At 40.6% G+C, this 72,089-nt stretch overlaps 1 protein-coding gene across 1 annotated transcript; it reads right to left on the reverse strand.

Annotated features, from left to right (window-relative positions):
• Positions 1–21,044: 21,044 nt before the first annotated feature.
• On the reverse strand, positions 21,045–58,038 carry LOC142428639 (cytochrome P450 2C19-like). Its single transcript, XM_075533445.1, has 9 exons — positions 57,871–58,038; positions 47,514–47,676; positions 47,157–47,306; positions 43,368–43,528; positions 41,656–41,832; positions 34,563–34,704; positions 30,429–30,616; positions 27,829–27,970; positions 21,045–21,238 (listed from the first exon to the last, which is right to left on the reverse strand). Exons 1-9 carry the CDS (start codon positions 58,036–58,038, stop codon positions 21,045–21,047), a joined length of 1,485 nt encoding a protein of 494 aa, XP_075389560.1.
• Positions 58,039–72,089: the final 14,051 nt, after the last annotated feature.

Raw genomic sequence — 72,089 nt, forward strand, 5'->3', positions numbered from 1 at the left:
GGAAATATACCCTCACAGACTTCATTGTATATTCTGAACACAGATCCCTTATTGGATGTATGATTTATAAATATGTTCTCTAACTCTAGGAGTTATATTTTCATTTTCTTTTAAAATCGTTTTATTGGCATATCCCTCACATATCATGCAGTTTAACCATTCAATCACATTAAGATTTGTACAATCATCACCATGATTTCAGAGGATTTTCTTCTTGTACTGACTGTGAACACCCCATTTCCCCCCACCCTCCCCTGCCATACCAATAGACAATTATCAATACAGTTACTATCTCTGTAGATATAGCTATCCTGGAATAAATCCCCCTTTAGTAAACCTTTTGAAAAATTATCTTTGCTGCATATGTTTTATAGTACAGCCGTTTAAATGGTAAAAATGGACACACATTAGCAGACCCAAATTATCTATCTATCTATCTATCTATCTATCTATCTATCTATCTATCTATCTATCTATCTATCTATCTATCGGGGCAGTGGTCAGAAACACTTCACTGTCAAATGAAAAATGGTGGTAGCTTGAACTCACTAGTTACTCCTTTCAGGAGAAAGCTGGGCAGTCTGCGATACATAGCACAGGGAACCCCATAAAGATGTACAGTGCTGAAAACCTCATGGTCAACTCTTCTCTGTCCCAGAAGATCTCTATGAGACAAAACTAGTCCAATGGCAATGAGTGTGGTTTATTTTTCTTAGTAGCATAAAAAGTAAATAGAATCAGTAGCATAAAATTTATAGACTATTTACTTTTTATGCTACTGAGAAAATTAAACCACACTCATTGTAATTTATTACCTAAAGATTTGGGAAATTATTTTAAGGCCATATATTACAAAACATAAATTAAATGAGTTTTTTTGAAAACATTCACGTTTTCATTAAAACTTTTTTTTAACCATTTCTTATATCTTCCCCTTAAATTTTTATCTATTGGTTTTGGAAACCACAGTTTCTCTTCAACCTGTTGCCTACCTTCTAATATGGTTATAATGTTACAACTTTGGCTAGGGGCAGAGATGTTCCTTCAGGCCATCCCAAATGAACCTCCTTGCAATTGTTTTATGTTTTCATCTCAGCGTTCCCCTGCAATGGAAAGACCCACTTAGGATCTTTCCATGATGATGATCCATCCAATTTCTGGATAACTATAGTAAGACGATATTATTAAAACCAAAACAAACCTTTATATTGGAAATTTGTTGAAAGTTTTCAGGCGAGACTATTAGTTGTACATGCAACAATTCATACACACGTTGTTTCAACTCATCCATTTGCCATCCCTTTAATGAACTCTCACTGATTCACCTGCTCCTTGTGTTTATTATTTCCATTCCTCCTGGTTTCCTGCCTCTCTGAACTTTGTCCTTGGGCAAACACTGCACTTTTCATTTTTAATGGTTGATTATTTTAACACAGGGTGAGTAAAAGTCCAGAGCTGATGGATGGCTGACAGTTTTCACCTCAGAAGCCCTACTTACCCTTTTGACCAGGAGGCCTGGCTGCTTTTATGGTCCTGAGTTCTGTTCCACATTTTCTGCCCCTCTATCCATGTGGGGGTACAGGGTCTCCTGAGAAAGGACTTGGTGGTTGTGGAAAATAATAAAGACAAAGAGGGGCACAGGGGTGACTGTATTTTCCAAAGGGCATGTGTAATGGTGTTTACAGATCTCTCAAAAGGCTACCATAAAAGGTGTATCATTCCCGTCTCTGGCTAGTCACTATACCTGAAGGTTATCTGTAGATCAGAGCAGTCAGGTTCTATAGCTCAACCCACTGTAATATGTAGTTAACTCCCGGTCATAGGCCGTTCCGCTGGGGAGGGTTCAGGGATGTTCAAAGTCAACAAGCACTAGGTCAAGACAATAAGTCACCTCTTTGCTTGTTTATTATGTTACCCGCTTATGATATTACCCACTGACTATGTAATATTTTTGCCATATGAAGTGTAAATCCAAGTGACTTTTACGAGGAAAAGGAAAGTTTCAGGTATTCACAGGAAATCCCAGGGGCCAAGAGCAGGAAGTCCTAAAAGAGCATCCTGAGAAGGAGTACATATGTGTCCCGAACACGAGAGGAGTTAAAGAGGAGTCAAAAGGAAGCAGAGAAGTTTGGCCTTCTCGTGGCAGGCTCTTATCTCCTCCTGCTGGGGAGGCATGGTTGAAGGTATTGGCCGACCTTATTGACTGAGTTTAAGCACACCTGAGTGATATCATGTGGCTGGGCCTCGTCTGTGAACCTCCCACCTGGGCCTAGGGGGCTTGTGTCGAGCATGCTCAGCTTGGATCTTTCCATAAATGTCTAATTAATGTGCCTGATTTTTTCCCAACTCCTTTTTTTGTGGGCCCAAGGGGAGACAACCCCCCTCCAGTACCTATTCTGGCTCCCTCACATAAGGACCAATCATGTAAGATTTCATTATATATATAAGGCATTACACAGAATTTATAATATTCCAATCACATTGGAACATCAATTGCTGCTGCATGTCCATAATCTGGTAGCTCAGCCATCTTCTCTTCCAGTTCATTGTCCACCTTTGCTTGAATGTCCTAGAGTAGACGAGAATCTGCATTTAAAAAAATTTAAATCATTTTATTGGGGGAAAATTTTCAGTTTTGATAAGAGTCCTAGAGTGTCTTTCTGGTGAGAGTAGCAGTGACAGAAATTGTTCTAAGTCTAAGAAAGGCAACAATTGACATTCTCACGAATCACCGAGGTCTTTTTGATGCTTCTGATAAAGTCTGCAACAGGAGGGAAGTCTCCGAACCACCTGGGAACCCAGAGACAATAAAGCATTAGAAGATAAAGATAAAAATCTGTCTATTAAAAAAAAATCTGTCTATTGAACAGAGCCCCAAAGCACCCTTACTTTCAAGAATAGAGAAGAGGTTTTGGAACAGGGGGATCAGGAGACCAGACTGGCTTCTCTGTTTGCGTGGTTAAGGGGCCACCTGATGTTGACAACTCAGAAGAACACGAGGAACGCCATTATGGTGCTTTCGCTGTCAAGGTATTAAAAGATATCAAGCAAGCTGCTATGGTAAATTATGGTAAATTATGGTAAATTATGCCAAGCCAAAGGGAAAATGTTTTAACTGTGGGAAGGACAGACATTTCGAGGGAGAATGTTGGCAATACTCTGCATTGAACTCAACAACTGGGAATGACCCAGGGCTGTCAGGTTATGGAGAATCTGGACTCTGCCCTTGCTATAAACAGGGGAACCACTGGGCGAGCCAGTGTCCTTCAAAAGTCAGCACCAAAGGGGTTCTGGTATTGAGTGCTACCCAGCAGAGAAACGGGGGGCTGGGCTTGCTTTCAGCCCCATCCACTGGAGCCTGGGGAGCGCAGTTCCAGTCCAACCTGATGCACAATCTTATCAATCAGCTCTATTACTCAACCCTGTCACAAGAAGGAAAGCAGCAGTAGGTCCAACCAGCCAAGCTGAAGTCCAGCTGGTCCCAGGGGAAACACCCCCCCCCCATTAAGACGAGTGTCTGGGGACCCCTAACAAAGGGAACAATAGGTCTGTTGTTAGGAAAATCGAACCCAGATTTCAGGGGATTCAAATTGTTCCTAGAGTTATTTGTCAAGATTTTGAAGGAGAACTAGGAGCTGTAATCAAATCTAAAACCCCCTGGGTTATAAAAAAGAGAGATTGCATGGGCTGGCTGCTTTTACTTCCTTATATTCCTATGGACAAGACAAACGCCACTTGGGAGAGACAACCTGAGGGGTCAGACTTGCCCATGGGTTTTGGATTATTTTGGAATGCTGTTATGGATCAGCAGTGGGTTGGGCTGTGGAGCCTGATTGCTCTTTCCAGGTTCTGATAGCCTTCAGTCATAGTGACTAGCCCGAGGCAGGAATGAGACATCTTTTATGGTAGCTTTTGTGACAGTTCCTGTATGGGGGGGGGGTGTTATTGGAGGGACTGGGTTCAGTCATGAGAATAATGTGTATTAAGATTTATTTATATCTTATAACCGTGAGCATCTTCCCCCCACCAGAGTTGGGTTTCCAGACCCATAATTATGAGCATGGAGGATTTAGCTGCATTACATTCTCATCTAATTCCTCAGTTTACCACATATCCAGGACCTCCTATTGTTAATCTTTTCAGAGCAGCTAAGAGAGGTAGCAAGACACCATCTAGTTCTCCTAGTCTCAGGCTTGTGGAGATCCAAGCTTGTATGATTCATTAATTCACTAGCCTATTAGTTTTCATGTGCTTTTAAAATTTTAAACACTTTCTTCCTCCTTCTGGGCAGTCAGAGACCAAGAGTTGAACCCAAGATGGCTTAGGACTCATAAACTTTTTAACACTATAGTCATTACTCACCAAATTATGATGTAGAACGTTGTTTTGTGAATTGCATTATGCCAATAAATCTTGATGATCTTGGAGTGTCAGCAGTCTGTCTTACCTTGGCGTCTGCTGACCTTGGACTCATGTACCTGTGCAGCCATCTAACTTAATGATCTGAGGATCAGCAGGCATGCAGTTACACAAGTCAAGAGAAGCCTCCTGTCTGAAATCTAACCCACAGTCTTGGAAGTTGCCTGTCTACAACTGTATGAGCCCTTTCTGTGATCTATACCTCTCTCTAGCACTTCTGTCATGTACTTTGGACATGTTATTAGGAAAATCTATCCTTGAACTTCATGCTTGGCAAAGTAGAAGGGCAGCAAGATGAATTGATACAATGGCTGAAACAATAGGATCAATTATAACAGTTATGAGGGTGACATAGGACCAGCCAGTGTTTCATTCTGTTGTACATAGGGTCACTGTGAATCAGAACCAACGATGCCTCATGACTGCAGGACTTTCTGCAAGATGAGGGGCTAGACAGACTCTGTACATTGACCTTCTACAACATAAGCCCCCCCTTAATTGAACTTCAGCCCCTTTGTTATTTTGGGCTGTACTTTTATTTATTTAACACTTTTATTGACATATTTCATATACCATAAAATTAAATATTTAAGTATACTTAGAGAGAGTTATGCATTCATCATACCAATCAATTTTGGAAATTAATTTTAATTTTTTTCTTTTTAGCGGTCACTGATGTTTCAAAAGAACCCACTGGGGAGGTTGTGTGGTGACACCTCGTGATCACACGGGGACACGTGTTGGGAAGCTCCAGACGAGGAGGAGTTGGGATGCTCACAGGGTCACAAAGCTGGGGTTTCCAACAGGGCTTCAGATGGTCAGGCTTGGCTGCATCGGTGTTTGTATCAGGATAGCATTACATTTATATTGTGCCTTGGGTGGGATTGAAATTGTTACTATATAGTCTTTCACTCCACGAACATGGGATATTTTTTCATTTGTGGGGACACTTTTGGTTTCTTGTAATAGAGCTCTGTAGTTTTCCTCATACCAATATATATTTTTGTTATATCCCTAGAGATTTCAGTTTGTGCTTGATTAATGTGAGGATGCTACCTTTTTGATCATTTCTTTGGTGATCTCATTCAATGCATATAGCAATCTAATAGATTTCTGTTATCTTGTATCCTGCCACTCTGCCATATTCCTCTATTAATTTCAGCATTCCTCTGGTGGAGCTTTTGGGGTTTTCAATATATTACATCATATTACCTGCGAATAGCAATAATCTCACCTCTTTTCTCCCCAGATGAATCCCTTTAATATTTTTCCTTTGAGTTATTTTGTTACCTAGGACTTCCAGTAAGATTTTGAATAAAAGAGAGGACAAGGGGCATCCTTGTCTGATCCTCTTTGTCAGTGGGGGATGTTTTCATCTTTTCTCCATTGACTACTACATTGGCGGTTGATTTTTAATATATGGCTTGTATTATGTTCAAGAATTTTCCTTCCATTCCTATCTTCTTGAGTGTCTTAAGCAGGAATAGCTGTTGGATGTTGTTGAATGCTTTTTCTGTGTCTATCGGTTTTATCATATTCTTATCCTTTTTCTTGTCAACATGGTGAATAATGTTGATGAAGTTTCGGATGTTGAACCATTCCTGCATCCCACTTGGTCACAATGAATTATTCATTTTATATAACTTTGTATTCTATTGGCTAATATTTTGTTAAGGATTTTTGTATTGATGTTCCTTAGAGATACTGGTCTGTAGTTCTAAATTCTTGTGGGAATCTTGTCTGCTTGAGGTATCAGTATTATGCTAGCATCATAGAAAGAGTTTGGGAGTTTGCCATCCCTTTTTTATGCACTGGAAGAGTTTGTGTAGGATTGGTGTCAGTTCTTCCCTGAATACTTGGTAGAATTCTCCTGTCAAGCCATCTGACCTGGGAGATTTTTTAGTTGGTAGTCCCTTGATAAATGTATCTATTTCTTCTATTGCTTGTATTGAGGTTTTTTGACATCTCTCTTGGATAATCTAGGGAGGGATTGTTATCCAAGTATTTATCCATGTCGTCCAAGTTGTTGAATTCATTAGAGTAAAGGCCTTCATAGTACTGTGTAATCAACCTCTAAATTTCATTAGGGTCCAATGTAATTTCCCCTGTTTAATCCCTCACACTGACTATTAACATTTGTTCCTTCCTTTATTTAGGTTTGCCAATGGTCTATCAATTCTGTTAATCCTTTAAAAGAACCAGCTTTTTGATGCTTTGATTTTTTTTGCATTGTTTTCACACTTGTTTATCTCTGCCTTGATTTTATTAATTTTTTTCTTTTACTGTTAGTACAAATATTCTGTTAACTCTGCTCCAATTGCTGGAGGATTTGTGACAGCATATCACTCATAAGTCTCTTCCTTTTTCATATGTGCATTTATTGCTATCAAGCTTTTTCTGATAACTGCTTTGGCTGTGTCCCAAAGGTTTTGGTATGCCACATTCTCATTCTTGTTGGTTTCTAAAAACTTCCTAATTTCATCTCTGATCTTGGCCAATGCCCAATCATTTTGCAGTAGGGAGTTATTCCTCCTCCAATTATTTGCTCTTGTTTTCTTAACCCTCGTTTTGTTGATTTCTGCCTTCTTTTGAACATTGAACTAATATTACCTCTGGGGATGTTTGAGATGTGTGAAGTTGCTCTATGTGGTGGTCTCCTATTTGTGCTCAGTGCATGTTGCTCTTCTGACCACAGTGGGTTGATAAGAATTTCTTGTAGAGCTAGGTTTATCTTAACATATTCCTTAAGATTTTCCTTGTCTGGGAAGACTCTTACTGTTCCGTCTATCTTGATAGCTGGTTTGGTGGGGTAGAGGATCCTTGGGTTGGCATTGTTCTCTCAACTTTATGAAGATGTTATTCCACTCTCTCCTCCTTTTCTTCATGGTGTCTGCTGATAGATCTGAGCATATTCTTGTCTGAGTACCTTTACAGGTTACTGCCTTTTTTTTCTCCCTAGTTGCTCTTATGCTTTTATCCTTTTCCTCAAAGTTGGATAGTTTAACTATTATGTGCCTCGGTGGCTTTTCCTGGGAGTCAGTCTAGCTTGTGTTCTTTTGGCTTCCAGAATTGTTGCTTGATTCTCATTCATTAAGTTGGGGAAGTTTTCCCCCAGGAATTCCCTTGCTATTTTTGTAGTTGACTTCTTGTTTGTGTCTTGTTCTGGTAATCCAATTACTCAAATGTTTTTCCCATTCATATCACCAGACATTGTTCTTAGGTTTTCTTCAGGTTCTTTTATTACCTTGTTTGACTGTCTTTCCTGATTGTTGAAGTCTGCCTTGAGGTCACTGGTATGGTTTTCTGCTTCTTCTAGTCTGTTGGTGATGTCTGTTAGCTTGTTATTTGCTTTTGTTACCTCATCCTGTAATTCTTGTATTTAGCTTTGGTGAATGGCTTTTATCTCCTCTATTGTTTCATCCTTTTTTTTTTTTTGGTATTACTTCCTTTATATCCTGTATGATTCCAAGCAGCATTTTGAATATTTCTTTCTGTGGTAGATCCACATCTATTTCTATGTACGTCTGTAAGTTCTGGACTTTCTCCAACTTCACATTTTATTTCTCTTGTTTTTGGTTGAGGATGTTGGGACTGGTTACTGCCTGCATGTCATTTTAAGGAGCTTGGTGCCATTTTCCAGAGAGTCAAAGAGCACTGGGCTCTCTCTATGGGGTGTTCATAGGAATGCTTTGGAAGACTGCCTACAGCTAACTGCACTGGGGGTTGGGCTACCACTTTATCTCATTGAAGTTTCACTCTCTCCCTAGCCAACCAGGATTCTGTTATTTGGAGGGCAAGTTGGAGGCCCTCTGAGGAGATGGTTGGATGGTTGCAGTTCATGAGGGTGGCACTGTGCTGGTAGATCACATGGGTGGTTGCAATGGGTGGGCCAAGTTAGCATGGAGTACCTTGGAGGGTGTGTGGGGGTGCCCACGGCAGCGTGGAGCACCCCAGAGGGTGGGCGGTGGTTCCCACAGTGGAATGGTGCACCATGGAAGGTGGGTGGAGGTTTCCGCAGTGGCATGGAGTTCTGTGGATGGTAAGCGCGATTGCCCTAGGTTAATGGAGAGCACTTCAGAGGGTAGGTGGAAGTTTCAGCAGTGGTGTGGAGCGCTTTGGAGGGCGGGTGGGGGCTCCTGCAGCCTTGTGGATAGCTGCGATTGCAGGCGGAGTTTCACGAAGCCAGGTGGAGTGCGTTGAGTGCGTTGAGGGCTGCCTTATTAAGAATGGAGCGCCATGGAGGTGAGTGCAAGTTCCCACAGCCACCTGGGGCTTCCCAGCGTGTGGGAGGAGGTTCCTGCAGCTGCATGTAGTAACACCGAGGGCGGGCAGAAGTTCCTGAAGGGTGTTTGGAAGTTTCCCCATCCACGTGGTGCGCTGTGGAGAGTCGGCAGAGCTGCCCTAGGCAGCAGGGAGTGCCCCGAAAGTCAGCTGTGGTTGGAGAACAAAAATCCAGAAAAAATAAGCCAGCTGCAACTGGTGGGAAAACACGAAGAGACCAAAAAAGGAGAGAAATAGAAGAGCCCCAATCACCCAAATTCCATGGAGGTTAAAAGACTGCCCCAAGGTGGCCGCAATTGTGGCTTTGTTGAAGTTAAGCCTTGGGCTGGCCGAGTTAACCTTACACCAGCTGCGACTGTCAAGTGGCTAAAGCTTAGCCCCAATCACCTGCTGCCATAGTCAGCCAAAAGCCCACAGCTCTTTAAAACCTACAGTCTGAGTCTACTTATCTTATTTTATGATGCTCCTCTTGCTACCTGGAAGAGTGGAGTATCCCTCTCAGTGGCTCTCCTGCATTGATTTCCCTGGAGTCTCTCTGGTATGTTACTGGGTTGCCTCTTGGCCCCCTCTCTCTGTTATTATTTTTTAAAATGTTTTTCTGTATATAAAATCCAGGATAGGTTAAAAAAAAAATCCAGGATAGGTAAATCTATAGAGAGAGTAACTGGATTAATGGTTACTTAGGGAAATAGCATGGGAGGTTGATGGGAAATGAGGAGCTAATACCAATGAGTACAAGAAAGAAGAAAATGTTCTAAAATTGATTTTGATGGTGATTGTACAACTCTTTTGAATCTGATTGAACTATTGAATTGTATGATATGTGAATTATTTGCAAAAAATGTTAAAAAGGAAAGCAGAAAATATTAAGAATTACAACAAATTTAAAATGAGCTAAAAGGAAGAAAAAAATAAAAAGGTGTTAACTTTTACACTAACTACAACCGGGAAAAACAAAAACGTGTGTGTGTGTGTCTAGAAAGTCAGTTAAATTGTATATTTATTTGGCTCATGGTCTTACTCTTGTGTTCATGAGGAATATTGCTTCATATAACCTTCTACAGAATACCCGTGCATAGTAAGTAAAAAAATGTGATCAACAGGCCAATTACATCATTTTGCAGATGAGAAACTTAGAGCCGAAGGGATATTTAGCAATTTGTTGTCTTCCCAATCTTTCCTAGGTTTGGGTTCATTGTGGTGGACACGGTGTCAGTCCATCAATCCATTTCATTGAGAGTTTTCCTTTTCTAATTTAATTTAATTTTTTACAATTTAATATGAAGTTTGATTTCTTGACTGCTGCTTCCGTGGGCATTGATTGTTATGTCAAGCAAAATGAATTCCTTGACAATTCAATCTTTTCTCCATTTAAAATGATATTACTTATTAGTGTATACTGAGGATTTTTATTTTCTTTATGTTGTGGTGTAATGAATACTGAAGGCAACAATCTTTGATCTTTTTGGTGTGGCAGTTGGATTTTATGCCAGCTTGCACTTGGGTAGGGGTGGAGTGAAGCCTGTAAATCAGGCCACAGCCTAATGACAACTCTTGGGTTGTGTGGCCTTTTTATATGAGAGACTCCTCCTCCTTCTCTTTGCTCCTTGGTCTTCCTGCTTGTTGGGACTATCCCTTCCTCCAAAGGTGGTTCCCTGTGAACTGTCAGACTCTGAGAGCTGATGGTGCCCTGCCATGTTTTCACCAAGCTTGGCACCCACCAGCTTGTGATCTTCCTGTTTCCTGCTTCATTGGATTGTTGCCACATGAGACTGAAGAGGGCCCTGGGTAGCCTCAGATCTATGGACTTGAGTTGAACTGGGCCAGGGGGTACTCTGGATGTAAAACAGCTTCTTGATATGAAGTTCTTTATATTCCATAAATGAGTGTCACTGGGTTGTTTCTCTAGACACCCAGCCTAACACAGTCACTGAGTTCATCAAGTCTTCTTCACTTTCAGCACACAAGGTTTTGATAACTGAATATTGCATGTTGCTAATGAGTATTTCTCTTATTCTTATGCCACATTTTCTGCATTTATTCCAGTTTCTTGATTATTTGTTCAGCATACTGATTAAGTATAGTGAGAGAATTCAACCCTGACACACTTCTTTCCTGATGTGAAATTATGCAGTATGCCCTTGTTCTGTTGTAACAACTGCCTCTTCAGTTAGGTACAGGTTTTACATGATCACAGGTAAGTATTCTTGAATTCCCATTCTTCTCAATGTTATTCATCGTTTGTTATCATCTGCACAGTTGAATGCCTTTGCATAGTCAAAATAGTCAATAAAACCCAAGGATACATCTAACTGGTATTCTCTGCTTTCAGCTCATATTAATATCATATGCAAGTATTTTTTTATTTGACTTCATCTTCTAAATCCAGCTTGGATTAATGGTAGCTCCCTGTCTATTGCTGTAATCACTTTTGATTTTCAGCTGACAGTCACAAATAAGGAATGATACTTCCATGGAATAGTCATAGTACTAATGGATATTTATCTCATGAAACTAGAAACCTAGAATTTTCAAATCACCTACATGTGTCCAAGCTCAGGTCAGCTTAAGATCCATAGGTACACCGAGCCAGTGCAAGGACAGGCAGCATCTCATGGAGGGAGTTTCGTTCATCCTGTGGCCACAGTCAGCAGTTCTGTATAGAGTCCAGAGTGAGTCTGCCGCCACCAGGTCCTCCTGATCACTCTGTCTTTCATTCACCTTTGCTAGTTCTCAGTTGTTCCCTTGACATCGCATGTAATCTGCTTTTAGGAAAAGTTTAATTTTAATAGTGCATCTGAACAAAACATAAGGCTTATGCTATAAATGACTTCCTGAGTGAACTGTAATAAAGCAAATTCAACTCTATCATCAAACTATCACAGAAAGTACTGTGAAATAATGAAGTACCGTACTCCACCTTCCATTTGCCACTTCCTTAGTATGATAATATGCTTCCTTGACCTACATATTTCTCTCTTCTTGAAGGCATTACTTTATTCCTATTTGTCAGGGGTGAAATCCAGTAGCAATGGAAACAAAACAACAGGCAAACATTCAACATGGAGTATTTTGCTTTATGATGATCCTTTTTAACACATTGCCCATGGGAATATATCGGAGCTCGAATGGCATAGTATATTCCGAGTTGGGTTGCTGACTACAAGATCAGCAATTCAAAGCCTCCAACTTCTGTGGGAGAAAGACGAGGCTTTCTGCTCCATTAAGGATTTATAGCTTCAGAAACTCTCAGGGTCAATCTCAATCTTAATCTGTTCTATAAGGTCACTTTAGACTCAAAGACAATGAGTTTGGTTTTGTTTTTTGGAAGAACACATTATATTAGCTGGCTATTTTACTTACTCCCTGCAAGCCATTGGAAGAGAGCTGGGAATATTTAACATTGTTGCAGGATTTGCTGAGATTATTCACATCTAACTGTAGGATGTTTCCTGTGATTGGGAGAGGAATGGGGCCTGCTAGGAGCTTCCCTTTCCTATAGCTCTTTCTCCTGAGGGAAATGATCAGCAAACTGGAGAGCCAGAGCATCAGGACCACAAAAGTATCTGTTGAAGCCTCTCTACTCACTGGGGAAACTATGGAATTCCAATGTGAAGTTTTTATAATGCTCCCTGCTACTGAACTTGTAGTTATTATGAATAAATTGACCAATCAAGTAAATTTGCTGTAGTACCTTTTGAATGGACTTCAGTTCACTGATAAAGTGTCATTTAACCTTGTTCAAAGTTTGACTCATCGTTCACTTGAAGGTGAACCCAGCAATTCTGAGAGAAGTCTAGTCATACTATTCTGTAAAGATTGCTGTTGTGTACTGTGGGGTCTATTCTCCCTCCTCCTACTGACCCGAGAGGCCAGAGGAGAGCTGCTTTTTAAGGTTTTTTAGGCTGTAATCACTTAGATCGGCGGTTCTCAACCTGTGGGTTGTGACCCCTTTGGGGGTTGAATAGCCCTTTCACACGAGTCGCCTGATCCACAGCAGTAGCAAAAATTACAGTTATGAAGTAGCAAAGAAAACAATGTATGTTGGGGTCAGCATGCGGAACTGTCTTAAAGGGTCATGGCATTAGGAGGTTGAGACTCACTGACTTAGATTGTCAAGGGTTTCTCCTGGAGCAGCTGGGTAGCTTCAAACTCCCTGTCTTTCCCTGAGCAGCCCCATGACTTGTGGGGTAGCTGCTGAGTGATTAACCACTGCACCACCAGGAGGCCTTCTGTAAGGGGGTTTGCTTTTCTTTGCATAGGAGTTGATTCTGACTCACAAGGACCCTGTGGGATAGAGGATCACTCTCACACAGGGTTTCTAAGACCAGGAATCCTTACAGAAGCTGACTACCACAGCTTTCTCCTAGTGAGTGGCTGATGTGTTTGAATCACTGGCTTTTTGGTTGGCATTCAAAGGCTTAACCAGGACCTATGGAGCAGTTCTATTTGGCACAAGTCTCAAAAGAATCTGTAACAATTAAGATTTTTCTTTTACACATCTTGTTCTCCTTTCCGTGACTCCGCAATGCAGGTTTTCATTGAATTGATATAGAGCTGGGCCCAATGAGTGCTATTTGTCAAACAATGAAACTCTTTTTTTCTATTTCTTTTTTAGAATAGTTTAATGGACATATTTTACACAATCCAATATATCTATTTATATACAATTCTCAAATCTGTTGTTCAGTTATACAATCATCAGTGTTATTGGTTCTCCATTCCCTTTCCCCCTTCCTGTACCTAGACTCCTCTCGCTGTGTCTGAGGGTTATCTATTTGACTTCCATGTGCCAAACAGTCTTATATGCACTACTGCCTAAATGGTGAGTGGTTGGAATCCACTAGATGCACCATGAGAGAAACAACTTGGAGATCTACTTTCACAAAAACGAAAGGAGGAATAATATAGGTCAGTTCTACTCTGGTCTATAGGGTCATTATGAGTAGTAGTTGACTTAGTGGCACAACAGATCTGTAGAGTTGGGCGTAGGTATTGGAAATTTTAAAAACCAAAGCATCCCTGTTGGTTCCAATGTGCAACTAAGCTAAAAACTACTGAAAAAAATAATTTGATCCAAACTTGCTTAGCACCCTGGATTCTCACAGTCATGAGATGCTTGAAATTTATGTCTTTGAAGAAGCAGTGTGTTCTGTACCTTGTTTATAAAAAATGTCCCACAATGCTTTGGTTGAGAATACATCGTCTGGTGATGGCAGAGTTGAGAGTAGCGTCTGTCTCCTTTAACTCTCGAATGCTTCCTCCAAGCAAGACATTCTGGTTAGTTGGGTCACTCACATTTACTGAGTGCATTATGATGCAGTATTTTGTGATTCATCCTAGCTAGTGACTTCTAAAGCAAATAGTAATTGAGTTAATAATTACAGCATCAGGTGAATAAAATAGGAGGTCAAAAAAGTTTGATTTTATAAGGTCTCAACTTGAGTGAACTCTGGCCTTCATGAACCCTTTATCAAGGGAGGGAGGGAGGGAGGGACGGAGGGAGAGAGAGAGAGAGAGAGAGAGAGAGAGAGAGAGAGAGAGAGAGAGAGTAAGCTATTTAATCCATGTACTCCTTTATATTTTATCTTTTAGATCATTTTATTTGGGGCACTTACAGCTCTTATGACATTCAATATATCAATTGTATCATGCATATTTGTATATATGTTGCCATCATTTCCAAAACATTTTCTACTTGAGCCCTTGGTATAACCTCCTTTCCCCCTGTTACTATTATTTTATATCTTACACTGTCCATTTTTCTCACTTAACCCACATTACTCTAGTTGTCCCCTTGGGGGGTCTATATATTCAACCTTGAGGTGGGTTTCCCCTTTCTCTCCCTCGCCAACCATCCCCCATACCCTCATGATATCACTACCCCCATTACTTTTCCTGAGGGGTTTATCTGTCCTGAATTCCATGTGTTGAGAGCTCTTCTCTGTACTAATGTGTGTTCTCCAATTTAGCCAGATTTGTAAGGTAGAAATGGGTCATGGTAGTGTGGGAGGGAAAGAAGAAGCATTCAGGAACTAGAGGAATGATGTGTGAGTTGTCATTGCTATACTGCACCCTGATTGAGTCATCCTTTCCTTATAACCCTTCTGTATTAGGCGGGGTGATGGTGGTGATATCCAATTGTCTACAGATGGGCTTTGGGTCTCTACTCCAAGCCCCCTCGTTCACATTGATATAGTTGTTTGTTTTGGAGCTTTTGATACCTGATACCTGATCCCATCAACTATCACACAGGCAGGTGTGGGCTTATTTGTTTCCCTGCTGGATGGCTGCTTGTTTAACTTCAAGCTTTAAAGACCCTATATCTTTTGACAGCCAGGCACCATCTGCTCTCTCCACCACATTTGGTTATGGACCCATTTTGTTTTCAGAGATAGTGTCGGGAAAGTGAGTATCAAAGAGTGGTGCCAGGTTATCAGAACAAAGTGCTCTTGTGTTAAGGGAGGCCTTGAGTAGAGGCCCAAAGTCCGTCTTCTATTTTAATACTTAACATATAAATATATATACATTGGCCTCTATCCCTTTCATTATAAATTAATATATTTATATATATGCATGTCTATAGCTATACCTCCATAAATAGCCTTTGCCTCTCATTTCTTTCCTCTGTTTCCTCTCACCTTCCTCCTGTCCCACTATCATGCGCACCCTCCTTTCGGCGCTCAGTATTTCCTCTCGGATACATTGCACTTGATCAAACTCCACCTGGCATTATACGCCCTCCTCACCATCAATTCTTTATCTCTTGTCAATCCTATGTCTGAGTTTGTTGGCTCCCTACTCCCGCTCCCCTCCCCCGCCTCTCCCATGTCCTCCCGGAACCACCGGTCCTTTTGTTTTCTCCTTGGGATTGTTCGTCCTGCCTATTTTATATAGATTCCTTTATTTTAAAAGCAATTTAAAAACACTCTTTTTATGGTAAAATAAATTCCATTGATCTCTATGGAGCAACTATCTAAACCCTATGAATGTGTGTGTCTGCATTGTTTCTTGATCCTTCTGCACTGGCTTCTCCTCGGCATGTCTGCGTATAGACTAGAGGAACCATAGATATCTTCAACACAGAATAAATCTGATATCCATTAGTTTGGGGGATGAGCATTAAATGATTCAGTGTCACCAAAAACATCATTACAACACCTTATCTTAGAATCCAGATTCTTCAACTCCCAGATCAGATATCAAGCACTTTTTAGTATCTATATTTTCCCACTTGTTATTATGTTCATGAGAGTCATCCATGTTCATTGCGCAGTGTTGATTTTGTTTGTTTGAAACTTGTTTGGGTGTCACAAAAGATTTAAGTCAATTTCAATGTTGTTTCCTCCTCTTACAACCACTCTGACCAATGTTTGGATCTGATGGGGACAGAATCTGGAGGGTTTTTCAGACTGTGACCCTTCTTTTCTGAAACTTTAATTGTATTCATTTTTATCATCATTGCTATTTGTGGTATAAAGCATACACAAAGACAAACACACTCTCTGCAGTTGCTCCATCCATCACAGCAAGACAATGACAGTGTCCCAGTAACTCCCAGGCATGTGGTTCTTTCTTATTTTCCTTTTCCACTGACCCTTCCCTCACACCCACCCCAACACCTCGGAACTCACCATCATTTTCAAAATCTTTTCTTTTGCTGTGAAAATTATTTCCCTCCCTTTATGATAAGGGTATTATGAGATTGTCTGACTTTGTTGAGCATAATGTCCCCCAATTATGTCAATGTCATGAGGTCTGTACGTACCAGAGTTTATCTATTCTTCCACAAACGTTTTTGATTATTTCCATCTCTTTGCTATTATGGAAATTGTTAGACATGGGCTGCATATATCTGTTCCTGTTTTGTTCTTTATGTCTTCAGGGTATATACCAAATAGAGAGAGTGCTGTATCATAAGGTATTTGTATTCAGATATGTTTAAGGAAGCACCATACTGTTTATCATGGTGGTTGTACAATTCCGTAATCTCACCAGCAGTGCACAAGCATTTCAATCTCTCCATATCCTCTCTAGTTTTTATGAATTTCTGTTTTGTTTCTAATGTTGCTCTCAATGCTAGCGTGAGGTGATACCTCATCTATTAAAAAACTTTAAAATGTATTTTTATTATGTTTTAATAATAGTGCTGTGGACATATAGTTGACACATCAGTCAGTGGTTTGAATATATTCACAGGGTGTGCAGTCCTCATGACAATCTCTATTAGAATAGCTTGGTTTTATCTAATTTGGTAACTCTTGATTGATCATTTATAAGGTTTTTGTTTGCTTAGATAAGAGGCTAGGCTTTTTAAGTTCTGCCTGTATTAATAGGCTCTCTGAATTTTAAAAATAGAATGAAGCATGAGAGAGCCTTCAGGAAAATGAGTATAAAGAGGTAAGCAATAGTGACAATATGCAAACCTGCAGAGAACAGTGAATTCAAGTTTGGCAGCTAAAATTACAGGTTCCTGATTCAAGGTCAAAGAACTGAAGATCAGATGATGAACCAGATGCAGGATCCATACCCAGTAAACAGCGCAGTTTTTTGTTGTTGCAACTGTCCATTAATATTAGTAGTTGATCTCTCCCCTGAGGAAACTTCCTTTCAATAGATTGGCTGGTCGTAACAGATCTCCTCATGGAGATCTGTTGCTAGGTATGGTTGAGTTGCCTCTGATTTATAATGATACTAAGTACAATGGAATTAAACACCACCTGGTCCCGTACCATCCTTACAATTATTCTTATGTCTGGGCCCATTATTGCAATGGTTGTGTCAATCCATCTTGTGGAGGGGCTCCTGCTTTTCCCCTGTCCCTTCATTTTACCAAGCATGATGCTCTTTCCCAGGGATTGAATTCTCCTCATAATATGCCCAAAGTATGTCAGATGAAATCTTGCCATCGTTGTTTCTAGGGAGCATTCTGGCTTCTTCTTCTTCTTCATCATTTTATTGGGGGCTCATACAGCTCTTATCACAATCTATCCATACATACATTGTGTCAAGCACATTTGTATATTTGTTGCCATCATCATTTTCAAAACATTTTCTTTCTACTTGAGCCTTTGGTATCAGTTCCTCATTCCCCGCCTTCATGAACCCTTCATAATTTATAAATTATTATTAATTGTTTCATGTCTTACACTGATTGATGTCTCCCTTCACCCACTTTTCTGTTGTCTGTCCCCCTGGGAGGGGGTTTTATGTATATTATTGTGATCGGTTTCCCCTCCCCCCCCCCCACCTTCCCCTTACCTTCCTGGTAGCTCTACTCTCATTACTGGTCCCTATCAGTCCTGAATTCCTGTGTTTCCAGGTCTCATCTATACTGTGTACATACTCTGGTGTAGCTGAATTTGTAAGGTAGAATTTGGTCATGATAGTGGGGGGAGGGGAGGAAGTATTAAAGAACTAGAAGAAAGTTGTGTTTCATTGGTGCCGTACTGCACCCTGACTGGCTCGTCTCTTCCTTGTGATTCTTCTGTAAGGGGATGTCCACTTGTCTACAGATGGGCTTTGGGTCTCCACTGTGCACTCCCCTCATTCACATTATATGATTTTTTATTCTGGGTCTTTGATGCCTGATACCTGATTCATTGACACCTCATGATCACACAGGCTGGTGTGCTTCCTCTGTGTGGGCTTTATTGCTTCTCAGCTAGATGGCCACTTGTTTACCTTCAAGCCTTTTAAGACCCCAGACACTATATCTTTTGATAGCTGTGCACCATCAGTTTTCTTCACTATGTTTGCTTATGCACCCATTTTGTCTTCAGTAATTGTGTCAGAAAGCTACTTTGTTAGTTTCTTCTTTAGTCCTCTTTATTCAGTCCAACTTTCACATGCATATGAGGCAATTGAAAATCCCATGGCTTGGGTCAGGCACACCTTTGTCCTCAAAGTAACATGATTGCTTTCTAACACTTTAAAGAGGTCTTATGTAGCAGATTTACCCAGTGAAATGTGTCTCTTCATCTCTTGACTGATGTTTCCATGGGCATTGTTTTATGGATCCAGGCGAGATGAAATCCTTTACAACTCCACTCTCTTTTCTTTTTGTCAGGATATTACCTATTGGTCCAGTTGGGAGGAATTTGGCTTTCTTTACATTGAGTTGTAATCCATACTGAAGGCTTCAATTCTTGATCTTCATCAGCAAGTGCTTCAAATCCTCCTAAGTTTCAGCAAGCAAGGTTGTGACAGCTGCATATCGCAGACGGGTAAACTGTTGTCCTTCAATCCTGTTACTGCATTCTTCATCTCATCCAGCCTCCCTGGTTATTTGTTCAACATACAGAGTAAATTAACATGGTGGGAGGATACAACCCTCTGCACATCTTTCTTGATTTTAAATCATTTCCTTGTTCTGTTCTCACAACTGCCTCTTGATTCACGTGCAGGTTTTGCATAAGCACAATGAAGTATTCTAGATTTCCCATTCTTCTCAATACTATTCATAATTTGTTATGATCCATAGAGTTTAATGCCTTTGCGCAGTCAATAAAACACAGGTAAGCTAAGTTCCACATACTCTTCTGAATTTGGGCTGATTTTCTCGCCTGTCAATGTGCTGCTGCAGCCATTGCTCTCTGATTTGTGTATAGATGGCCAGGCAGCTCTCTTCCCAATGTCTTGGCATCGACAAGTGAGTGCCTCCAGTGCTTCACTAGCTTGTTGAAACATTTTGATCAACATTCCACCAATTCTGGAGCCGTACTTTTTGCTGATGCCTTCAATGCAGCTTGAACTTCTTCCTTCAGCACCATCGTTCTTGATCTTCTACCACCTCTTGAAATGGTACAGTGACTCTGTGTATTCTTTCCATCGTCTTTTGATTCTTCTTGTGTTGTTCAAAATGATACCCACAGAATCTTTCAATATTGCAACTCGAGTCTTGACTTTCTTCTTGAGTTCTTTTGGCTGAAGATATGCTAAGCATGTTCTTTCTTTCAGTGATTACTACACAATAACTGCCAAACTATTGTGAGTCCTGACCCACTTAGGGTCACACAGTGCTTTGACTATCACCCTGTGCTTTCAGAATCTGGCACTTCACATACTTTCATTTCCCTGGGTGGCAGACATGATGGAATCACCACCACATCTCTCCTGATGAGCAAGATCACAGACTGCTTAACAACTCAGAGAATTACCACCTTTCATTTATCAAAGAATGTCTAGGAAATATAATTTTGAACAGCTCTGTTCTCCAAACTCTGGAATTGCTTCTGCCTTTCCATTAAGGTACAAGGCTTCCCTTGGGCAAGTCCATAAATGTTCAGAGTATTCTACGTTTTGTTTGCCTGTTTTAGGATATTTTTTTCAATCTTGATTCTAGTTATAGCTTCCTGGATGATCACCAAACTCTTCCCTGCCACTCACATTCTTGCTACGATGCTCTCAGTTGCCTTTGAGTCTGGCATCAGTGGCTTCCTTTAACCCTTTCCTTGAGGGAATCACAACTTATATGTCATAATAGAGAAAATTTATACTTACGAAAGACAGTCTCCATTGCCAGGACTTCATAAAGCAAAACTGAGACTCAGAGACATGTTATTTGCGCCTTGAGTCTTTCTGAGAGTGACATATTTGGAATACGCACATGGAGCAGAAAAGACACTTTCGTGGTAAGGATGGGTAAGAGCTAAGGCCAAGAGATTAGCAAGCTGATGGGCGAGCCACACATCCAGAAACCTTCAAGTGGTCTCTGTGGCATTTGTTTGACAAAACGTTCCTAAGGTATCAAACACATGGACACCCAGAATCTTACCTCTTCGAAGTGTCATACTGGGAGTCTCCGATAGTGATATTTTGTGTATCCCTATTTTCACATCAAGTCACAAACTATTAGCACCTTCTTTCTGTTGGAGTATTTCTGGGTGGCACAACTGTTTAAGCACTCAGATATGAACCTAAAGGTTGACAGTTCAAATCCAAAGATAGGCAAATTGACCTATTCTGACAATCAGCCCTTGAACATCCCATGTTGCACAGGTCTACTTTGACACGCATGATTTCGCTGTGAGTTGAAATCGACTTGATGACAATGGAAAAGAAAATAATTTCCCCTCTGTTTCAGAGTGATAACCCAGTAATAACAGGTAAATATTAAGGGAGGTGGTGGCCAATGACAGTACTTTAGAGTCTGGTGAACTAAATATATGTATGCCATGAAATACAGAAAACGCCCCTTATTAGAATTAGAGTTACTTGAATTGGGTTTATTTTAAGGCATACGGAGATGTGGAAAGGAGAACTCAAAGAGACATCCCTGGTACGGGGAAAGCAATGCACAGCACCCGGGTAGAGGAGGGGTTGCAGATGACAGCGCGGGACAATCAGCCATCTGTCCTTGCAGGAACGAAGCAGAGCTGGTATGAGGGCGGCACAGATACCAGCCCACTTGCAACTGAGGTGACGTCAATTTCATTTGGGTCAAGCATAGGCTTCAGGTTAAAATTCTGTAAAATGGTGGTCAGGAATATAAACAGCTCCATGCGGGCCAGGCCCTCTCCCACACAAATCCGTTTCCCTGAAAGTAACAAACAGAGAGATTAGACGCTCCTCAACACACCGTTGCAGAATCTGGTGCAAAGAGAATCTGGTACTGAAGCATAAATTCCTTTTAATCATAATTCTATATTTACTGAATTTTCAATTCTGCTAAACTGTTAGTTACTTAAAAGGAATGTTCAGTCCCTGGCGTGATATTTACAATGCCAGACCCAATTCAGGTATCATAAGTGCTATAAATAAAGGCAATTCCAAGACAAGAGGTTCGGCTGACACATTGTAGGTTTTGAAATCCCACTTTGAAGAGGAGGATAATGATTAGGGAAGTGGAGTCCTTGAAGTGTATTCTGCCGCAATACCTTGGTTTCCCTGATTCCACCACAATCACTTGGTGGGTAGTGCTCACATCCTTGAAGTAAAACCAATGTTTTGCTCTTGTCCCTTGGGGACATTACCTCAGTAATAATGTCCTGGCTCCCCATCATAAACCAGGAAATTAGATAATATCTCCTAGGTGCAATGCACACATTTCTGAAAACAAATACATGTTCTACACTGGCTCAAGTAGAATGAGAAATTTTCAGCAAATTATTATCAGAATTAAAAAAAAACTTTCTCCAAAAGAAAAGTTCTGAATCAGATAGCTTTTCTGGAGAATTCTATCAAATATTTCAAGAAGAATTAACAGACTCTTAATTCATGCAAATACAGAAGAGGAGCAAACACTTCCAAACTCACTCTAGGAGGCTAGAATTACATGGATAGTAAAGTCAGACAAATATAACGCAAAAGAGCAAAAGAGACATTTGCAGACAAATATCCCTTAGGAATATAACAGCAAAAATACAAACATACTAGGAAATGGAATCCAAAAATATATTTAAAGGATTGTACAACATGATCAAGCGGAGCTTCTTCCAGTACTGCAGGAAAGTTCAGCACTAGAAAATCCATCAGTGAAATGTTGCACAATGAAGTAAAGGACAAGAAGCAGGTGATCCCTTGAAGCATTGTAAGAAGGCGTTTAACAAAATCCCCTCGGCAAGCTAGAAATAGAAGTAAGACTTCTCAATAAGTAACAGGCACATGCAACCCTCCCCCTCCCCCTACACAGGTAACATTATACTAAATTTAGAAAACGTATAGCTTTTCCCTTAAGATCAGGAACAAGACAAAGTCTTGTCACTACTGCTATTCAACCTTGCACTTGAAATCCTCCCAGAGAACTTAGGCATAAAAAAGAACTAAAAGACATTCAAATTCTGAAATTAGAACTGTCCCTTTGACCGGGTGACATGATTTCCTTTTTAGTAAACCCTACGGAATCCTCAAGAATGCTACTAAAATGATTTAAACGAGTGCTGGTGGACCTAATAAACTAACTCAACAAGAGACAGCCTTCCAAGGTAGCGCCCCACAGTCAGTGAGACTTCTCTATCAACAACGAGCATCTGAAAACGAAATTAGAGTCAATTCTATTCATGATGACATCCCAGAGGATACGATATCTCTGAATACGTGTAGCCAAATAAGTGAAGATTCACACATTGAAAACTGTAAGTCGTTACTGAGAGAGAACACAGAACATCAGAGGATTGGGTGATGAAGACCCACTTATGATGTAGCATATATTTAAGAACTGTTGATACTGATGCAAGAAGGTCAAGCTTCACAAAGAGCACTGGCTAAGAAACAAGGCTCCCGGAACTGAAGAAGCCTAAGACATTCCAAAAAGTGGATGCAACCTTGCAAGCTCTCACTTGTCTAAGGCAAGAAATTCGGCACTGACAGACTGGCCAGCTGTACGGAAGAGATCCATGCACAAGTTTAGTCACCAGAAGGTGTTCCAAAATTGTGGACATTATCACATAATATTACAGAGATGTAAAATTTTGCTGGCGATAGTTGGTGATTCCTCTTGATATGATCAAACAATTGAGCTACTCAATTATATGATATGTAAATTAGGTACCAATAAAACTGTTAAAACAGTTATGGCAGCACCTTGACCAGGGACTATCAGAAATTCAAGCTGTATTTGTAAAAGAATGTGAAATTAGGGAATATCATTTCTGATCTCAGATGGATCTTGGCTCAAGTAAAGAATACCAGAAAGATGTTTATTTGTTTTATTCCTTTTGCAAAGTCATTTGACTGCGTGGTTCATAAAAAAATTATGGATAACATTGCCAAGAAGGGAAATTTCAGCACATTTAATTGTGCCATGTGGAACCTGTACACAGATGCGCAGGAGGTAGGGTACTAGGTGGTTTAAATCGGACAGGTGTGCATCAGGGGTCCTATCCTTTCACCATCATAATTCACTCAGAATGCTGAGGGAATAATGTGAAAATCCGGTCTATAGGAGAATAATTGCAGCATCAGGAGTGGGGTCAGATTAACAGCCTTCCATGTGAAAACCAAAGTTTAAAGCTTTCAGTACCGAAGACACCTCAGCATACAGAGATCAAAATCCTCACAGCTGAGCCAATAAGCATCATCATAATACACATTATACGTGGAGAACACAGTCCAGCTGCCGAGGATTTCATTTTACTTGTATCCACAGAGAACACCCCTGGAAACAGCAGTCAGAAATCAAACAATGTATTGATTTGGGCAAATATGCTCATAAAGTGATGTTCAGCACTTTTTGGTTAGCAGCAAAGATGTTACTTTGAGGACTAAGGTGTGACTGACGCCCGAGGCGTGGCGTTTTTAATCGTCTCAAGAAGATGATGAATTCACATATTTGAAGTGATGTTGCTGATGAAGAATATACCCTGGTTTTCCAGACGAATGAATTAATCTTTCTTGGAAGAAGTACATCTAAAATACTCCTTAGAAGAGTATCATTCTTGGTGAAGTAGAGGCTCAGGAAGAAAACAAAGCAGGAAAAGATGGACAGCATGACTGCAGCAGTGGCGGAAGCAGACGACAATGGTGAGGCTCGTGCTGCAGCAGGCAGCGTTGTGTCCTGCGTTCATAGGTTTGCTATGTGTTAAAACGCAGGTGAGGGAACTCAACGACAAAGGCAGCAGGTTAAGGAAAGGGTATTCTGTATTCATGAACTGGAAGACAACAATATAAAAGTGTTACTCTCACCCAAAGAAATCAAAAGATTCAGTGAAATAGTCATCACTTTCCAGGAACATTCTTTTTTGAAATAGAAAAGTCAGTCATCAGCACCCAGTTTGGGAAAGGCAATGGATGACAGTGGGAACCCCAAACCCATGGTCAGAGTCTCCATGAGGACTATGCCTCCACTGAATTCCCTTTGGACCATGGACCAAGGATGTGAGTCATCTTGCCCTTAGAGGGCTTTGAAAAGTGAATGACTACAGTTATCAAACTCAAATTCGCTGCCACCAAGTCCGTTCTATTAGCGACTCTGGGTTTATGCGGCTGTAAATCTTTCCGGAGGTTGGTGGTCTCTCTCTTCCTCAGACTGGCTGTTCAGACTGGGCTTTGCAGTTGGCAGCCTAGCTGCACCACCAGGGCGTCGGCTGCAAATCTAGTTAGGTTAAAATGAACATCTTAGGACTTGCTTTCTTTTGGGACCATTTTCAATTAGTGCTAGTCTTTATTACTATCTGCTTTCTTCCACATTGACGGTTTCATATGATTCGTTTTGTTGTTGTTGTGACTGTTTGTGGGTTGGGGTGGGATTGGGGGTATGGTATTCTTTATATGAAATCCAGGATAGATATAAGTCTATAGAGATCGTAACTGTAGCTCATAAGATTAATAGTTTCCTAGGGTTATGATATGGGAAGTTGGGGGGGTGGGGAATTGGAAGCTAATAATAGATACAAGAATGAAGAAAACATTCTAAAATGGTGGTGATGATTGTATAACTATTTTAAATATATTTAAACAAATTGTAAGGAATATGAATTACATGTTAAGAAAACTGTTTTAAAAAGTCAACCATCAAACATATATGAATGTACAATGAAGTCCAACTAGCCAAAACAATCTTGAAAAAACAAAACAAAACCAAAACCAGCTAGGTAGATGCACACATGGTGAACTCAGTAATCAAAACAGTTTGTTACTGATGCAATAGCAGACAGATAAACCACCGGAATGGAATTTAGATTCCAGAAATAGAGCCACACATCTATGCTCAATGGGTTTTTGAAAGGGGTGTTAAGTTAATTCAATGGGGGAAACTATCGTCACTTTAATAAATACTGATGGGACAACTGGATTTCCAAATGCCCATAGTCCCCAAAACAGCTGGCCATATCCTGAAAATGTTTACAAAAATAAAATGTATCCAGGATATAAATGTAATAACTAAAACAATAAAATTCTAGGAAAAATAGAAATATAAGGGTAATACTTCTGGACTTAGCACTTACAATGGATTATTAAATATGGCAACAAAAATAAATGTTAAAGGAGATTTCATAAAAAATTAAAATTTCTGCTCATCAGAGGACTTTATCAGCAAAGTAAAGAGAAAACCTTCGGACTGGTAAATATTTTTGGAAATTAAGTTTCTGATAGAGAGCACAAACCAAGACTCTAATGAGAAAACCTTCGTGATCACAGTCCTACCCCCTCAGTCACTGGCAGGGGCGACTCGAAAGGGCACAAGTTGATATGGAAATAAGTAAATAAATGAAAGAAGTGGACAAAACCAGGCTGGGCTGATTTAATTTTATTAGGGAACTTACAGACAGAGGATAATGACGAGATCCTCTTGAGAGTAAAGGAGCGAGAGTTTCGTAGGTAGAAGTCAATGCATCTCAGTGTAGGATGTGGGTATATAGTCTGTGTGCTTAAGTGAAGGATGTGTGCAGGGAAAGAGGGAAAAAACCCAAACATGTTAATCCATGAGAAATGGGGCTGTATTTATATTGCTAATACTTTTCAATTGATGTTACCACGAAATCAGGTGTTTGGTATATTTTCATCTGGCCCTTGGCAGGGTACTCTGGTTTTCTTTGAGAATGCTACATGGATAAGACCTGTCTTATATGGATTATGGAACTCACACCCACTAATATGGCTATGATTTAAAAATAAATTAATTTTTCAATGGCAAAGAACATATGTTGGCAAGGATGTATAAAACTGGAAGCCTCATCTATTGTTAACATGTAGGCCTGCAAAATGTACAGCCAGCATGGATAATAGCTTCTAGATTCCTGACAACATGAACCATAGAATTACCATGTGACCTGGTAATTCCACTCCTAAGTATATATTCAAAATAATTAAATGAACAAATGTAAACAGAGACCTGTACACCAAAAATTATGGCAGAATTATTCATAATAACCAAACAATGGAAACAAACTAAATGTCCATCATAGATGGGTGGTTAAATATATTGTGGGCCATGTAGACTTTAATATTACACTGCTTTAACATGAAATGATGTTCCAATACATGATACACCTCAGATGAATCCTGGGACTATTATGCTGAGTGAAAAGTCCGTCACAAAATCGCAGATACTACATGATCCCATGGATGCAAGATACCTCGATGAGGTGTGTGTATCGTCACCAGGGTTTCCTAGTAGTTATCAGGGGTGAGAGGAATGGTAAACAAAAATATCACTTAAGAGTACTGACTTTCTATTAAGGGTGATGGAAACAGATATTGGTGGTTGTTATACAACATGTGACTCTAGTCAAAGTCAATTAATTATGCTGATAAAATATTGAAATGATAAATGTTTCATTAAATGCATGCTTGTTATGACCCTACCCAAACCTTGACCTTTCTTCCCTCTTTGCCACCTGCTCCTGTGAGGCCGTTTATATGTTATTGCTTCTATTAGAACTGTATTTATTTCATTTTATGCTTTACTGTGAGATAGGTGAGAACAAGAAGTGGGTAGCGATATGACAAAACAATAATTTGTAAATTATCAAGGGATCATGAGGGAGGGGGAGCGGGAAGGGAGAGAAAAAATGAGCTGATGCCAGGGGCTTGGCTGGAGAGCGGATGCTTTAAGAATGATGAGGGCAATGAATGCACAAATGTGCCTTTACACTATTGATGTCTGTATGGATTGTGATCAGAGTTGTATGAGCCCCTAATAAAATGATTTTTAAAAATTAAAGAAAAAAGAAGTGGGAGAGCCCGTGATTCCTTCTCTCTCTCTCTCTCTCTCTCTCTCTCTCTCTCTCTCTCTCTCTCTCTCTCTCTCTCGCAGCTCTAGTCATAAAGGATCACAATGGCCCGTTTCCCATTCACGGGGGAGGCGCGCGCCCCCTGGTTGCGTGCTTTATACGTAAAAATAGTTATATTCCGAAAGCTCAGCCTGAGTGGGGAGGGTGCCACATAGACGGCAGGAAATCTGTGATGTGGGGACCCTTCTCAGGAAAGGGACTGCAAGTTGAAACAATATTCACATCATAGGAGGGCTTTTGTGTATCTGAGTGATGTTCCTGGAAGACAAATTCTCTTTCTCATTTTAGAGGAATTGGATCACTTCCCCCAATAATGATGACCTATCATCAGGGGGAAATGACGTGAGCTTTGGGAGCAATTCTACTAATCCCAGATTAGGCACCGTGGAGGTCTAAATTTATTTTATACAGGTTTCCTGAGCCGGGAATTACAGCTGCAAATAATTTCTCTTACCTGCTGAGAAAGCCATGAAGTAGTCACTGCGCTTAAATTGGCCGCACTCATCCAGAAAGTGGCCAGGATCAAATATTTCTGGGTTAGGGAATTCCTTGTTGTCGTACAGTACAGAAGTCAACGATGTTAAGATGGTTGTGCCCTGAAATGAACAAACCCAGGATCAACTATGGAATTAAGAAGTCATTAAGAATTAAGAATCCTAAAAAAAAAACACACACAAAAAAACAAAAACAAACAAACAAACAAAAAAAGAATTAAGAATCCTATTAATGATTTTCAGACATAACCAATAACCTCACGGAAGTTGTTTCTGTGCCTTCCAGTACTGAAAAGTATTATCAAGGTCACACAAATGGATGCTGATAGAAAGAGAGAAAATGTGGAACAGAATTTTAGACTCTAAAATAATCCAGACTGATGGGTTCCAAAGACATTGTGAGACTGTTGCTCACTGCATTTCTGAGTTCAGAATTACTTGGCTTTTAAGAACTGGATTATGTTAAATATGCTGTAGATTTGATGATACTCCCAAGAGAATGTGGGGCAGCTGCATAGTAAAACATGTATTTCTTTAGCAAAATATATATTCATACAAACATGTTAAATAAGTAATATAAGTTGGTTCTTTTCTGTTCTTGTCATGTTTTGGTCACTGTGATGGACTGAATTGTGTCCCACCAAAATATGTATAGTGATCCTGGCCAGAGGCTGCTATGATTTCACCAAGAAAATAAAGCTATTAATTGGTCTTAGTTAGAGCAGTTTGCCCTCCATAATGCAATGTAATGTAACACAATCCATCAGTTGAGTAATTACAGTTTAGAACGGATTCTAAATGTCATCACTTCTAATATATATATATGTATATGAATGAATGAGAGAGAGAGCATAGAAACAGAAACATAAAAATGCAAAGGGAAGGCAGACATCAACAAATGTCAAGGGAGGCAGATGAACGTGCAAGCCCAGGAAGCTCAAGGACTGCTCGCTGGGAGAAGTGACGGAGACAAACAAGGGTCTCCTCACAGAGCCACACCATGATTTGGACTTTCAGCCGCCGGGAAATAAATTTCTGCGAAACTAAGTTCTGTCCTTCAAACCATGTACTTGTGGGACTTACTAGGGGGCTTCAATATTTTATTTTCTGTTTTAGATTCAAGTTCCACAAACTCTTTGAAGCTTCCTTATGCGTTACAGCTACACTTAGAAAGCTAACAGCCACCAACTGAAACGGCTCCAAATATGCAGTCAGCCTTTTCCATATTGAAGAAAAGGGATCACAGGAGTTTGCACATAGACATCCCAAATGAATGCGCAAACAAATCATTTGCAAAGATAATTGAATTTAACAAGGTTGATGGGTGTAAAGTCATCAAAACAATAAATTCAGGGCTACTTTCTTACACCTTGCATAAAAAGTGGAAACGACACTTTAGTATTTATTCATGTTTTTTTGGTGCCATTGGGTTGATTCTGACTCATAGTGATTGTGCAGGATACAATGGAATTGCCCAAGGTCGTCCAAGGCTAGAATCTGTCCAGAAGCATGGTTTACCATGCAAAAAAAAATTATTCAGAATAAAACCTTAGCTCCTGCACTGGAAAGAAAGTGCTATCGGAGTTGGAGGGGGGCAGGGAAACAATACATGGAAAGCTCAAATAGATTGGGAATATATACCATATTCATGAATTGAAGAACTCAACATACCCAGATGCCAATTCTATCTAAACTAATCTGTAGATGTAATGGCACTCTAATCCCAGTCGAGAGAGAGAGAGAGAGAGAGAGAGAGAGAGAGAGAGAGAGAGAGAGAGAGAGAGAGAGAGAGAGAGAGAGAGAGATTTAACTTTTTATTGTAATTTGAGTTAAGGTTTACAGAGCAAACTGGTTTTCAATTCTACAATTCACTCCCCTGGTGTTTGGTTATGGTTCAGAAATTTACATCCATTTGCACTTTGTTTGCTATGTTGTAATCATGGATATGGTTACTACACCTACAAATATAAAGGTACTTTGTAAAGTTTATGGAACAATTGGATTCTCTTCTCATCCCATTTTTCTATTAACTTCTTGAAGCCCCTTCGTATGTCTAGAGACATAACCTCTGTCAAACCTGTATATGGTCAAGCGTACAGTCTCTTTGAACGACTCATACTTGTTCAACTTGTTTGTCTTTGTATCAACTTGTAGATGATTGCTTTTTAATATTTTTTAGAATGCAGGATTGTGTGTGTACTGGTATTTATCTTTATGATCTGTAATTCTTGTTCACGTTTCCAAGTCCTCCTTTTGGTGAATTATAGTGTTGGCTACCCCTTATTGTGTATCCAGAAACGTGTTTTCAGAATTTGATAGACAGCTGCTAACATTTATTTGGAGCGCAAACAGCTAAAATTACTTAAAATCACCACAATGAAGCCTAATGAATTTGGAAGAAGTTGTACAGCTTTATGGGCTCAAACTGTAAACAACACACAAGCCTTGGTTCACTCCTCTCTTGTGCTTTCCTCATCTTGGGTTGGTAGAGGGTCGGAATCTTACTGTTAATATGGGGACTTTAAGAAGACTGAGGTGTTACTGGGAAAACAAAACTTACCTTGGGGATGAAGTAGTTTCTGAATTGAATGCCATGGTTCACAGCATGGGGCAGGTTCATGGGGACGATGTCAATGATTCTCTGCATCTCGTGCAGCACAGCATTTGTGTAGGGCATCCTGGCCCTGTCTTGCATGCTAGGCCTCTTGTGTCGGCCAACCACACGATCAATCTCTTCCTGCACTTTAGCTGAAAAGACAGAATCAGACCTGATTGTCAGAAGGAAAATGCCACATTTGCCATAGCATTTTGGGGTTACATCAAGCATTGTGGAATTAGCCCAACATCACTCTAAACACAAATTATATGCCCAAGGTATCCATAGACAGGTACAGAGTTGCTATACAAATAGACAATATGCCACCACCCATTTGGCAGTTTGCTGTACTGTGATGGGTTGTGTGTTGCGTGATGCTGGAAACTATGTCAGCAATATTTCAGATACCAACAAGGTCATCCATGGGGCCAGTGAAACTTCCAGACTAAAACGAAATAGGACAGATGGTCTCATTATCTACTTTTGAATATTATCCAATGAAAATCCTATGGAGCATCACCCTACATTAACCATTACAGTGCTGGAAGATGAGTCCCTAGATTGAAAGGTACTATATGTAAGGCTGCAAAATACTAGACATACACAGTAGCTGCAACATTGGACTCAAGTAGTCCAGTAATTATGCCATGGCACAGGGTTGGGTAGCATTTCATTTTATTGCTCGTGAGGTATCCTTGAGTCAGCGGGAACACAACAGCAATTAACAACAGACTCATAAAGCTCTTTTACAAGCTAAACATTAATATCAATTTCTATGTACATTTATATTAGTCTACAAGGTAACTGAAACAAAGATAAGTGATCAAATAGAAAGTACGTAGCACATAAATAACTCAAGACATTCTGCCAAGCCAGAAGGAAGATCAAGAATCAAATATCATACTAACTCTCACTAATATGTTTTATTTTACTTGTGTATTTCTTTTCACTTGTGCTTTATGTGAACATTTATAAAGAAAGTTAGTTTCCCATTTGATATATTGATTACATTTCCCACAACTGTCAGCACTCCCCGTTCCTGCCCTCAGTTCACGATTTCCTTTTGTAAGGATCTCTGCTTTTTGTGTTTGCTTTTGAGCAGATGCTGTACTTTGTATCTCATAAACTTGCTTATTCTAAGAAACATGTTTCCCACTGATGTTATTGTTTATTCAGTGGACCTGTGTATTTGGTTGAGAGGTTGTTTCTGCGAATGGTTTCAATTCCAGGTTGAAAGAGTGTCGTAGGTCCATAATCTTGGACTTCCCCAATCTCTGTCAGACCAGTAAGTCTGGACTTTGTGTGAATTTCATTTTTTTCTCCCTGCATTATTTTCCCATTCTATCTGGGACTCTCTGCTGTGAGCCCCTTAAAGGTGTTCAGTAGGGTAGCCAGGACCATTTAGTTCTGGTCTTGGGTCCTGTGAGCTATGATTCATAAGGCTCGTCAGTCCTTTGGACTAACTTTTCATACGTCATTGATTTCCTTTACTCTCCTTTGCTCCAGATGGAATGAGGCCAATAGTTGTATCTTAGATTGCTGCTCACAAGCTCTTAAGCCTCCCGACACTGCTCCCCAAGTAGGTTATAGAGCATGGTCTTCATGAGCTATGCTGTGCCAGTGGATATCGACAGTCTTCAAGTGTATGATCTTGAACTTTGTGCCTAGGAACTTCATCCTATCCCATATCTAAGAAGTTTCCGTGACTATGCCCCTTGTGTGCTCTCTAAGAATTCATGCAGCACCTATATGTAGAAAGAGCTACAACGAAATGTATATCCACAGGTGGATGTGTTTCCTTGCTCCCACACCTCTAGAGTATATTTATCTATGTAGTTATTTGGACTCAGATGCATGTGAAAGTTGGACATTGAATAAGGAAGACCGAAAAGGAATCACTTTATTTGATTTGGGTGCTGGACAAGAGTACTGAAAGCACAGAGGACTGCCGCAGGATGAATAAATCTGAACTATGCCGAGTGCTCCTTTGAGGCAAGGAGGGTGAGACTTCATGGTACGTGTTTGGACATGGTGTCAGGAGGTACCAGTTCCTGGAGAAGGGCATCGTGCTTTGTAAAGTCGAGGGGCAACCGAAAAGAAGATCCTCAAGGAGATGGTTGACATAGTGGCTGCAATTATGGGCTCAAGCATAGGAACAATTATGAGGATGGAGCTGAGCCAGGCCACGTTTCAGTCTGTTGGCAGAGGGCAGCTATGGGTTGAAGCAGACTCAATGGGCACCTAACAATATGTATTTAGTTGTAAATGAATGTTTGTTAATACTATTGCCGCAGAATTGTCTAAGTTGTAATATTTACCAGAGTTACCCCTTATTATTGTGGTTTTATCCGTGTACTCCTTTGCTGTTGTCATTGTGAGATTGGGTCTTGTGTCTTGAGAGTTGGGTCTTGCTGTTGTCACTGTGAGATTGGGTCTTGTGTCTTGAGAGTTAGGTCTTGTGTCTTGAGAGTTGGGTCTTGCTGTTGTCATTGTGAGAGTTGGGTCTTGCTGTTGTCATTGTGAGATTGGGTCTTGTGGCTGGGCCATCAATGAACTGCTGAGCTTCTATTCAGTCGAATCTGCTTGTGCCGCCTATGGTCTTCCCGCGTCACCTTCTTGCTTCGTAGTTTGTTAGCCACTGCAGCTACACAAGTCGGGAGAAACCTCCAACTTATTCTCTGACGCCCAGACTTGAGTTGCAGTGGACTTGCCCATTTCTACAACTGTGGGAGCCATTTCTTGACATAAATCTCTCAGCATACATGTACGCACACAAGTGTCATTGCTGCTACATCTCCAGCGAACCCAGCCTGACAGAGCCATGTTGTGCTGAGTTTCCCCATATTATACATGGCCTTTCTCATGACCTATATTAATGGTTGTGTTCTATCTAATTAGCAATTCATCTCTGCCCCCCATTCCTCAAATACTTTTTTCAGTGTGTAAATGCTTTCTTAAAAACAAAATAGCGTCTCTTCTAATATTTGTTCATGCACCATTATATCCTCCAAAGTCATTCATGTTCTCGGATTTTTTTGAATCATCCTTATTTTTTATCACTGTGTTGTATTCCACTCTATGCATGCATCACAGTTTGTCTATTTGTTAATGAGTACTTAGGTAGTTTCAACTTAGGGGGTTCTAAATATTAAATTCTCCTCACATCTCTCTCTATAGGTTTGTATGTAGGTGGGTGCTTCTGTGCGATTTCTCGTAGGACCCTTTCTCCTTCTTCCTGAAAGGTAGTCACTGAACCATTCTTGATCGTTTGGTCTGAATTTTATGTTCATAGTTTTAAATAATGACCTTATTTCCTAATTTACTCATTATTACACAAAATCTACTGAGTACTTGGTATGACAGATGGTGATTTGCACATTCCCCTTATCGTCATACTAACACACATGTGCTTGCATGTGCGTGTGCATTCACACACACAAAACACATACACTCATACCACCATTTCCCTCATATAAAAAAGTATTTATATCACAATTTTTAGTTGTCAGTACTCAGTTTACATATATCATTATGGCTGCATAAATATTCTCTGTAAGACTATTACATTTGTATTTAATTTTGGATACATTTAAATAATTAAACTAACTTCTTTATTTTAATAATTTATTAGATGCAAGTTTAGAGTGATTTTCAGAGATTCAGGTATGTATCCAAAACTGATACTAGTAATTTTCTATCTAGTTGGAAACCTCAGGTAACCAATCCCTTCCCTTTGATTTTTGGTGCCTTTCCTCACAAATGCTTTATCCACCCAGTGAATTCTGAAGTGGAAGTTTTCTAAGCCTGGTCCCCAGCAGTCTTCCTGACTCTTTCCTACCCCACATCATCTTCTGTGGGATATCAGCATTCCCAGAACACTTCCTGTTGCCCACCATGGCCTTCTCTTCTCTCAGTTATCATCCTCTAGGATGCAGAATTGCCTCCTGATTGCTTTGTCAAATTTGCATAAATTATAACTGGTAGAACAGACTAAACGAAATAAAATGTCTCTAACAGAAATGAGATGCAAAACACTGACTGTCAACTCCGCCCACCCTCTTTCTGAATTTCACCCTGCCAATCACCTGTGGCCATTACCTGCGACCTCTGGGTGCTTCATCAGAAGCAGGAGTCCATATCTCAGGGTGGTGCTTGTCGTCTCTGTCCCAGCCCCAAACAGGTCATTTGCAGTGTTTACCAAATTTTCAACAGTAAATGAAGACTCTTGATTATGCTTTTCCTAGGAATAATTAGAAACAATGTTGGCAAATTAATTTTTCTGTATATTTAATGACAATGAATCCAAAATAATGAAGGGTGGCTAAAGCTAAGACGTCCTGGTGGTGTGTTGGTGACACATTGGTCTGTGATTGGAAAGGTGAGCAGTTCGAAACCACCAGCCTCTCTGTGGGAGAAAGACATGAAACCCACAAGGGCAGCTATATCCTGTCCTATAGAATCGCTATGAGTTAGCATCTAGTCTATGGCAGTGAGTTAAAAGGCAAGTTAGAAACAGAAGCAGGCAGTTATGTATAAGTAAACTACGGTATGATATTTTGGAGACTGTGAATTAGTTGAACCAATCTTTATTTTCTATTCCTTTCTCATAAATTTCCCCCCCTGTAGTCTTCTGCATTTATTAAGGAGCTCTGGTGGGGTAGTGGGTTACTCATTGTGCTAACTGCAAAGTCAGCAATTCTAAACAACCAGTGCCTCTGCAGAAGGATCAGGCATTCTATCCCTGTAAATATGCCCTGTCTTGGAAAGCCGGAGGGACAGTTCTGCTCTGTTCTTTGTGATCATTAGATGTCAGAATCAATTTCATGGTAGTGCATTTGATGGGGCTTGTTTGTGCAGTTATGTGGGCCATCAGACTTGTTTTCTTGCACAGATGTTAAAGTAAAGGTTGAGAAGATATCATGCTGGAATGTACGCTTTAAGCATGACCATACACTTGAGGTTTGATTCTTCAAAGTTAGTCTACTAAGCTGGCTTTCCCCAAATGAAACTCCAGGTGTGATAAACATGTTCTAAATCTACTATGTGCTTAAGGCATCATTAACTGTTGTTCTAATTTTCAGAAAAACAATCTTAATTAATTAACATGGCAAATTGAGGCCATATATTGAACGGCATACACAAACCTACATCGAGTCTGTAATTCTCCTCTTCTGTTCAAGAATATATATGCACTCACTCAGTATTGCTTGAAACTCATCATTAAATTTAAGTCGTTTAAGAGCTTTTAAGGTTGACAGGCTAGAATAAATTACAGGGATAAAGAATAGAGTTGCAAAACAAGATGGGGCTAGTACTAGTGTACTCTAGAATCCAGACAATAAACTATTTAATCTAGCACAACAGTGCAGGAAAGGATAGGATTATACAAATGAAAGAGGCACAAGGAATATGAAGTGGTTGGGCATTAACTGTCCATAACACGTGGAAGAGCATCCAGGGACAAGGAAGCTGCTGAACAAGGCACTGACTGACTTTAACTTTCATGAATTGGAAGTTGGGGGAGCAAAGACTAATCAAGGTTAGGTTAGGACTAAGGGGGATTTTGTGACATTGAATTAGCAATTTTAAAAAGGGCTGTTTGAAAGATTAAAGGAAATGTTCATAAATATAATCAATGAAACCTTCCCCCCCCTAAATGCATCATTAAAATCAGCATTATTTATGCTGGTGGTATGCAATTAACTTGTTAAGACTATCTTAATCACATCAGTGGGTGTTCTTGCTAGATAAAAATAGTCATTTCAATGGCTAACATTGACTACACAATCATCCAACCTTGACAACTCAAAAATTACTCTTAACGACAGAAAGGAAACCAGAGTATTCATGAATCAATATTGATGGTTCCATTTATTCGAGTGAATTTGGAGAGTCAGTGGTTATGTCCAAAATCACCACTCTGCACCATCCTTTAGTTAACACTGGCTTAGAGACCCTAGGGATAGAGTAGAATTGCTTCATAGGGTTCCCGAGGCTGGTGAGTTTGAACCACAAGCCTTTACGTTAGCAGTTGAGCACTCAACAAAGTGCCAGCAGGGCTCCTTCTTATGGGCACATAAAACCAAAAATCCAAACCCACGGTCAATGAGTTGATTTTGACTCATAGTGACCCTTTAAGACAGAGTAGAACTGCTCCATTGGGATTCTGGGCCTATATTTCTAAGGGAGCAGACAGACACATCTTTGTCCCTAGGAGGGACTGGTGAGTCTGAACTGACTGGTGAGTCTGAACTTCTGACCTTATGATTAGCAGCTCAGTACATAATCTGCCACTCCACTAGGGCTTCTTATGGTTTATGCTGTTGTATAGGTGCCATGATATTGGCTCTTACTACAGCGACCCTATGTACCCTACATACAACAGAATGAAACACCTGCCTATCAAAATTAATATAAATTACATGAAACACCCTTGGAATAAATGAAAGAACACACATATTTGAACAGTTATTTTCTGTTCATGGATTGGAACCATCACTACTGTTAATATGGCATCCCTTTCCCAATAGATCTATAAATTTAATGAGATCCCTCAAAGAATCAGAGTTGGCTTCTTTGCAGAACCTGAGAAGTTTAGTGGTAATTCATGTGAAAAGAGACTGTAAACTGTTGGCATTGAATTCCAAAACCAAACTCCTTGTTGGTGAATGGATTCCTACTCAATGTGAACCTGGGGACACAAGTACTGGAATCTTTCTGAGGTTAGGCTAAAGGAATTCAGTAGTGAATTCCTCCAAAATGGACAGCCAATTCTTTCGTTGTAATCTATTCTCAGTCTGTACATTTTTTTCTGAAGATCATGCAACAACATAGGCAGAGAGTTGCCAGGACTTCTAGCTTGATTCGGAAGGTGACATCGTAGGAGGGCTATTATTGCTAATGTCAAAGAATGATTGGCGGAGGGCAGCAAGCGTCAGACAGATGTTTTCTTGGTCATGCAAAGGTATTCCGTTGTGTGAATCATAAGGAGCTGTGGATCACGTTGCTAAGAAATGAGAATTCAAGAATAATTAGTTGTGCTGGTTCGAAACCCGTACATAGACCAAGAGGCGGTCATTCCAACAGAAGAAGGAAAGGTTTGTGGAAGAGTTTTATACTTTTGCCATATTTATACAATAAGCCAAGAAGCTGGACTCTATGACAGAGAGCATTGCCTTAGGGTTGGAGGAAGATTTATGAACAACCTGCAATGTGCAGATGACACGGCCGTGCCCTCCGAGGCAGAGGAGAACCTGTAGCCCTTCCTGATGAAGATCAGACTCCAGCTCTCAGTATTTTAAAACAGCACAAAAATTCTATTTCAAAGCAGGTTCACACACACACACACACACACACACACACACACACACACACACACACACACTAATCTAGACTCTAAAAGCAACAGTGAGGCCCAGAGAAATAATGCTGTTTTAAAATAACATTTTTAGGAAATCATTAGTGCAATTTTTCAAGTGAAAGACTAGAAACCGTAATGCCCTTCTCAACCTAGGGTAACTGAAGGAATGAGGCTTCTTCTGAAAATTGAGCAAAATCATGAGAACTCGTGTAAGTGCAGTGGTGACACATGTAGCTGAAGACCGTGTGGTCGCTACTGAATGAATCAGGTCACTTTCAGTTTTTAAAATGCTACCTCCGTCAACACCTTTGACTTCTTCCCGTTTGGACGTACCATACGAATGGACTTTCTTTGGTGCCCAGTGCTGCAAAGTGGGTGAATTTTAATACTAACAATATCGCCAGAGGAAGAAATTTCTTACTCCAGGTTTATTTCTTTGCAGTGTGTTCCGGATTCTGCTCCACAGTTCAGAGACCACTGTACTGACACAAGTGTCCTTCTGTCATCCTTATGGACATTCCCACATAGATTTTCAACTTGTCTTTATTTATGAAAATACTCCATTCAAATCTTTTTTCTACTCTGTTACAATTTTGAGATAAGACATCTGGCCTCATTCCTGAAAATTTCCATACAAAGTCCTTTAATTGGGTTCCTGACCTCAAGTTTCCAGTAAATCAAATCTATAGAGATCTCTGAGACTATAAAATAATGGATAATCTTGTTTTATGTATTTTTAAAAGGAATATAAACCTATTAATACTGTCCACCAGTATTTACAATAAAGTAAACAATATACAATTGGATCAACACTCTGATTATGACAAAGTTATTTTTCCTGGCTTTAGCGGAGCTAGAGTCACCCAAGCACTGAGAAGATTGAACCTGCTGTAAAGAGTCGCTTGGGATAAAAAACAAACCATGCAGGTCAATAGTTGAGACGACAGGTTTGCTCACCCATTTATGCAGCAGGTCCTAAACGGCAGCATCGCTAACCAGCTTATTAGGTTTTCACCAGCAAGGTCTTAAGACCTTCCATATAACTCAGTTTGCAACTTTCTGTAAAAAATACAGTTATCTAAATGTTCACTTACATAAACCATGAAAATGTCATAATATTAGTCTAGTTTTCTTATTTGGGTGGGAGGTCTTGAAAAGTGGTAAGATTTTTTTTTCATTCAGGGAATTTTGCAAATAAAGTTTCATCTATATGATTCTACAGGTATGGATTTTAAAAAGTTGTTTCATTAATCACTGGATCACTTATTTGATTTGAAAGCTTATAGCTTGCACATTTCACTTCCCGCCCATTTTACTTGAGGTGGCCTGCTTCTTGAGTTGCTCGGAAGGATAGCAGCCCCGTAACAACAGCAAGACGCCCACGGTTGTTAAACACCATTTTTGTTTAGAATAGTTTTGTTCTTGGTGAATGTAAAATAAAATAAAATGTACATATGTATTTATGCACACACACACACACACACACACACACACCAAACAACAAAGAACCCCAAACCCCAGAATGGTCCTTAGGTATATATGATGGGGTAAACAGTTCTGATTTAGTAATGACTCAATCAGAATTTTTCTCCCCTTCTTCATTATCACCTTTAGTTTTTCAAACCATTTTATTGGGGGCTCATACAACTCCTATCACAATCTATACATGCATCCTTTGTATCAAGAACGTTTGTACATTTGTTGCCATCATCATTCTCAAAACACTTGCCTTCTACTTGAGTCTTTGGTACTAGCTCCCCATTTTCCCCTTCCCTCCCTGCTCCCCACTGCCCCCTCCCTCATGAACCCTGATAATTTATAAATTATTATTATTTTGTCATATCTTACACTGTCTGACATCTCCCTTACTAAATCAGAATTCTACTAAGAAGAATTTCCCAATATTTAGAAAAGTTATTTTCAAATGCTGAGGAAATAATATACCTTGGTATCAAATGTTCTTTTTTGATAAATGAAGAAACTACAGAAAGTTTCGTTTGTTTAAAGTTACCAGCACTATATATTTTTTATTCAAAGATCATTTTATTGGGGACTCTTACAACTCTTGTTATAATCCATATTGATTGCATCATGCATGTTTGTACATATGTTGCCTTCATTTATTTCTAGGCATTTACTTTCTTAAAATTTTTTTTAGACATTTACTTTCTATTGAGCCCTTGGTATCGGCTCCTCATTTTCCCCTTGCCCGCCCCTCCCCCCTCAGACCCCCTTGGTATATTATAAATTATTATTATTTTCATATCTTACATCAACCACTGTCTCACTTCCCCTGTGTTTTCTGTTGTTCTTCCCCATGGAGAGGGCTGTATGGTAATGTTTATTGATGCAACCACAAACTAACCCCCTAATACTACTTCAAAGCAAACATATCAAACTTGATTTCCATGAGAATGTATTCTACACACTAATAGTTAAAAACAAAAACAAGCACAAAAACTCCAAGACCCAAATTATGGATATTTGTGATTTATGTATAATATATTGTACATAATTATATATATATATCATTTCAAACAATCTTGAGTTTCACCTTCTGGACAAGAATGCCAAGTTAGCCTCTCTTCATACACACAATTAAAAGTTGAGGGCATTTCATGTTTGCCCTTTTGTCAGCCCCAAGTCTGCCTCATGTGAGTTTTTCCATTTCAAGAGGAATGTGAATTCCCTACTCTTGTCTGGGCCACCAATTTTCTTGTTTGATTTGCTGTCATCAGATTAACTGTCAGATAAAGTTCTTTTTGCTCCAGCTTTTGCTTTATTAGATTTTTTTAAAATCGAGAAATGCTTCAATTAATTCAGAATGATCTAAATTTCCTTCAGGTTCCCAAGTATTATCAGCTTCTAGAAATCCCTTCCTTTTTAGGAACTATGCCACCTTCCCATTCACAACACGTCGGTCCAGTACCTTTCCTACCACACATTCTTCAGGTTCGGGTTCGGCCTCTTAGTTTGATTTCTTTTCTCTTTTCGGCAGTGTAGTTTATTGGAGGGCCTTTTTATGGCAGACTTGAAGAGCTATTGTTTTCAGCTGCTCCGGGTCCCCAGTCTGCGACGTCTTGGACCCTGTGCGCCTCCGGCTGGAGCCACATCCGAGGTGAACAGCGACCGTCTTGTTTTATATCAGACCCCTTTGCGCTTGAAGAGTTAAGACAGCTATCAAGCACAAGGCTTTAAAAATTGGACATTGAACAATGTCCTTTCATCCTTCGTATAGACCATTCAGTGTATCTGAAATGGGTTCTCTGTCCCATATAGCAAATATTCCTTCTCACTGGGTACAGTGTTCATTTCCATTCTCATTTGATGGCATGATGTTTGGTGCTTTCTAACTTGATAAAATAGCTTACATCGTGGGCTATTAACTAAATGCTAGTATTTTAAATTCACTAGTTGCTTTATGTGTGAGGGATTAAGGTTTTGCTCCAGTAAAGATTTACAGCCTTGGAATCCCAGAGAAGCAGTTATAATATGTCCTATATGGTAACTATGCGTCAAAATAGACCAGATGCAGCGGATTAGCTTGCTTGGAATTGGTCCCGGTTCATCTCGGGAGCACATCCATTTCTCCTTAGGTAAACTGTTAGTGATAAAATAGCAATCCATTCATTTATTTACAATTACTCTAATTATTTACTCTAACAAACCAGTTCAGACTCTTGTATGACACTGACAAGCACACATACGTACTCAAAGTGCTTGTCAGGATTGCTTTCCTGAGCAGTTAAACATGCCTTGTGAGTACAGGCTTTAAAATGAATCATAAAATGCATAAGCAAAGCAATAAGTGACACTCTGCTAACATCTTACCTGTTCCATTTTGACGAGGAAGTAATCAATAAAGTCTTGAGGGTTGTTCAAATCCAAAGATTGCTGGTGTTCTTTAATTTTCTCCAAAATGAAATGTCTTACGTCATTATAATTTTTAAAAAATCTGTTATGACTTCCTGGAAAATAATCAAGGAGTATGGGGAAAATATTGCAGACCTAAAGAGAAGAGAATCGTGTATTAAATATAAGAGTTTAATGAAAATACACATACCATGTGCCAACCCATTGTTAGAAATTAAAGTCCATTTGATTCATTGAAAATGATCTCCATCTGGAGGGGGAAATTTTTATTCTTCCTGTAAAATAATGCTCTAAGCTTATAAAAGTATTTGAGGTAGAAAACGGACTGCATAATCAAAGATGATAACCATTTCGATACTCATTCCCTATTTTCTCTTCTAAAGCATCAAGCCTCTCATAGATTATATTAGTCCCCTCCTCCCTTACAACCTTGAAATATAGGATGGCATAAATTACCACGACATCCATTTTGTAATAGATTACGGAGGATAAGAAGAGAGTTGGTCTCCGTCTATGGAGCACAAAGCAAGTGGTGGCTGTGTCCCCACCTCGCGAGCACTCCAGAAATAGAATCAGGATTTCAGACCCGGGAGGGGCGTAAAGCTATCAGGAAAGGCAAGGCAACATTTGTGGATAAAGAAACTGTGCTCCCAGGGAATCCAGGGTAGATGATACCTTCAGGACCAAGGGTGTGAGGGGCGATGCTGTGAGAGTGGAGGGTGAGTGGGTTGGAAAGGGGGAACTGATTACAAGGATCCACATGTGACCTCCTCCCTGGGAGACGGACAGCAGAGAAGGGGGGGAAGGGAGACGCTGAATAGGGCAAGATATGACAAAATAACGATGTATAAATTACCAAGGGCACATTGGGAGGGGGGAGCGGGGAGGGAGGGGAAAAAAAAGAGGACCTGATGCAAAGGGCTTAAGTGGAGAGCAAATGCCTTGAGAATGATTGGGGCAGGAAATGTATGGATGTGCTTTATACAATTGATGTATGTATATGTATGGATTGTGATAAGAGTTGTATGAGTCCCTAATAAAATGTAAAAAAAAAAAGAAACTGTGCTCCAGAGTAGCTGAGTGACTTCTCTCAGATAATACACTTTGGGAGAGTGTGGGACAGGTAGCTCAGCACTGGGAAACTGTGTTATTATGATTCAGACCTTGAATAGCCCATTCGGTTTTCAACTGGGAGCCCATCTGAACCTCAACCCTCCTTCCCTCAGTCAATGCTTCCTAGTAACAAGTATGGTCCTAGACATCTGTCTCCTTGATCTCTGAAACTATCATATTTCTTTCAAGTTATCTGGTCCACAAGTAATTATATATTGAAATAAAGGCAATCCTCACAAGTGGTGAGGTAGAGTGGAAATACTTCAACAAGAGCCTTGGAATCCACTGAGCATTGAGGGTATGAATTTGGTTTCCAAAGTACTTCCTTGGAAACTGGGTTTATAAGAGCCAGCAGATTAGAAGTCCATATTTTGAGCATTCATTTTCTTATGAGAAAAATAAACGGCCTAGCTAGACTTCCAAGATGTTCACTCTATGATGCTCTGTTCTGGGGAAGCCTTTTATATTCATTTAACAGATTAGTCCATATACAATTTTTTTCACTTGTCAGAGACAGACACAGGAATAATTTCTCAGGGAGAAAGAATCGACTTCACCTGAATCCATGGGGTGTTAAGAATCTTGATGTTTTCTTCAAATTTTTCCATCAAGTTAAGAAAAATCTGATCTGCATAATCAAAACGACTCTTGAAAAGTACGGAGCAGATCACATTGCAGGAAGCACATTTAAGGATGAAAGCGGGATCATAGGGTAAAGCTAAAAAAGTAAACATTAAAGATATTATTAAAATATACATATAAAATGCCCTGTCCTTGAGATGACAGACAAATAAAACTTTATAAACTGTTAAGGAATATCTACCCAGGAATTCCTGTGTCAGCAAAAGATTCAAAATGCCTACAATTAACATGCCACATATTTTTTCTCCTTGCTTCTACCTGATCAAGCAGCCTCTGAAACAGGATAAAATTTTAAATTTGACCACCACCTGAATTGATAAGCCAATGCTACCTAGCTCAATAATAGTTTTCTCAACATTCCAGCCATATTCTTTGCTCTTATTGACAATAATTTAATTAACAGTTGCTGCAATTTTGAGGAAAAATCATTGTAAAAAGTAAAGAGATCACTTTTAGAAATATTGACTAATTCACTTGGTAAGCGCAGACTGGCATCTGCCTGCAAAGCCTGTGTAGACAATTAAGCATCGATAAGGAAAGTGAAAGAAAGAATAGCAACTTCAAAACGTTTCATATATAGGGAGCAGTTACAGATTAAACTAGCAGAGAGAGCATAAAGACTGTTTACAGGGTTAATCCCTTAAAGGATTAAGAGCAAAAACAAACAAAACAACTTCCAGGTCATATGAGAAGAAAAACAAACAGTAATGTTGAGAATATGTCTTGCCTAAACTGAAAGGAGAAATTTTCATGTTGCAGTCTAATCACACATTGAGCAGACTGAAAGTTTAATGGATGGGAACCTTTTACTCCTTCCTGTCAGTTATGGAAGCTGCAGGTGAGACCGGGGGGTAAGCACTGAGCTGAACCAAGAGACCGGTGGTTCAGACCCACCAGATACTGCGTGGCAGGCAGACACACGAGGCTGTTTGCTTCAGTAAAGCTTTACATTCTTGGAAACCCTCGTGCACAGCTCCCCTCCTGTTCTACAGCGACACTGTGAGTTAGCATTGACGCAGTGTCAATGGTGGTAAGTTTGGCTTTGGTGTCAGTTAGGTGGAAGAAAGGCATTCTTGTTGTAGGCAGTCATAGCCATCTTCTCCAAGCAACTCTTAAAGTGAATTTATTTGTGCCTGACTAGAGGGATATTGTTCTAGTAGAACTATCTACTGGATACCTATGTTATTTTAAAATTAGGTAGTAATTTTAAAAATTTGATCGTCATTTAGGTCAATTCCATAAATTTTCAGATAATTAAATGAAAGGAAAGGAAATGTTTTACTATATTTTGTTAGGGGATTTTTAGGAACCCTGGTGGCGCTAGGTTGCTAATTGCCAAGGCAACAGTTTGAAATCACCAGCCGTCAGAGGAGGCTTGGACTCCCATGAAGAATTGTAGTCTCAGAGCCTAAAGTCTGAGAATCTGGTTTGAAGAAAGCTATGCATGGCAGTGGGATCCCAAGGGATAGGAGGAGAGTGGTTACTAAACGGAGTGTATTCGAGAGTTGAACAAAGAAGGTCAAAGGCAGAAGCCTGACTTGAACAGTTAAAAGTTGTCAGCAGATTCCTCCTAGGATGCATGCTGAACCTGATCTGGTTTCCAACATTTTGGGTTGCATTGTTTTTATTGGTTTTTGACTGCAATATTTGGGGTATCTCAGAAGTGTTAGGTCATTAGGGTCGTTCTCCTGAAATTGCCATATATGTTTTCTCATGTTTTGGTGTATGAAAACCTGGACAGATGAACCTATAGCGTCAGCAAGTGGAATAAGGGTTTTGGCAAGAAGGGGGCACAGAGGTTGGGGACAGCGCCAAGGGGTCCACGTAGAAAAAGAATGTGTGAAAACCGATTGTGGTAGCAAACTACAATTCTGCTGGAGGTGACTGAACTACGGAGTGATTTAATATGTGTACTAATCCCAATCAATAAAAAAAAACCCCAGGGATAGATCTACTCTATCCTATGGGGTTGCTGAGTGGGAATTGACTCGTTGGCAGTGGTGTTTTCTTGGGGGGTTTGGGGATTTAAGAAATGAAACTTTAAAATGTGTCCCCACATCAAACATGCTTTGAAGAAATGGCAGAGAGCGGAACCCTCAGATGTCTGTGAGTTAGCATTTCTTATACCATCTCAAACCTAGAACAGCAGTGACTTCAGCTTTCAGGAAAGACTTTTGCTTAGCTTAGTTTTGGAAAATATTTGAAAATTCTTTGGAGGTATCTTTGCACGTGTGCATGGGTAGTCCAAAGCTAAATCTTTATTGCATTTCCCTTTAATTTGAAAGAAAGAATTAAAATCCAAGGTAATTTGGAATCCAAGGAGGAAGCTATTGTCATTGTGGCAAGCACCTTCTGTGTCAGTAGACCTGGAAGTGAGAGGTAAATGCTTAGTATAAATGTCCTAATCCAAAACGGAATTATGTTGGAGCAGTATAAGCCCACCCCCCAAAAAAGAACCAACTAATCATTAGAGAAGACAGGGAGAATAATTAGTTTAATTTCAGTTAAATAAATAATTTTATAAACGGTTTTATTTGCACTTTACAAATTATGCCATCCCAGAAATTTCCTTAAACTCTATACATGTTTAATGCTAGTTTATAACAGTGCATAATTCATACTGGGTGTTTTAAAATAGTCTGTGTTTGACAGGAATCACAATCGATGAGAGCTGCAACAAGAGATGGGACTTCTCTGTAGTGAATTCTGACTCATAGCAACTTTATTAGAGAAGAGTAGAAAGGTCCACTGCGATTCTAAGACTTCAAACCTTCAGGGAAGTAGACTGACATAGCTTTCTCCCACAGAGTGATGGATGGGCTTGAGCACTACACCTTATGGATAAAGCAGAGAACTTTAATTAGGGAGCAGTACGATGTTTAGTCAGTCAAAACCATAGAGGAGCAGCACGTAGGCCAGAATTGTGTGCATGCGCCTTAGCAGAAACTCGCAGGGAGGTTTACCATACGCATAGTCCTCAGGAAGTGAAAGCAAAGAACATTTGCTTCCCGCTCCATCAGATGTGATGAGGTCATTCCCACAGGGTCCCCTTGACAATTATTCTCTGGTGAAATGTTCTAAAAGAGATCATTCAAATTTTTCAAGAGGCAAAAAAAAATTGCTTTTTGATGCTGACTAAAGGAGACCCAAAAGAGTCGACCTTCAGGATTTTCTCATGAAATCAAACCCAAGCCTGGGAAGAATAGCAGCCAAGGAAGTTTTAAAGTTCCAGAAAGGCTTGCAGTCTTGGAAACCCACAGGGGCATTTCTATATCATCCTGAAGCGTCACTAAGTTCTTGGCAGTGAGGTATATTTAATATTTTGTTTGTTTTTAAGTCATACTGTGTACACGTTGTGAGTGTACACACGGATATAAAAACAGAAGTCCTTCAATGTTCTCCGCTTCAATCACTTCAGTCTCAGACTCACTGCCATTCAGTTGCATCCAGCTCACAGTGACTCTATGGGACAGGGTTGAACTGTCTATGTGGGAGAGTAGAAAGCCGCATCTTCCTCCCACCGAGCAGCTGGCAGTTTCAAACTGACGACCTTGCTGTTAGCAGTCCTACATATAACCCAGAGCCACAACGGTTCCTCCTACTCTACATTTGAATAAAGCCTTGGGCACTGCTTACATATTTCCCAGGACCCCATTAGAGGAGAAACATGCTATGGTAGAGAAAGAAAGTGAAGAGTCACCCACCATTGGTTTTTCTCAACTCCTCCAACAGGGTCTGGGCTTCTTCCTGAACTCGGTCCTCCATGCTCCTCTTTCCCATCCCGAAATTCCGCAGGGTCATGAGGGAGAAGCGCCGGGTCTCTTTCCATGTCTTTCCATTGCTGAAAACGACTCCTGTCAGGAGGAATGGCAGAAACGAGGAGGGAGATAGATTCTCTGCAAGGAAGAGACCTTGTCCTCCACACAGATGAGTCCGACTCTACCAGAGCAGCTTTTCAATCTCAGTTCAGTATTCCTCTCTGTCCTAACACTACCCAAGGTGCGCGCACACACGCACACACACACGCACACACACACGCACACACATGCACACACACTTACCAAATCCTTTATTAGCTTTGTCAATCAATGGGTAATCACTCCTTCCAGAAAACTCCTCTCCCAGATCAGTCAAAGCTTCTTTCACTGCTTCATAGCCATGCAACACGACCGTGGGTTTCATGCCAAAATACAGAGTGAACACAGGGCCATAGGCTTTTGAGAACTGGGAAAAGGAAAATGGATGCATATATTAACAAAAGAGAATGTTTGTTGTATGTATTGTGCATAATTTGAAATGGTGTCATTGCCTTTTGATGTTTTTATTCTACAACATGGAATTTCTAATATGTCTGAAATTTATTCAGAATTTATGGTAATATAACCACCATTTATGAAGGCTCTGGTATGCCAAGGAGTCCTGGTGGTGCTGGGAGATAGGTGTTGAGCGGCTAATTGTAAGGTCCATAGTCACCAACTGCTCTAGGAGAGAAAGATGGGGTTGTCTGCTCCCATAAAGGTAAGCAGTCTCAGAATTAAGATGTAGGGCTACTTGTGAGCATAAATTGACTTAATGCCAGAGGGTTTGCTTGAGATTTTTGTATTCCAGGCAATTTATAGTACATTTCCCATTATTTTTATAATTCTGTTGGCTTATCCATACAGTCACTTGTTAATACTCTCATTACTTCTTTTACTCTTTCTCCTTCGGCTCCTCTTTCCACACTTATCCATTTCTCTCCCATTTTCCCCATTTCACCACTGTACATTTTGTAACCCTTATTAGACCTTTTCCACATTACTATATGGAGTCAGCAACCTCTACATGACCCACCAGCTCACCACTAATAGCTGAACTACAATAACAAGGAAACATCAGTCAACCACAGTAAACAACAAAAACAAAATTCGAAAAACACACACCAACAACCTGAAATCACCCAAACCTGATGGAGTACTCTGGAGAAGAGGCCGTGCAGCTACCAGAAGCAGAATTCACAGGCATAATGTTTAGGGTCTTTCAAAAGATGTGGGGAACACTCATCAGACCAATAGAAGAAATTGAATAGCTAAAATCCTTAAACCAAAAGAAATCACACAAGATTAAAAAAATCAAATATCAGAATTAGGCAACATAATAAATGATCAGAGGAATAAGATGGAAGAAGCAGAAATTCAAATCAGTGCATTTGGAGACAATAATTTAGACAACAATAGAAACACAACCAAAAAAGCAATGGAATCAGAAGTAAGCCCATGAATGATGTGGTACCTATCAAGGGAAATGTCTTTTGATCTCTTCATTTCGGCTTCCATGAAAATTGATTGTAGATCCAGGTAAGACAAAATCCTTGACAACTTCAATCTATTCTCTATCATGACTACTTATTGGACCAGTTGTGAGGAATGTGGTCTTCTTTACAGATTAAAGATGTGTTGCATTGGGTAAACCTGCTGTTCAAGAGTATTTAAAAGCAAGCCAGGATGGCACTTTGAGGACTGAGGTGTGATTGTCTCAAGCCATGGGTATTTTCACTTGCTTCATATGCATTTGAAAGTTGGACATTGATTAAAGAAGACTGAAGAAGAATCCATGTGTTTGAATTGTGGTGCTGGTGAAAAATATCAAAAGTACCACGGACTGCCAAAAGAATAAACAAATCTGTCTTGGGAGAAGTATGGCCAGAGTGCTCTTTAGAGGCAAGGATAGTGAAACTTCATTGTGTACACTCTGGGTATATTTTCAGGTGAGATCAGTCCCTGGAGTAGAATATTATGCTTGGTAAAGTAAAGGGGCAGAGAAAAAGAGAAAATTCTTCAACAAAATGGATTAACATCGTGGATGCAACAATGTGCTCAATCATAAAAACAATTATGAGCATGGTGCAGGTTTTCACAGTGCTTCATTCTGTTGTGCACTGGATCTTATGGGTCAGAACAAGCTTTATGGCACCTAACAACACCATCAAGAGAAACAACTTATGTCTCATCAGGATCATGGAAGAAGAAGAAACAAAAACATCTACAGAGAAAAAAGTATGAGACACCGTAGAAGAAAAGTTCCCCAACATCACAAAGGAGGAGGAAATAACCATTCAAGAAGCTGGGAGAACCTCAAATAGATATATCCCTAAAGAACAATATCACGGCATATTCTTGTCAAACTGTCTGATTTCCAGGAAAAGGAGATAATCCTGAGGGAAGCTAGAGAAAAAGAACATCACCTACCGAGGAAAACTGCTAAAAAATAAGCACTTCTCAGAAGAAACTAGGCAGACAATAGAGTTATGTATACAAATTCTGAAAGGAAAAAACCTGCCAACCAAGAATCCTAAATCCAGCAAAATTATCCCTCAAATATGAGGAAGAAATAAGGTATTTCCAAACAAAGAAACACAAAACCTGCTTTACAAAAAATATTAACCAATTACTGTTGACAGACCATCAACAACAGCAGACAAGGCTGACACCACTCAGAAACCAATGTGAGGAAAACAGCTCTCAAAACCACACAAAAAATAGAGGAGGAACACACATAAAACTATCAAAAAATAAGAATTGTATGAGCCCCAATAAATTGTTAAAAAAAGAAAGAAAAAAAACTATCAAAAAAAGGAAAAAAGAAACCAAACAGCAAAATGACAGTAACAAACATGTCTATATAAATAATGTCACTGAATGTCAGTGGATTAAATGCACCAATCAACAGACAGAGAGTAGCAGACTGGATTGGAAAACAAGACCCATCTCTATGCTGCCTACAAAGAAACACACCTTAAATTCAAAAATAGCCTTAAATATTGAGAGATGGCAAATAATTTACCAAACCAATGGCGACCACAAGCAGTAGGAGTGACATCAGTGATCTGTGATGAAGTAGACTTCAGGGTGAACAGCATAAGAAAGACAAGAAGAACATCACGCCAGGAACATGTGACTGTTCTGAACATATGCGCCTCTAACGAAACCCTCAAATGCACCAGTCAGATCGCACACAGCTGAAAACAGAAATAAGCAGCTCATCATTAATAGTAGGAGACTTCAACAAACCACTCTCAAGGAAAGACAGATCATCAGTAAAGAAACTCAAAGAAACAAAAGAGCTAAAAAACACAATCCACCAGCTCAACCTCCTCAACCAGGGGTTCTCAATCTGTGGGTCATGACCCCTTTGGGGGTGAACGATTCTTTTATAGGGGTTGTCCAATTTATGACAGTTATGAAGTAGCAATGAAAATAATTTTATGGTTGGGGAGTCACCAAAGTACGAGGAACTGTATTAAAGGGTTGCAGCATTAGGAAGGCTGAGAACTATCCTAGACATACAGAGTATTCACCCCTACATTAACATAGTATACAGTCTTATCCATTTTCTAGAATAGATCATGTTCAACCACAAAAGAAGCCTAGTAAATTTAAAAAATTGTTAAATTTTTTTCTCAGATCACAATGCTATAAAACTTGAAATCAACAATAAAAAGAAAACAACATAAAGACAAACAAACAGAGACCATACAATATACTACTTAAAAACTACAGGGTAATAGATAAAATAAAGGATGCACCTAAGAAATTTCTTGGAACATGTGAGAACAATAATACATCAGACCAGAACTGTTGGGACACAGGAAAAGTGGTTAATTAGAAGTAATTTATAGCAATCAATGCAAACATGAAAACAGAACAGAAATCCAAAATCAATACTTTAACACAGATCTCTGTGTTACGCTGGGTTGTCTAACAAAAAAAAAAATCTAGTGACACTCATGTATAAGAAAGAGTTTTCTATCCATAAATAATGTTATATAGAAAAAGCCATCCAATCCCAGTCCACCTCAAGTCCATAAGTCCAATGATAGTCCATAAGTCCCTCATTACCCTTATGTAGCTGCAGGCTGGTGAATTGGGAAGCAGGAAGATGACGGGCCAGTAGGTGCAGAGTCCCATGGATCCAAAGTTGGTGGAAACATGGCAAAGGGCCTATAATTCTCAAGGTTGTGGGTCCCACCTGAAGCTATCCCTTGAGGCAGACAGAGTTCCAGCAGGCAGGACAGTGGATATGTAGAGGGGAGTTCATCTTGCTCTGATACATAAGGCTATGGCATCAAGGAGGTGTCATCAGGCTGGGACTTGACTGACAGCTATGACATCACTCCTAGCCAGGAGTGTCTGGTTGACCTAATCCTTAACTATCACTCTTTGCCAATTTAATACATATGTACACCTCTTTAACCATACATAAGCCCCAAGAAAATCATAAAATCATGTTTGTACCTAACAGGATACAACTAATACACATATTCCTGAAAAGGCACCAGCCCCATTTATACCTTATATTCTACAAGTAAGCAAAATAAAAATGTTATATGACTAACAATTAGTTATGTGAACACATACACCTGAATTCTATATTCCTATAAACATCTTCTCACATCTATGACAGTTGGTAAGCTAGTCTCTTTATACCTCTATCTCCTCACAATTTGGGTATGCAGTTTCTGAACTGTCCATTCCTAGCAACCCAGTGCTCTGAGGAAACAACCATGGTCTTAGATGTGTAGAATCTTTATTGAAGTTGAAACCTTTTGAATCTGCATCCATAAATAAAGTCAAACCAGGGCAGACCATTCATCAAGCCAATAAGCAAAAGGTATCAACTCGCAGGGTCAAATATTTTATCTTCATCCAACTGGGTTCTTGTCAACCCAGTCCTAGCCATTTCAAGTTACTGCTTCAGCAAGCCAGTGAGTTCCCCACATGACTTCCTATGATTCAGACTGCACACCCCTTCACAAATTCTCAACAACTAGCCCTCTCAGGCTAAGTCATGCCATAGGATCAGGTTCCTGACAACGCTTTAAACTTTAGACCAACCTGTCTAATTTCATCTTTCCTTTAGTCCTTGTCAACCACAGTGTCAACGGCCAAACTCCATCCATCTGTCTGTTGCTATTCTTACACTCCCAAAGCTGAGCATCAGAGTCTGCACAACAACGCTGCTAGCCTAAGACAAAGGTCTCATCTAACACGGGCCCCAGCCAGACAAAAGGTCAGAGAATGCACTCAGTGTCAGCCACCCTCACTACGGAGGGGCCTGATGGAGTCAATTCACTCAGAGAACAGTCAGACGCACTCTGGCAAAGGATGTCACTCGCATACACTCATTTGAATGCCTGGGAGAGGTACATGTTACTATAGATACTTTCTCAGGATTTTTATGGGCAACATCCATGAATGGTGAATCCACATGTCATCAGCAATCTATGGTCCGGTTTCACTGTCTGAAATTGGACAATGGCCCCGCTTACACTTGTCTGGAGACAAGTTTGGCCCAAGTCCAGGAAGGAGAGGACAACCCATGCGCGATATGGAGGATGGGAAGACAATCCAAGACTTCAACTCTTGTTGTCAGAGTTACCTAAAACATCAAGACCGTGCAGATTCCTGAGCATGGTGCTGCCTTCCTGATACAATAATTCCCACCATTGCTGACGTTGCCAGAGAGACACTCCAGGACTCTATCATAACTGAACATTTTTAATGCAAAAATTATTGCACTACTACAACAGACTGCTCATTTACTACAAGATCAGATTATGAACTTTCAATATCACTTCATGCTAAACAATGCAGGTTTAATGGAACCCCTTATCCATATAATGTAACCTTACAGGACTGGGCTTTTAATAGAAACCATTGGCAGCAATTTAAGGGAAACATCTCATCAGGTGTCAATCAACTAAAAAAGGAAATTTTCAAAGTCTTTCACATAGTTTAGGCAAGGAAAATAGCCCATTAGATACTAAGACAGCTAAAAACAGACATTTTCAATACATTTATATTTTGATTCATGCCCTAGTGTTTGCACAATTAAACAACTGGTGGATAGGCTTGGGGTGAGGGTTTGGGGGGTGCTTAATCCCCCAAGTTCTGGTATGGCTGTGTCATTATATTTTTTTCTTTTAAAAATAATTTTATTGGGGACTCATACAACTCATCACAATCCATACATATATCTATTGTGTCAAGCACATTTGTTACCCTTATCATTCTCAAAACATTTGCTTTCTGCTTGAGCCCTTGGTATTAGCTCCTCATTTTCCCCTTCCTCCCCGGCCCCTCCCTCACAAACCCTTGATAATTTATAAATTATTATTATTTTGTCATCTTACACTGTCCGATCTCTCCCTTTGTCTACTTTTCTGTTGTCCATTCCCCAGGGAGGGGGTTATATGTGGATCATTGTGATCGGTTTCCCCTCTTTCCTCCCACCTTCCCCTTCCCCTCCTGGTATCGCTACTCTCATTATTGATCCTGAGGGGTTTATCTGTCCTGGATTCCTTGTGTTTTCAGATCTTATCTGTACCAGTGCCATATGACCCTCTCTGTGCATTGGCTGCTGTGAGCCAGGATATTGTCCTCAAGGCTTGGTGGGCCAGCCAGGATGTGCTCCTCTCTCCCTCCCCCTTTATATGCTCCTATGTGCTCTGATCAGACATGTCCCTCTCCCTGACCTATAGCTTCAGTGCTGTCCTCTGAAGTACATTCTTCTGGGGAGACAGGGTGGGCTGTCCATGTAGTTGGGATTGGGGCCAGCCCCTCAGACCTCTCTAATGGTTCCCTGTTTCATGCCAGGTGTCATTAATTTTGTCTTGGTAGTCAGAAGGCTTCAGATGTATAGAAAATGACCATGTTGCCTTAATCGTTTTTTTGAATTTAAAACATAAAACAAAAGGGGGAAATGTGGGAAACAGAACCTGGAAGAGGATGTATGCAGACACATTTCTCTACTTCCATACTTTAAGGAGTCTGGTAGGCCGGCGCTCCCATGGGAGAAACCTTCACGTTTGTAGGTTGGAGATGTATCCCAGTCACATTCTAAGTAAAAGTTATTCCCCATGATGTCCAATGTAATAATGTCAACTTTAGGTGCTACTTGAAAGCACATGGTTGCTAGTCTATACACTTGAAGGCTGCTCCCCTGAAGGTTGTCTGCCAACAAGAACAATCAGACCCTATTGTCTGTCCCATTTTAAGTCCGGCCCACTCCCTTCTGATAAGGATCGTAGATTGTTCTTCTGGAGAGGAGCTCAAAGACAGTCAAGGTCAAGCCGGTTCAGAGAGGCCTAAGGTTCAGCCACCATCTTAACCCTAGAATCCGCCCATCTTGTTAGTATGTACCTGCCTGTCACATGTATGCCTCTAATACTTCCCGTTCCTATTTCATGTAGACCCCTAGCTCGTCCCCCTTCTGTTATTTGTATGCCTCTAATAGAACCCCTTCCTGTTATGTATGTATAACCATGGCTTGCATGTCCAAGATTGTATAAGCTTGTGAGAGAATACATTACTAGCTCTTTCTGGTTCCTGTCACCATGGAGAAGGTGAGCCCTTGCATGCTTGTGTGATGTCTCTTTAATTTACCCCTCAATTATACAACGGTCCCTTAGGACCCATCCGGATGTGGGGCTGGACCACACACACAACTGGCAACAGAAATGCCATAATACCCAGCAATTCCTTTGCTGGACATATAACCCAAAACACTAACAGACTGAACATGTGCAGACATTCGCTCTTCCATGCTCACTGCAGCACAGTTCACAATACCAAGAGGCTGGAAATAGCCCAAATGTTCATCATAGAATTAATATAGAAGCACTGGTACATACATATAATGAAATACTATGCATCCCTGAGAAACAGCAATGAAACCATAACATTCCTCACGACATGGAGGGGCCTGGAAACCATTGTTCCTAGTGAAGTTAGTCCATCACAAAAGGATAAATAATGTATGAGCCCCTACTGTGAGGATGAACACCAAGACGAAGGCAGGCTTCTGCTCTCGGGCTATGGAATGTTCTAATCTGGTCTCCCAAGCAACAAGGTAGAGAGCCTGTCTACTGCCCATGAACCATAGATCACCCTCTCTGTATGTACATCTTAAAAACTACTATGACAGACAGGATTTCCCTTCAGCTCGGGTCAGTTTTTCAAGATGAGGGAGAAGGAGAAGACCGTCCAATGGGTGCCATACACACAGTGCTAAGGTCACCCCACATTAACAGGTACTCCTAACAAGAGGGATAAGCAAACCTTCCTGGAAATTCAAGGCAGGATGGAAGGGATGTGGACATGCATGTCTTTGAGAAGGTATTTACATTTCTTTTGGTGGGTAAGTTGTGGTGGACCTCCCATTAGGAAAAAATAGTTAACTACTTATATAGAACCAAAGGGGGGAATTTGCCCTGTATTATGTTCTTAAATTGTTTCTTTTGAACTAGTTTCTATCTAGCCATTGGTGACCCAGGCCATATGAGACAGAGTGGTGGGATTTAGACCCTGTTCTAAAGTCTACACAACATCCTTAATAGATCATAGTAGAAGGATTTGCTTTGCCCCTAGGAAAAATCTATGTTTAAAAGTTTGTTATTGTTAGGTGCTATCAATTAGGCTTCAACTCATAGTGATCCTGTGTACAACAGAACAAAACACTCCACGCTCTTTCATCAGCCGCATAATTGTTCTTATGTCTGAGTCCATTATTGCAGCCCCAGTGTCAATCCACTACCTCCAGAGTCTTCCTCTTTCTTACTGTTCCCCCACTTTATCAAGCATAAAGTCATTTAAAAGTACAGGTTAATGCAGAAAGTTGGACACGGGTGTACTGAGTCAATTTTGATCCCTGTATAGACAGTTCAATACTCTTGGTTGAGCTGTCTTCTGCTTCTACACATACCATTGTAATTTCAGTTGCAAGTCCTCAGGTTGCTGGTGTGTTTGAGGTAGCTTGTAGTTCACCTAGTGGAGTTTCCACAATGGATCCCTCTGGTATGGCCTTTAGAGCGTCTTAGGCACCGTGAAGATCCAGGATTCAATGCCCCAGTACTCTGTGACACTCGGCATGGGTTCCGAGGGGGTGTACAAAACTCAGGCCAACATGGCTTATTAAGTGCATATTACGAGGCATACTTAAGATCCTTAGAAGCATTGTTAGTTATTCCCCTGCCTCCCCCACTTGTATACCGGCCGTCAATCATTGTCTACCACCAGACATGCACGTCTTTTCCGAGACTTGTCTATTCACTTTCCTCTCTCCTGACTTAACTTTCCAATCAGTATCCCTCATTCCTCTGATAGGAAATCTGCCAGTCAGGGGGGGCCTTGTTATAGCTTTGCATGAGCCACTAAGTGGTCATCCTCCCCTCCCCCTTCCTTTATAATCATTGTTTGTGAAAATAGAGTCCAGCCACGTAAGGATTTATTCTGTACAGTGAATAATTCAGGTATTGCGACATGAAGTTGCCTACATTTTCAATCTCTCTCTCTCAACAGTGTTTTAAATATTAGTACTGTGGCCTAATCAATAGCACTATTGACAGAAGATCCTTATGCTCTAGGGGGATGACTGGGTAAGATTTTCTACCATAAATTAACAAGGTGTCCAAGGGGAGCTTGAGGTAGATAAAACATCATAGATCCAGGAATGGATTTGGGGCTTGCACTTAATTCTAGCTACTATCTAACTATCTAGCTACTATCTACAATTAGTTCTTATGTCATGGCCCTGCCTGAGACTTGCCTTCAGGAAGGAAGCACAGAAGATGTGGGTGCTATAGCCAAGTGTGGTGAACAAGTTAGATGGTGCCCAGCTATCAGATAGAATAGTGCCTGGGGTCTTAGAAGCTTGTTTCCAAACAAAGAGTCATCAAAGTGAAGAATCACACCAACATCCATGAACTAAGGATTATAAATTAGCTAATTCAAATTTGAAGGAAGGAATACTATCAGAGTTTCAATTGTGAGGTTCTGGTGTACAGAAGGCGATGGATGGCAGTGGGAGCCCAGACTATATTTGCAGGATCTACACATGGAATAAGGTTCAGGTGATTTCCCTCTGACCATAATTCAGAGATGGGAATAACCTGGTTATCAGAGAGAGCCTATTGGAGAAATGACTATAGTAGATTAAAATTATAAATCTGACTTGAATGATTCAAACCTCTCACTTGCTCTACCCTCTGATACACTTTGGGCTAGGTCTGGTTTTCAACATTTTCTGTGTTTGTTTTTTTCTTCCTAATTGGGGTTTATCTCTGTTGTATTCTGTGATTGTGGGTAATCTTCTTGAATCTTTGCTGCGTATTTGTTTTTGGTATGTGAACCTCAGAATTGATGAACCTATAGCGAAAATAACCAGAATGATGGCTACTAAGGGGTCTGTGGGGGAGGTGGGGGGGGGAGGGGACTGATATCAAAGAGTTTGTAGTAACAAATGGTACAGTATTGCTTGATGTGATTGAATTGTGAAATGGTATGATGTCTGGATTAGCTCCTAATAAAATGTATTTTTTGGGGGAAAAGTACAGTTTATTTTACTTACCATCTGGCAGCTACTGAAGAGCGAGATACTTACATTTCTGAAGGAGTTGTTCATGTCTTTCATATCTAACTGTAGGAGGTTTCCAATAATTGGGAGAGGAGTGGGGCCAGGTGGGAGCCTCCCTTTCCTGTAGCTCTGTCTCCACAGGGAAACGAGAAGCAAACTGGAGAGGCAGAACACTAGGACCACAATAGGCTCCATCGAAACTTCTTTCTCAGGCAACTAAGTGCTTCAAATCCATAGTTTTTATAATATTACCTTCTATTGAATTTGTGGACCACATGAATAAGTTGACCAATCAGGTATGTTTGTTGTAATCTCTAGTGGGACTGTGGCTTATTTATAAAAATAAAGGATTAATCTTGCTCAAGGATTTTGTGTGCATCAAGAATTTTGCAATGCGTTGCTATAGTGACCAGGCAAGCGAAAGATCTGTTAAGGTTGTTGCATGCTGTTCAATTCATTTCAATTCACAGTGAACTGATAGGACAGAGTAGAACTGATCCTTAGGTTTTCCTAGGCTCTAGGAGGGTGAGATAGTTATAGCTTATTGTGCCAATCTGGCTGATAAACACATGTGGGGTTAATTGAAGGGCAGAGAGATAAATGGCTCAGTGAATGTCCCCTTTCTAGTTCTCAGGTCTCTTGCTTTCTGATGGTCAGACCAGGGTGCAGCTGCCTTAGCCAGTTCACTGCTTTAGCTGGCAAGGCTGACTTCCTGCAAGACATCCCTGAGGAGAAGCCACATGGACCTACTCTGATGCAGCCATGGTGCTGAAGCAGCCGTGTGGAGACCCCTGCTGGTGCTGAGATGCTTACACGTTCACTCAATGGGCTTTCCTCCTGCCGTCGGCATCATTGTGTATGTTTTGTGAGATAGAGGAGGACTTTGTGGATTGGTGTCGGACATATGGGCTAATTTTGGACTTGTGGGCTAGGGCAGCACTGGGTTGAGATGTTTTCTTGAAGTGCACTTGCCCTGTATATAAAACTCTCTTTTATACATATTAGTTTCTGTGGATTTGTTTCTTTTACTGTACACAGACTAACACACAGGGTTCAGATGATTATGTACTTTGTTCCACGGAGTCACTGGGTAGATTCAATCCCCCAACTTTCCCATTATCAGCCAAGAACTTAATTATTGTGCCATCAGGGCTAGTTCTGTAAACATTAAAGCCAAGAAAAATCTGTGGCGCTATTCTGTTTTGTAACAAAAGGGTTAGCCATTGATTGGAATGGACTGCATGACAATTAAAATATAAACAAATGAAAAAAACCATAACTTCTCCTTTCCAAGTCCCCACTGTGGAGATTTTTATTTTATTGCTGTGCATCTGTATGGCCCAAGGATCCCTAGTTGTACACTGGGTAAGCCCTCAGCCAAGAGCTGAGTTATCAGTGGTTCGAATCCACTACCACTCTAATAGGACCCACTACCTTTGTGGTTAAAATAAGCTCCACTGCTTTCTTTAGAGCAACCGTTTTATTCCTCAGAGATGGGGGTCTCTGCTCTCTTCTTCTTTCCTTCTGGTTCAGCTGGGATCTTTATATGTTTATAGACCAAGAGGACCAGATATATTTTTTAAACAATTTATTAGGGGATCATACAACTCTTTTTTTTTTAACAATTTATTGGGGCTCATACAATTCTTTTTTTTTTAATTTTAACAATTTATTAGGGGCTCATACAATTCTTATCACAGTTCATACATATACATACATCAATTGTATAAAGCACATCTGTACAGTCTTTGCCCTAATCATTTTTTTCTCCTCTTTTCTTTTTTTACATTTTATTAGGGACTCATACAACTCTTATCACAATCCATACATATACATACATCAATTGTATAAAGCACATCCATACATTCCCTGCCCCAATCATTCTCAAGGCATTTGCTCTCCATTTAAGCCCATTGCATCAGGTCCTCTTTTTTTTTTCCCCTCCTTCCCCTTTCCCCCCTCCCTCATGTGACCTTGGTAATTTATACCTCGTTATTTTGTCATATCTTGCCCTATCCGGAGTCTCCCTTCCCCCCTTCTCTGCTGTCCCTCTCCCAGGGAAGAGGTCACATGTGGATCCTTGTAATCAGTTCCCCCTTTCCAACCCACTCACCCTCCACTCTCCCAGCATCGTCCCTCACACCCTTGGTCCTGAAGGTATCATCTACCCTGGATTCCCTGTATCTCCAGCCCTCCTATGTACCAGTGTACAGCCTCTGTCCTATCCAGTCCTGCAAGGTAGAATTCGGATCATGGTAGTTGGGGGGAGGAAGCATCCAGGATCTGGGGGAAAGCTGTGTTCTTCATCGGTACTACCTCGCACCCTAATTAACCCATCTCCTCTCCTAAACGCCTCTATGAGGGGATCTCCATTGGCCGACACTTGGGCCTTGAGTCTCCACTCTGCACTTCCCCTTCATTTAATATGGTATAGATATACATATACACATATATACACATACATACACACACTTATATCGTTGTTGTTTTTTTTGCATGATGCCTTATACCTGGTCCCTTGGCACCTCGTGATCGCACTGGCCGGTGTGCTTCTTCCATGTGGGCTTTTTTGCTTCTGAGCTAGATGGCCGCTTGTTCACCTTCAAGCCTTTAAGACCCCAGACACTATCTCTTTTGATAGCCGGGCACCATCAGCTTTCTTCACCACATTTGCTTATGCACCCATTTGTCTTCAGCGATCCTATCATGGAGGTGTGCAGTCAATGATATGATTTTTTGTTCTTTGATGCCTGGTAACTGATCCCTTTGGGACCACTCGATCACACAGGCTGGTGTGTTCTTCCATGTGGACTTTGTTGCTTCTGAGCTAGATGGCCGCTTGTTTATCTTCAAGCCTTTAAGACCCCAGTCACTATCTCTTTTGATAGCCGGGCACCATCAGTTTTCTTCACCACATTTACTTGTTCACCCACTTTGGCTCCAGCCATTGTGTCGGGAGAGTGAGCATCATAGAGTTCCAATTTAATAAAAGAAGGTATTCATGCATTGAGGGAGTGTTTGAGTAGAGGCCCAAGGTCCTTCCGCCACCATAATACTTAACCTATAAATATAGACACATAGATCTATTTCCCCATCCTCCTATATATATTTGCATGTACATGTCTTTGTCTACACCTCCATGAATGCCCTTGGACTCCTAACTCTTTCCTCCATCTCCCTTGACTTTCCTCCTGCCCTACTACCATGCTTCATCGCCACCTGGGCTAGAGTATACCTCTTCTCTAAGCAACCTTACCCTTGATCATTTCCCACCAGGCCTGCCACTCCCCCTTCTCTACCATTTGGGGTCCCATGTTTTTCCCTTGTCCCTGTGTTTGTTAACACCACTTCCTTACCCCCCCCTACCCCCCCAGAGGACCAGATATTTTTAAAGACAGCATGAGTCTCAGATCCACTGATCTGATTCTTACTTCATTGCTGGAATGAGGAATTGGTGACTCAGTGAGGTGACGTATTACCAAAACATCAGGGCAAGACCTATCTTAGAATCTAGATGTCCCAGTTTCTAATTCAGAAACTTCTCACCTTGAGGAAATTTCCTATCACTGCCCAGATGGATGGATGAAGGCTGCACAGTGAAGTCCTGTTCATCATCACTGTGGAGAATAGGCATTCCTTTTTCCAATAACCTTTTCCCTTGCTGCATGACATGCACAAAACTTTCGATGTTCTAAATGTAAATTTCAGTGAATTATCACAAAGTAAATGCATCTGGGTAACCAAGATACAGGCTAGATAAAGAATTTTCCCAGAACTATTGAATTCTATAATATATGGATGGAGTACCAATAAAATTATTTTTTAAAATATGATTTTCTCAGGACTACACACACCCCTACAACCACTTTTACCCCCTCTCCAAATGGATTAATTGGTATGTATGTTAGTCTGGTACTTTAAAGAAACAAATCCACAGAAATTTATGTATGAGAGAGTTTTATATAAAGGTTAAGTGCGCATCAAGAAAACATCCCAACCCAGTGCTGCCCAAGCCCACGGGTCCATTAACCCATATGTCCAACACCAATCCACAAAGTCCTCCTCCATCTCACAAAACAGACACAGTGGTGCTGATGGCAGGAGGAAAACCGAGTCAGTGGGTGTGTAAGCATCTTAGCGCTGGCAGGGGTCTCCACACGGCTGCTCCAGCACCCAGGGTTGTATCAGGGTAGGTCCATGTGGCTTCTCCTCAGGGATGTCTTGCAGGAAGTGAGCCTTGCCAGCTAAAGCAGGAACTGGCTGAGGCAGCTGCACCCTGGTCCGACCACCAGAAAGCAAGAGACCTGAGAACTAGAAAAGGCTCATGGAGCCATTTATCTCTCCACCCTTCAATTAACCCCACATGTGTTTATCGGCCAGGTTGGCACAATAAACTAACTCAGTATGCCACAGAATTGCTTTGCTTGTGTGTAAACTTCATATACATGAACTCTTGACATTATATAGTTTTTGGTATCTAGCTTTCCCCCCTTATATGATATTTATGAAATTCATTCCAGTTGTTGAAAATCCTACTAAAAGATTATGCAATTTACCTAGAAATCAAATCTTAGGAAAATATTTAACATGAGTACAATCAACATATCACTTTTCTCTTCTTGCTTCTACTTCTATCAGTCTCAGAAACAGAAACTTTAAATTTTGCACATTGTCTTAATTGACCGTTCTATCTAGCTAATCAATTGTCTTCTCAATACGTACACTATTGCAAATAGTTGTGCCTATTATTTTTGAAGAAAAAAAAGAATTAATTCTTATATAAAGACCTAATAATTGAAAGCACGAATACAGCAGCAAGGGCTAGACTAGAGGGACAAAGTGCTCAGAACAAAACCTGCAAACAAAAACTTATGAAGAAACGAATAAAATTATGCCTCAACATAAATCTTTTTGGACAGTAGATGTATGGTGACCTTGAAATGACCTTTCATCCAATCACTTCATGATTAATATATAATTAAAGTATCTGAGATAACTCCTATTAGCATAAGGTTATATAATTGAAATGGAATCATATTGCTGAGCCTGGGGCTCTAAGGAAAGCAGATAAGACGCCTGTTGAGTCCAGGGTTAAACAAAAGCAAGTGTTTGGTGGGTTAGTAGATGCTGTTATGTAGGTGAAGGCTAATGAGGAGTGTAAACCATCTTGAATGAGTTCAACTGCAAATTCTAAAATAGTAAGTTAAAGAAGAATCGTAAATGTGATGAGAGCTGTTATAATATTCATTAACATTAAAAGTGAGATGACTCCACCAATTAAGTGACTATAGGTATTCAGCTATGATATTAGATGTTAGTTGTATAGTTAATGCTTTTGGTTGAATAAAAAGCTAACAGTCTTGATGATAATTCATACAGGAATGAAAGGAGCAGAAATCCCTTGCAGGAGAAAATGGGTACGTGAAGCTGTAATTTTGTGGTTTAAGCTTACTATAAGGGCTACTGATAATTAAACATTGGTAGAAGAAGGGAAAAAATAATCAGGAACCTCAAAAATTCTTGTAACAAATAGTTAAACAAATTATCTGTAGAGCCAGCTGTGAAAAAGGTTAAAGAGAAAATGCTTATAGGTGAAGTCAGGTATTTAAAGGCAGAAGGTTAAAAACAACAAAAAACCAAAACATTCCATGCTGTATGAAAAAGTAAGCTAACCCAAGTGAACAAGATTCGTAAAAAGCTAGCTTGTCTAAAATTTAAAATGTAATAAGAAAATTTTATTTCAAAATTAAATCTTTTGTAGAGTCATTAAGAATTTGAATCCACTCAAGGGCAACCAAGATACAACAAACAACAAGGGCAAACAGAAAACTTTAGACTGATAAATTGTCCAAACAAAACAAAACAAAATTCAGTGCCTTCGAAGTGACTTTGACTCGCAGACAGGCTTATCTTGGTCCTGAGGAGTGACTGATGGATTTGAGCTATTGATTTGTGTTTGGTAAACCCAGTGCCTATCTGTCAGCCCCATCAAAGCTCCTTAAATTGATAAATGGAGTCCTTTAATTTCTTTCTCTCTGAAATGGGGTCAGACACTTGTAACCTGAGGACTCAAGTTGGAAAATACATGGAGAAGACAGCTGTACCAAGACTGATGTACTACTGGTGGCAGACGAACAAGGTCCTGCTTCATCAACACCCTATATGCTGTCATGAGAAACATTATTCTGGCAATCCCTTGATGGACATTCGGTTTAATTTGGCTTATGTTTGTTCACATCAGGGTGGGTCTCAGAGGTACGATGCTGTTGCAGATCACCTTCTTGAAGTTGTGTTACCTATTTTTCTTGTCGGTAAATGAAACCCTGGGACATTAACCCTATAGGGAAAGCCAATAGAACAAAGGTTTCAGGGGTAGGGGGAAATAAAAGGGAGATGATATCAAGGAAGTCCAGGAAGTAGAAGTATGTTTGGAGACTGATTATGGAAGCAATTGTATAATTCTGTTTGACGTGATTGAACGATGGGATGATATGACCTCTAAATCAACTCCCAAGTGACAGCAAATTAAAGTATAGATCCAGGAATGGGTTTTGGGCTCATGCCAAATCCTAGCTTCAGCTGAAGAACAGTTGTTTCTACGTGGTGGCCCTGCTTGATACTCGCCCTCGGGAAGGGAGTCCAGCAGGTACAGAGGCTACAGCAAATTGGGGAAGATGGTGCCGGCTATCAGATAAAATAGCATTTGGGGTCTTATTATCTCCAAATAAACAGCCATCTAAGTGGGATGTCAACTAAGTCCACAAGGAAGAAGCACACCATTATCAGTCACCAATGGATTGGAATCATATAATCTGACGTTGAAGGAGGGATCAGAACCAGAGCCTAAACTGTGAGAATCCAGTGTGCAGAAGGCGATGGGTGGCAATGGGAGCCCAAGACTCATTTGTGGAACTAACTACACAGGAAATAAGCCTCCGGAGGACTCCCCCTATCTAAAATTGAGGGACAGGAGGACAGTGGTCACAAAAGAATGCTTGGGGGAGAGAAGTATGGAAGTCCAAAGGCATAAAGCTGATTTGAACAGTTCAAACTTTGGAAGTAGATCCCCTTATGACGCAGGCTGGATTTGATTTGGTTTCCGAATCTTTCTGTACTTTCGGTTTGTATTGTTTTCTTTGGTTTTTGTTTGTTCGTATTAGAGTGTATCTCGGAGGTGTTTTATATGGAGGTCACCCTCTTGAAGCTGTAATGTGCTTTAAAATTTTTCAGTATATGAAATCTAAGATTGATGAACCCATAGGGACAGAAAAAAGAATAAGAGTTTTGGGCAGAAAGGGGATACACTGGTGGTGGTAGGGTAAAAGCGAGATGATCTGGAGTCCATGTAGAAAAATAATGTTTAGAAATGGATGTGGTGGCCACTGTACAATTCTTATTGATGTGATTGAAATGTGGAATTGTATGATATAGGTATTAAATCCCAAGTAATAAAAAAGGGGGGTATCATAAAGTATTTCTTGCTTTAGGAAGATTATTGAAGTTTTTAAAAATAATTAAAACATTTAAAAAATCATTTTATTGTGGGCTCAGACAACTCTTTTTTTTAATACCACATGCCGACAACTCTTATCATAATCCATACATACATCAATCTGTAAAGCATATTTGTACATTCATTGACCTCATCATTCTCAAAGCATTTGTACTCCACTTAAGCCCCTGGCATCAGCTCCTCATTCCCCCCCCTCCTCCCCACTCCCTCTTCCCTCATGAACCCTTGATAATTTTTAAATTATTATTTTGTCACATTTTACACTGTCTGACATCTACCTTCACTCACTTTTCTGTTGTCTGTCCCCCAAGGAGGAGGTTATATGTAGATCCCTGTAATCAGTTCCCCCTTCCTACCCCACCCTCCTTCCAACCTCCCAGATTGCCACTCTCACCACTGGTCCTGAAGGGATCATCAGTCCTGGATTCCCTGTGTTTCCAGTTCCCATCTGTACCACTATACATCCTCTGGTCTAGTCAGATTTGTAAGGTAGAATTGGGATCATGATAGTGGGTGGGTGAGTCGGGGCGGGGGAAAGGAAGCATTTAGGAACTAGAGGAAAGTTGTCTGTTTTATCATTGCTACACTGCACCCTGACTGGCTCTTCTCCTCCCCGTGGCCCTTCTGTAAGGGCATGTCTAGTTGCCTACAGATGGGCTTTGGGTCACCACTCCTCACTCCCCCTCATTCACAATGATATGATGTTTTTGTTCTGATGATGCCTGATAACTGATCCCTTCGACACCTCATGATTGCACCAGCTAGTGTGCTTCATCCACGTGGGTTTTGTTGCTTCTGAGCTAGGTGGCTGCTTTTTTAAGACTCCAGACGCTATGTCTTTTCATAGCTGGGCACCATCAGCTTTCCTCACCACATTTGCTTATGCACCCATTTGTCTTCAGTGATTCTATTGGGGAGGTGAGTACACAACGTTATGATTTTTTGTTCTGATGAAGCCTGATAACTGATCCCTTCAGCACCCCGTGATCATACAGGTTGGTGTGCTTCTTCCATGTGGGCTTTGTTGCTTCTGAGCTAGATGGCTGCTTGTTTATCTTCAAGTCTTTAATACCCTAGACAATATATCTTTTGATAGCTGGGCACTATCAGCTATCTTCACCACATTTGCTTATGCACCCACTTCGTCTTCAGCAATTGTGTTGGGAAGGTGAGCATCATGGAATGCCAGTTTAATAGAACAAAGTATTCTTGCATTGAGGGAGTACTTGAGTAGAGGCCCAATGTCCATCTACTACTTTAATGCTAAACCTATAAATATAGGTACATAGATCTATTTCCTCATCCTCATATATAAATATATTTACATATGTACATGCCTTTATTTAGACCTCTATAAATGCCTTTTGCCTCCTATCTCTTTCCTCTATTTCAGTTTACTTTCCTCTTGTTCCACTATTATGCTCAATCTTTATTTGAGTTTCAGTAATTCCTCTTGGTTACATTACCCTTGATCAGGTCTCCTACACCCTTTTCACTACCGATTTGGATCACTTGTTGTTCCCTTGTCCCTGGGTTTGTTAACACCACTTCCTTTCCCCCCACTTCCCCCTCTCTCCTTTTTCCCTAGAACTGTCAATCCCGTTGTTTTCTCCTCCAGATTGTTCATCCAGCCTATCTTATTTAGACAGACCTGTGGAGATAATAACATGCAGAAAAAACAAGATGGAGCAAGACCAAGCAACAAAAGAAAGGAAAACAACAACATGTCAATGACAAAAACAAAAAACCACCACCACCACAACAAAAAAGAAATGCTTGTAGTTACTTCAAGGACTGTTTGTTGGCCTTTAGGAGTATTTTCCAGTTGAGTCAGATGGGGTGCCACGCCCTGACCCCAAAGTCTATTTTTGGTATTCCCTGGGGACTTCATTGCTCTGTTCCCCTTGCTGTTCTGTTGCATGCCCTTAGTGTTTTGCCTCAGTGTGGTGGGATCAGATCGGGCACAATCCCCACATTGTGTCTCCAGTGTTGTCCCTTGTAAGGGTATGGGTCAGTGAGGTATGTCGTGTCTCATAGTGGGGCCAGCCATGTGGTCTTCTCTGTGCATTGACTGCTCTGAGTGGGAATATCGTCCTCAAGGCCTGGTGGGCCAGGATGTGCTCCACTCTCTCTTCCTCCCCCTTCATTTGTTCCCGGGTACTCTCATCAGACATGTCCCCCTCCCTGGGCTGCAGCTTCAGTGCTGTCCTCTGAAATACATTCATTTGGGGGAGGGGCAGGTGTCCATGTAGTTGGGATTGGGGCCGGCCCCTCAGATCTCTCCACTGGTTTCCTACTCCATGCCAGCAGGTTGCATTCACATCTTGGAGCACCAGGTTGAAGTCTGGTCCTCTTTCCTGTGGAGATATTAACAATACCCTCCCCAAGGGTGGTTTAGTGCCCCGTTCCCCGGTGACCCATTTTTTCCCCTTTCCCCCTTCCTTTTCAGTTGGCTGCCATATGTATCCCTGGATTTTGTCTGGCTCCTGCCATACTACCTGGTCCTCACCCCTATGCCCGCTTTTTTAAAATCTTACCTCAGCTGACTCATGCTGTACTTGTCCTTTCGTGCCTGCTTGGCTTACTTCTCATAGCATGATTTCTTCCAGTTCTTCCCATGCAGTGATATGCTTCATAGGTTCATCATTGCTTTTTAGTGATGCGTAGTACTCCATTGTATGTATGTACCACATTAAAAAAACATTTTATTAGGGGCTTATATAACTCTTATCACAATCTATACATATACATACATCAATTGTATAAAGTACATCTGTACCTTCTTTGCCCTAATCATTTTCAAAGCATTTGGTCTCCACTTAAGCCCTTTGCATCAGGTCCTCATTTTTTCCCCCTCCCTCCCCACTGCTCCCTCCCTCATGAGCCCTTGATAATTTATAGATGATTATTTTGTCATATCTTGCCCTGTCCAGCATCTCCCTTCACCCCATTTTCTGTTGTCCGTCCCCCAGGGAGGAGGTCACATGTAGATCCTTGTAATCGGTTTGCCCTTTCCAATCCACTCCCCCTCTACTCTCCCAGTATTGCCCCTCACACCCCTGGTCCTAAAGGTATCATCCACCCTGAATTACCTGTACCTCCAGCTCCTATATGCACCAGTGTACAACCTCTGCTCTATCCAGACTTGAAAGGTAGAATTTGGATCATGGTAGTTGTTGGGGGGGTGGGGGGGTGGGAAGCATCCAGGATCTGAGGGAAAGCTGTATTCTTCATCGGTGCTACATCGCACCCTGACTGACTCATCTCCTCCCTTAGACCCCTCTGTGAGGGAAACTCCAGTGGCCGACAAATGGGCTTTGGGTCTCCACTCTGAACTTCCCCCTTCATTCACTATGGGTTTTTTTTTTTTTTTTTGGATGATACCTTATCCCTGATCCCTTTGGAACCATCAGCTTTTTTTTTTTTTTTTTGCCACATTTGCTTATGCACCCGTTTGTCCTCGGCGATCGTATCATGGAGGTGTGCAGCCAATGATATGATTTTTTTGTTCTTTGATGCCTGATAACTGATCCCTTCGGGACCATGTGATCACACAGGCTGGTGCATTCTTCCATGTGGGCTTTGTTGCTTCTGAGCTAGATGGCCGCTTGTTTATCTTCAAGCCTTTAAGACCCCAGACGCTATCTCTTTTGATAGCCGGGCACCATCAGCTTTCTTCACCACATTTACTTGTTCACCCGCTTTGGCTTCAGCAGTTGTGCCGGGAGGGTGAGCATCATAGAATGCCATTGTAATAGAAGAAAGTATTCTTGCATTGAGGGAGTGCTTGAGTAGAGGCCCAAGGTCCTTCCACCACCTTAATACTCAACCTATAAATATAGACACATAGATCTATTTCCCCATCCTTATACATATATTTGCATGTACATGTCTTTGTCTAGACCTCTATCAATGCCCTTTGCTTCCTAGCTCTTTCCTCCATCTCCCTTGACTTTCTTCCTGCCCCACTATTATGCTCCATCCCCACCTGGGTTATAGCTATACCTCTTCTTTACGTAACCTTACCCTTGATCATTCCCTACCAGGCCTGCCACTCCCCCCTCACCACCAATTTGGGTCCCACGTTGTTCCCTTGTCCCTGGGTTTGTTAACACCATTTCCTTACCCCCCACCTTCCCCTATCCCAAGTCCCCCCAGAACTGTCGTTGTTTTTCCTCCAGATAGTTCATTCAGCCTGTCTTCTTGAGACAGACCTGTACCACAGGTTTTTAATCCACTCGTCAGTTGATGGAAGTTTGGGTTGTTTCCAACTCCTTGCAATTGTGAATTGTGCCCCGATGAACATTGGAGCACAGGTGTCTGGCTGTGGTTGCCTCTTCTGGGTCTATGCTGAGTAGGGGGATTGCTGGATCATATGGTAGCTTGATTTCCATCTGTTTTAGATATCACCAGATCAATTTTCAGAGTGGCTGTACATACCTACAGGTCCACCAGCAGTGGATGAGAGTTCCTATCTCCCCACTGCCCCTCCTACACTTGTTGCTTTCTGAGTTTTTAATTGGGCTGTCTTTGAGGATGGCAGGTGGTATCTCATTGTAGTTTTAATTTGCATTTCTCTTATGGCTAAAGATCAGAGACGTTTCCTCATATGTTTATTGGCCATTTGGATTTCTGCCCTTGTGAAACTTCTGTTCAGGTCCTTTGCCCACCTCCTCAATGAGCAATTAGTTTTTTTTCTTTTTGGAAGCTAGCAGAATATTGTAGGTTTTAGTAATAAGGCCTTTGTCTGACGTGTCATTGCTAAAGATGTTTTCCCAGTCTGTGGACTCTCTTATTACTCTCGGTGAACTTTTTCGATGTACACAGGTCTTTAATCTTCAGTATAGCCCACTTGTCAATGTGTGCCTCTTCCCTGTGCCAAAGTTCTCAAGTTGGTCCCAGTTCTCTCATTGATATCCCTAATAGTTTGGGAGTTTTCTTTAAGGTCTGTGATCCACCTTGAGTTTATTCTTGCACACGGAGTGAGATAGGGGTCTTGCTTAATTTTTCTGCAAGTAGATACCCATTTTTTCCAGCACCACTTGTTGAAGAGGAGGGCATCTGCTTTCCAGTGGATATTTGTATCAAAGATCAGTTATCTGTATGCTGATGATTTTATTTCTGGGTTTTCAGTTCTTTTCCACTCATCTGAGTATCTGTCATTATACCAATACCATGCGGTTTTGACAACTGTGGCTGTATAGTATGTGCTAAAGTCAGATAAAGCAAGCCCTACCACTGTGTCCTTCTGGAGTAATTCTCTGCTAATTCAGGACGTCTTCCCTCTCCATATGAATTTGGTAATCAGTTTTTCCATTTCTTTGAAGAAAGATGAGGGCAATTGTATCAGGAGTGCATTAAACTTATATAGTGCCCTGGGCAGAACTGACATCTTTACTATATTGAGTCTTCCAACACGAGTATGGGATAGTCTTCCATTTGTTGAGGACACTCTTGGTTTCTTGTAATAGTGTTCTGTAGTTTTCTCTGTATAGATCTTTGTTCTTTTAATCAGGTACATCCCTAGATATATCAATTTGTGCCTGGCTATTGTGAAGGGTACCACCTTTTTGATCTCCTCTTCTGTGGTCTTATCCGATATGTATAGCAGTCCAATGGACTTATGTTTGTTGATCTTGTATACTGCCATTCTGCCAAACTCCTCTATTGATTCCAGTACTCTCCTTGTAGAGCTTTTGGGATTTTCCATATATAAAATCATATGATCTGCAAATAATGATAGTTTCACCTCTTCCTTCCCCAGGCGAATACCTTTGATGTCTTGTCTTTGCCTTATGCTGTTAGCTAAAACCTCCAGTATGATGTTAAACAAGAGTGGGGACAAGGTGCATCCTTGTTTGGTCCCCTTTTCCAGTGGGATTGTGTTAGTCTTTTCTCCATTGACTACCACGTTGGCTGTTGGTTTTTCAAATGTAGCTAGTATTGTCTTGAGGAATTTCCCTTCCATTCCTATCTTTTCAAGTGTCTTACACAGGAATTGGTGTTGGATGTTGTTGGATGCTTTTCCTGCGTCTATCGATCATGTGGTTCTTATAGTTTTTCATGTCAATGTGGAGAATGATATTGATGTTCTTTCGTATGTTGAACCATCCCTGCATCCCTGGTATGAATCCCACTTGGTCATGGTGAATTATTTGTTTTATATACTTTTGTATTTTATTGGCCAGTATTTTGTTAAGGATTTTTGCCTCGATGTTCATTAGGGATATTGGTCTGTAGTTCTTGATTCTTGTGGGATCCTTGCCTGGTTTGGGTATCAGAGTTATACTAGCTTCATAGAAGGAGTTTGCCATCTTTTTCTATGTTCTGGAAGAGTTTGTGTAGGATTGGTGTTAGTTCTTCCCTGATGTTATAAATTGATGTCTTAGTTCTATAGTGCTGCTATCACCAAAACACCACAAGCAGATGGCTGTAACATCAGATTTATTCTGTCATAGTTTAGGAGGCCTGAAGTACAAATTCAAGGTGGAGAAAAGCTTTCTTTCTCTGTCTGCTCTGAGGGCAGGTCTTTGTCTACTTTCAGTATCTGTGTGCCTAGCAATTGTTTTCTGAAATCACCATGTGTCTCAGCACTGATCTTTCCCTGGATTATGAGGTTCCCAGAACGGGGATCCACCATCCAAAATAACTCATTCCACTCATAGGTCTCCCTGGGGTTACTAAAGCCCTATCTTACCTGGTTCTCCTTTTACCTCTTGTAAGATTAAAGATG

The sequence above is a fragment of the Tenrec ecaudatus genome, chromosome 16 (assembly GCF_050624435.1).
Source record: "Tenrec ecaudatus isolate mTenEca1 chromosome 16, mTenEca1.hap1, whole genome shotgun sequence".
NCBI lineage: Eukaryota > Metazoa > Chordata > Mammalia > Afrosoricida > Tenrecidae > Tenrec > Tenrec ecaudatus.

Bases quoted from the DNA above. Each gene is read 5' to 3' on its own strand.
- LOC142428639 (XM_075533445.1), bottom strand. From the start codon at position 58,038: ATGGAGCCTATTGTGGTCCTAGTGTTCTGCCTCTCCAGTTTGCTTCTC. The intron at 41,833-43,367 runs GTGAAGTCGATT...TCTTCTCTTTAG, and splicing joins TTAACACCCCATGGATTCAG to GTCTGCAATATTTTCCCCAT. The intron at 34,705-41,655 runs GTAAGATGTTAG...AATTATTCCTAG, and splicing joins TCCTCGTCAAAATGGAACAG to GAAAAGCATAATCAAGAGTC.